The sequence below is a fragment of the Malania oleifera genome, chromosome 7 (genome assembly GCF_029873635.1).
Source record: "Malania oleifera isolate guangnan ecotype guangnan chromosome 7, ASM2987363v1, whole genome shotgun sequence".
Taxonomy (NCBI): Eukaryota; Viridiplantae; Streptophyta; class Magnoliopsida; order Santalales; family Ximeniaceae; genus Malania; species Malania oleifera.
The window spans coordinates 60,133,290-60,204,906 of record NC_080423.1 but is presented as its reverse complement, the minus strand read 5'-3'; the positions used below and the strand labels follow the sequence as shown (position 1 = coordinate 60,204,906).

At 37.8% G+C, this 71,617-nt stretch overlaps 1 protein-coding gene across 6 annotated transcripts; it reads right to left on the bottom strand.

The window, feature by feature from the left end:
- Nucleotides 1-14,226: 14,226 nt before the first annotated feature.
- Nucleotides 14,227-41,089, bottom strand: LOC131160487 (superoxide dismutase [Fe] 3, chloroplastic). 6 transcript variants are annotated; one of them, XM_058116231.1, is made up of 9 exons: nucleotides 40,992-41,089; nucleotides 40,713-40,854; nucleotides 27,558-27,647; nucleotides 25,652-25,843; nucleotides 15,985-16,156; nucleotides 14,949-15,022; nucleotides 14,827-14,853; nucleotides 14,687-14,710; nucleotides 14,392-14,611 (listed from the first exon to the last, which is right to left on the bottom strand). In XM_058116231.1, exons 2-9 carry the CDS (start codon nucleotides 40,812-40,814, stop codon nucleotides 14,486-14,488), a joined length of 807 nt encoding a protein of 268 aa, XP_057972214.1. In that variant the 5' UTR covers nucleotides 40,815-40,854; nucleotides 40,992-41,089; the 3' UTR covers nucleotides 14,392-14,485. The 6 variants fall into 6 exon arrangements, with proteins under 6 accessions (XP_057972211.1, XP_057972210.1, XP_057972215.1 ...); XM_058116229.1 differs by having other exon boundaries at nucleotides 40,956-41,050; XM_058116228.1 differs by lacking the exon at nucleotides 14,949-15,022 and having other exon boundaries at nucleotides 14,227-14,611.
- Nucleotides 41,090-71,617: the final 30,528 nt, after the last annotated feature.

Sequence of the window (71,617 nt, the reverse complement as noted above, 5' to 3'; positions counted from 1 at the left end):
TATATGTGTGGTATCAGAGAGATGTATGTTATGTATGTTTATTAGTACTCTGGGCCCACCTAGAGGGTTAGGGCGCTATAGGTGGTATCAGAGCCTAGGTTACTAGGTTATGTAGATTAAGTCAGATGGTCTTACCAAAGTATAGGTGTCAGAGTAGGACAAGGATAGGAATGAGTATGATAGGACTTTCAAGTTTTTCTTCGTAAGCTTGGAGGCAAAAATCCATTGGCGGACTTCTATGTTTTTTTGGATCAATCGACGGGTTTAGAAAATCACGGCAATGCATTGATGGTTTTGTTTCCAAGTGAAGGGGCGAAACTTGAGTTAGAATGAGGGTATTAGGTTGTCAGAGTACATTTAGGGATGTTGGTTTATTAAGATGAGTCTTATAGTATTGTAGTTATAGCAGATATGTAAGGTACCAAGATTCTAAATAATTTTCTCAATTGTCTCTTCAGGATGGAGTCCAGGGATAATACTACTAACGCTTGAGGCAGTAGCAGTGAAGGGGCTGGCCATGAGGTTGGTTGTGACTCCACAGTGGTATTGCGAGACTTCGCTCAGCAGCTTATGGTTGAATTTGTGCGAACTTCTAAGGGGTAAGACCGTCCCACGACTGAGTTGGGAGGTTCTATCGATCAGTTTACCCATCTGAAACCCCCTACCTTCACAGGGAGTACAAACCCGATCCAAGATCCAAGCAAAGAATTGGATTCGGGAGATAGAGAAGATCTTGGTTGTTCTGCATTGCACGGATGAACAGAAGATGCTCTACGCGACTTTTAAGTTGACAAGCAAGGACGAAAGATGGTGGGAATTAGTAAGGATGTTGGAGGAGTAGAGGCCAGCACAGGTGGTAATGAAATGGGGCCATTTCAAAGAGGTGTTCTTTGAGCAGTACTTTCCAGCCTCTATCAGGAATGTGAAGATGGAGGAATTCATGAACCTGACTCAGGGTCAGCTGACGGTTCAGCAATACGTCGCCAGATTCATGGAGTTATCGCGTTTTTCTTCTTTTATGGTACCGAACAAGGCCATGAAGGCTTGGAAGTTTGAGAGGGGTCTGAAGAAGAAGATCCTGATGCAAGTAGCGATACTGCAGATTCAGAATTTTGCTGCGCTGGTGGATAAAATCACCATGGCAAAGGAGAGCCTGCAAGGAGATTCAAAGGTTCAAATTCTGAAGAAGAGGCCAGCACCTTCCAGTTCTTATTCAAGTGTGAGGCAAGGCACTTGGAAGAAATATGGTGGTGGCGGAGGCCAGCGGTGAGAGACTGGTGGTGGTACATCTCAGGGAACCTCATCTTCCTCTGCATGTCCTATTTGTGGTAAGCAGCATTTAGGGAAGTGTATGTGGGGATCATGTGTTTGCTACCAGTGTAGTAGACCAGGGCATATGGCACGTGATTACGGCATGGAGGGGAGCAATGCACCCCCACATCAGCCATATCGGGGAGGTGCTCAGGCACCACGTGGAGGATATCAGAGGGGTATGACCCAGGCAAGGGTGTATTCCCTAACTCCTAGCGATGTAGAGAAGGCAGGAGATGTGGTGACAGGTAATATTTATATGCTTTCAAATAAAGATGTGACATAATTTGATTTAGGAGCTATGCATTCCTTCATTTCCCAAGGATTCGTTAAATTATGTGGGTTAGAGGCACAACTATTAGACGCTGAATTAGCAGTGGCTCCACCATCAGCATCAATAGTTTTATGTAGTAGGATGATTCGGGATTTCCCAGTAGAGATTTAGATGAGAGTATTACCAGTCAGTTTAATTGTGTTTCATATGTACGACTTCGATATCATTGTGGGGATTAACTGGCTAGTAGCCAATTATGCCAGCATTGATTGCCACATGAGAGATATAGTATCCGGGCCTACCGGGGAGCAGGAATTCAAGTTGGTAGGGTTGTGTGTGTGTTCTGCACCACGTATCCTTTCAGCTATTCAGGTTAGGAGGTTACTTCTGGAGGGATGCCAGGGTACCTGGCGTTTGTGAAAGAAACGCTGAGAGAAGAACTTAAGAGGAGATTCTCGTAGTAAGTGAGTTCCTAGATGTGTTTCCAGAGGACTTGCCGAGATTACCCCCTGATCATGAGGTGGAGTTCGCTACAGAGTTGACTCTAGGCATGGTACTGATTTTGAAATCTCCATATCGCATGGCTCCAGCAAAACTGGGGGAATTGAAGGAGCAGCTACAGGAGCTACTAGATAAGGATTACATCCAACCGAGTGTTTCACCATAGGGAGCACCGGTACTATTTATGAAGAAGAAGGATGGGTCGATGAGGATGTGCATCGACTACATAGAGATTAACAAGGTGACAGTAAAGAATAAATACTCGTTACCCGGAATTGATGATCTGTTTGACCAGCTACAAGGCACACAGGTCTTCTCTAAAGTCGATCTGTGATCCGGGTATCGTCAGCTAAAGGTGAAATCGGAGGACATATTGAAGACTGCATTTCGGACTAGGTACGGCCACTATGAATTCCTAGTTATGCCTTTCAGATTGATCAATGCTGCTACAGCATTTATGTACTTAATGAATAGGGTATTCCATGAGTATCTAAATCAATTCATGGTCGTTTTCATTGACGACATCCTGGTTTATTTGAGGAGTGCTAAGGATCATGCAGTTCATTTGAGGCTTCAAATGCTCAAGGAGAAGAAGTTTTTTGCGAAATTTAATAAATGTGAGTTCTAGTTAGATCAAGTGGCATTCCTAGGGCATGTAGTGCCTAGGGAAGGGGTATCGTGGACCCGAGTAAGATAGAAGCGGTAGTGGACCGGACGTGACTAAAGAATGTTCAGGAGGTCAGGAGTTTTCTAAGTCTTGTAGGATACTACTAACGGTTCGTAGTAGGGTTCTCCAAATTATCAGGTCTATTGACGCGACTCGTGAGGATGAATGTAAAGTTTGAATGGACTGATGAGTGCAAGTAGAGTTTTCAGAACTGAAGCAATGACTGATTACTACTCCAGTTCTAACCATTCCTTCAAGGGATGGTGGATTTGTTATCTACAGTGACGCCTCTAAGAAGGGTCTCGAGCGTGTTCTAATGCAACAGGGAAAGGTAATTGTCTATGCTTCTCATCAACTCAAGGAGTACGAGAAGAAATATTCGACACACGATATGGAATTAGCAGCGGTAGTGTATGCATTGAAGATCTAGAGGCACTACCTATACGGTGAAAGGTGCGAGATTTTTACCAATCATAAAAGTCTTAAGTACTTTTTCACCCAGAAGGGGCTGAACATGAGGCATAGAAGATGGTTGGAGTTGATAAAGAACTACGACTGTATCATTAGTTACCACCCAAGAAAAGCTAATGTGGTAGCTGATGCTCTGAGTCGAAAGTCAGTTATGTGTCAGTTTCAGCAATGGAAGTTCAATATCAAATTAGTATGGACCTGGAAAAGTTAGGCATGAAGTTAGTGGAAGGAAATCACCAAGCCTTCATTGCTAGCTTGGTTGTGCAACCAACCTTATGGGAGAGAATCAGGATAGCTCAAACGAAAGATACAAAGCTGATAAAGGTTGTAGAGGGAGTGTAGAATGGGTTGAAACCGGATTTCAACATCTTAGATGATGGGGTGTTGAGTTTCCATACTAGGATTTGCATACCGAATGATGCCGATATTAAGCGAGTCATTCTAGAGAAGGCATATCGTTCGCTCTACATAGTACATCTAGGGAGTACGAAGATGTACAGGGATCTGCGGGAATCTTTCTAGTGGTCTAGTATGAAAAGAGAGATCGCCCATTTCGTAGAGCAATGCCTGACATGCTAGTAGGTGAAGCTCGAGCACTAGAGACCGGCAGGAGTATTGCAACCACTTCTTATTCCTAAATGGAAGTGGGAGCACATTACCATGGATTTTGTCACAGGATTGCCATCAGCACTTCATAGACAAAATGCGATTTGGGTAGTGATTGACTAATTAACAAAGACTTCCCATTTCATCCCGGTTAAAGTCAACTATTCCATGGATAAGATGGCAGAGCTTTATGTTCAGGAGATAGTTGTAACAACCCGAAGAATAATGGTATTTGAATAATAAAAGAAAGGGAAATGGAAATCGGAAACAGAAGGAGGTAGTCGACTTCGTCAACGACATTGTATTTTGGAAAGGATAAATCCCGAGGAATTTTTTAGCTCCTCGTCGACGAATACAGGGGACTCGTCGACAAGGGTATAACAGGAGCTCGTCGACGAGGATGGGATTCGTCGACGAAAATATAATTGGGCTCGTTGACGAGGTGACGTGGCTCATTGACGAGGAAATACCGAGTGGAAGATTTTGGGATTTCTGAATTTCGTTGATGAAGGGAAGAGTTCGTCGATGAATTTTGTATTGACCTCGTCGACGAGGTGACGTGGCTCGTCGACGAAGGCCACAATTTAAATAGGCCTAAAGTACATTTTCAGTTGAAATTTTCTGCGCAGATCTTCTCTCTCTCCTACCCTTCGGTCCCTCCTCCTTCTCTCTTTGATTTCAGGCCAGATTTCCACCTGATCCGACGATCTAAAGCCACCACGACGCTTCTAGAAAAGTTCTCTACAAGTCTGCTGGAGCGGATCGTTGGTGGGGCTGAGTTGGAAACCATCCCAAATCTAAGGTAAGGCTTTCTATTCAGTATTTGGTTATTTGGCAGTTATAGAAAGTGATATACGCATAGAAATACTAAAATTTAGTTATAGAGAATGTTGTTTCCAGGGTGTTGAGTTGGGAACCCTGCGGGTGCGGGATAAATTTTCTTAGGGGCTTTTAAGGAATCAGGTAAGGGGATAAACTAAACTAGTTTTTTTTAAGAAAATGTATGTATATATAGCATTTGATTTCAGGAAAAGTAAATATGTTCATATATATGATTATATTTGAGAAAACATTGTTGAAAATTATGGTATGTTGAATATATGAAAAAACTTGTTCAGTGTGGCATGAGTATAAATTGTTATGAAATACTGTTTTTTGGAAATGTGATTATTATACGGATTTTTATAATGAAAAACTGGCATATGGGCCGAGATTTTTATATATGATTTGTCAGCGTATGGGCTGTGTTATGTGTATGATTTGCCAGCGTACGGGCTGTGCCATGGATATGATTTGCTAGCATACGGGCTGTGCTATGTGCATGATTTTTCGGCGTACGAGCCAAGCTATGGAAATGATTTTCCAGCGTACGGTCTGTGCTATGATATGATTTGCCGGCGTATGGACTGATCTATGATAAAATATGTAATACCAGCGTATGGGCCGATGATTTTCATGATACACGTATATATGCAAAATGATATGATTAATTTGATAATTAACGATATGAAATATCCATGTATCACAGTTTTAGTATATGTTATATGATATCAAAACTTGATTGACTTGGTCTAGGCTAGCACTTGCACGGTACCGTTGCTATGTGTCCATGCTCTTCGTGATCATGATATCTGTGTTAACGCCGCTGTATGGAGTGGTGTGAGATTGGATGATCGATGTGGTTTTTAAGAAGTGTGTGAGTGCCCTTGGTGTACGGACCAGGTCAGGCAGACCCATCAAACTTACAGACTGTACTTTTGACTTCGCAGTGGTCAGCCAACCATTGTCAGGTCCCGCCTTCAGGCCACACAACCTAGTCATATGGGGGTAATACATGACAACAGCCAGTTAACCTATCAGGAGTGTTTTTGTATTATATTATATGAGATGAAATATGTTTATGAAAATGTAGTATGTTCTGCCATGTTTTGATGATATATATGTTTTTCCAGATTTGACAAAACAGTTACTGAATATGTTCTGTATGGTATATGTATAACATGGAATACTCATGTTGCCACACACTAATATTAGTTTATTTCCCTTACTGAGAGGTGTCTCATCCTGAAATTTTATAAATATTTCAGGAGCCCCTGATAGGAGAGCGGGTAAAGCACCACTGATCTAGTACGGTAGTTCTGCCCTTCTAGAAGGGTAAGCATTTTCGGTTGTATTTTGTGGAAATGGCCCTAAGACATCTTTTTGGGTTGAGTGTTGTGTTATATATATAGTGATTGTAGTAACTCTGGTATTGTGATGTATGGTATAATGAGATGTATATGATTGTATGTTTCCTGCTGTTTAGGCTTCCGTTATGTGTTTCGATGTATCCCTAGTGCCCATGGGTCCAGGTGGATTATGATCTACTGAGATTTATGATATTGATTTTATTATGTAAAAAAAAAAATTGTGGAAATTAAGCAGGTCGCCACAATAGTCATATTTCCTAGGGTGCCAATGTCGATTGTCTCAGATAGAGATCCACGATTTACTTCCCGATTTTGGAAGAGTCTTTAGGAAGCGTTGGGATCTCAACTTACGTTCAGTACTGCATTTCACCCATAGACCGATGGTCTGTCAGAGAGGACCATCCAAATTATAGAGGATATGCTGCGGGCATATGTGTTAGATTTCGGAGGCAGTTGGATTAGATATTTGCTGTTGTTTGAGTTCGCTTACAATAATAGTTACCAGACCAGTATCGGGATAGCACCGTATGAGGCATTGTATGGTCGGAGGTGTCGATCTCCGTTGTATTGGGACAAGGTTGGTGAATGATAGATTTTGGGGCCAGAGCTGGTCCAGCAGACCTCAGAAAAGGTCAAACTCATTAGGGAACGGATTAAAGCAGCTCAGAGTCAGCAGAAAAGTTACACAGATACACACCGACGGGAGCTAGAGTTCAAGGTAGGTTATGCTATATTTTTTAGGATTGCTCTGATGAAAGGAGTGATGAGGTTTGGTAGGAAGGGCAAGCTGAGTCCTAAGTACGTCGTACCATTTAAAATTCTGGAGAGAGTCGATTCAGTGGTGTACAGGGTAGCATTACCTCCCGCATTGTCTAGGATTCACGACATGTTCCACGTGTCCATGCTTAGGAGGTATGTTCCAGATCCTTCGCATGTGATTAGTTATGAGTCATTGGGACTCGGGGACACATTAACATATGAGGAGATACCAGTTCAGATCCTAGATCATAAAGAGCAGGAGTTACATACGAAGAGGATTCCATTAGTGAAGGTACTGTGGCGTAATCACGCAGTAGAGGAAGCTTCATGGGAATTGGAGTCAGAGATATGTCAGAAGTACCCACAGTTATTCAGAGATGCTCAGAGCTAGATAGGTAATCAGAAAGGTAAGTAAGTGGTGTGTAAGTATCATAATTAGAATAAATTTGTTTACGGGTTAGAGTACGTTTGGTGTATGTTTGGTCTTCGGGAGAGTTTTTTTTAGATATTGTAACCTCCCAAGACATTATGTGTATCCACGGTATTCCTCCGCCATAAGTGATGGTAGGTAATAAATTTGGGATGAGGCTGCTATGTGGGTCGCCGCCAGCTCTTCCTAGAGTCAGAGCAATGATAGTTCAGATGATGTGAAAGAAAACAGTTAGAAAATTTCGAGGACGAAATTTTTATAAGGAGGGGAGATTGTAGTAACCCAAACTAGGAGATAAAGGAATAAATTAATAAAGGGAGGGATGGAAAATTTAGGAAAAAGGGGTAGCATAGCCTCGTCGACGAATCCCAGTTTTTGTTGACAAGCGCCCTTCTAGGGATCGTTGACGAAGTTCAAGTCCTCGTCAATGAAGAGATCCTGAGAGTTTGGAATAAATTCAAGCTTCAGGTTCGTCGACAAAGCCAGGTGGTCGTCGACGAATGCCCTTTTGCGGTTCGTCTACGAAGATTCCATTCCTTCGACGAATGTGGTTGGGTCAACGACTTAAATGTGAAGCAAGGTTTGATATTTTAAAAAAATAAATATCTCTCTCTCTCTCTCTCTCTCTCTCTCTCTCTCTCTCTCTCTCTCTCTCTCTCTCTCTCTCTCTCTAGAACCACGAACCGGACTCTCTCCTCAATTTTCTCGCCAATCATCGCCAGACTCAACGATCAGAAGTTACCACTAAGGTCTAGGAGCAGTTCTCTACATATCTAGCGGAGTGGATTATTGATCCAGGCATTTTGGGCCCCACTCCAAAAAGCTAGGGTTTCGGCCTTTTGGGGCATTTTTTAGGAAAACAAGTAAGGGGATTATATTATGTCAGCTATGTTTATGAGTTCTAACTAAATGGAATGTTATAATGGTTTTTATATATATAGTTACAGCTTTTCTAGGGAACCCGAGGCTAGGGTTCGGTTAACTGACTTTATTTCCGAAACCAACCGTGCAAATTTAAATATGATATTTTTAAAGTATAGTATTAACTTTATGAATGTTTTCACCGGTTAGGAAATTGTTATTTTAAACCATAGGCTTGTTTTTAAACCAACCAAAGACGGTAGAGTTGATTATCTCCATTTTTTTCGTATTTAACTATATATCTATAATTAGTAAAATAACAACTTGGAGATATTCATACCCCAGTCTTAGCAGCAGTATTTACTTTCTCAAGCAGATGATTTATTTATGAGTTACCAGATGAAAAATTGTGTGGCATGAGTATAGCTTTTAATTGGCATTAAATGAGCAGGTTTTGTGTAATACTGAAATGTAACGGTTATATGTCGAGATATGAGATATGGCTAAATGCCAAATTTATGAAATGTCAGTTTTTACCAAGCCAGTTTATGACAGATATGATACGCCGGTTTTTATCGAGTCAATATCTAGAAGATATTTGCACAGAATTAGGTATAGCTTATATCCTATACAATTTGATGAAATGAATCATGATTACATTTTATACGATGTAAATTGTCATATATGATAATAGAACCCTATTGTTATAATCTCATGGTAAGAGGACGGTACCGTAGCTATATGTATGTAGGGGTGCAACCACAAGTCTCAGATAGAGTGTGGATATGGGAAAGGCGATTGGTGGCCTAGGTAAAGTAATTCTCAATGCAGAAATTATGGGGCTCCATCCGAAGCAGTAATTCCGGATGACTCTACCTTCGAGAACAGGGTATGCACCAACATTCTACTATTATGTTTGACTTAGCTATAGTCGGTCGGGTATATACTAGGTCCAGCCTCAGGGCCGCACAATCAGTCATGGGGGGAAACATGTTGCACGTGTATGTGATGGCATAATGACGCTAGTCCTATAGACCAGGTTGTATCTTCTAGGCATATATGGGCATATTTACTATAGAAAGGGCTATATTAAGCCAGCAGTATGTATTTTCAAATTTACAGGGCAATATAGATTTTAAAATGCCAATTAAATGTATTTATGTTAGCAGCATATGTGCACGCGAAATCTCATGCTAGCCACACACTGATGATAATATAATTTGTCTTACTGAGAGGTGTCTCATCCTAGCATACAAATGTTGTTTTAGGTCCTTCGAGGGATCAAGCCTAGCATTCTGCCGAGCTGAGTTTAGACAGTAAACAGTCCTTGCCAAAGCTGGTGAGATGTTAGACAGTGTTTGTCTCTTTTGGGAATTGTGATAGCAGATTATGTTTTTAGTTATGTATGGATGTATATCGAAAACAGTTAGAAACTCTGGTAAGTCTTAGATGACGTATGTATTTTCGCTGTGTATGTTTATACAGATCAGTATGGAACACCCATTTTTCCCTTGTTTGGGCGGGTTGTATATGTATGGTATTAGAGAGATGTATGTTATGTATGTTTAATAACACTCCGAGCCCACCTAGAGGGTTGGGGCGCTACATAAATAATCATATGAAAAATATCAAGTTGAGCAATAGGTGCAAAAACCTCAAAATAATCAATACATGGTTTCTACTTATATCCCTTCACTACTAATCTCACCTTGTAGCTATCCTCCTCACCATTCAACTTGTACTTCATCTAAGAAACCCACTTGACTCCAATGGGTTTTACTCCTATGGAAAGTGTGGTAAGTTCCCAAACCTGATTTTTATCAATAGCATGAATTTCTTCATCCATTTTTCGAATGTGATCCTCTTAGGATGCCTCACCATGTGAAAAGGGTCACAATCTACAAATAAGGCAAAATTAACAATATTTTATCTGATAAATTAATATCACCATTAACAACATAATTTTGCAAGTGCGTTGGTAGAACATACTGTCTTTGAGGTTGATGAGATGATTCTACATGTATAGGAGGCCTAACTGATGAAGATGAATCAATAAGAGGCTACTTAGACTGATTTGTATGTTCCTTAGGAAGAGTAACTGGTGGTTTCGCCTTCTTCCAAGACCAATCCTATGTAGCCTGCTCATCAAAATTGACATTCCGATTCACAACTGTCTTCCCCGTCTTAGGATTGTACAATTTGTAACCTTTCATTGTTGTACTATAGCCGAAAAAATAACATTTTTCACCTCTATCATCTAGTTTCTTCTGAATAGCATCTAGAACATGTGCACAGGCTGCACAACCAAATACTCGTAAATGATGAATATTTGGTTTGTATCCCCTTTAGGCTTCTTGTGGAGTCTTTCCATTAACACTTCTTGTTGCACTCTTGTTCAAAATATAAACAACACAAGAAACGACTTCTGCCCAAAAAACTTTAATCAAATATTTAGATCTCAACATGCATCAAACCATATCCATAATAGTCCTATTTTTCCTTTCCTCCACACCATTCTACTGGGGAGTGTTTCCATCAGTTAACTAATGCTTGATTCCATGATTTTTCAAAAAATCATCACAAACTATATATTCTTAACCTCTATCAGTTCTCAAAATTTTTATTTTATTTTCTTTCTTCTCAACATAAGTCTTAAAAAACTTAAAAATATCACATGCTTCAAGTTTTTTTTCTTTTAAAAATAAACCCAGGTTTTCCAACTAAAATCATCAATGAAAGTAATAAAATACCTTATGCTTCTTCAATTGGACCACATAAATTTGAATGAATCAACTCCAACGGTCGCCCCTCCTTCCATGATTTTCCTTTAAGAAAAGGTTCTCTAAATTTCTTCCTAGTAACAAGAGTCTCGCATACCCTCTTAGAAAAATCAATCTGTGGGAACCTAGAAACCATATTCTTGCGCACAAGAAATCCTAGGCTTCCAAAATTCACATTCCTAAAACGCATGTGCCATAACTAGTCATCCTTAATAGTCACATAACCATAGTAGGGAGCACATCCGTAATAATATTTAAAAGAAATAGGCGGTTGGGAGCCATATTTACCTTTGCAATCACAACTTCTTTCCGGTCATCATTAATAGTGCAAACTCTATTATGGATTTGCATGTCATATCCTTTTCCTGACAATTGTCCCACACTCAATAAATTTTTACACAGGCTCATGACATAAAATACATCATAAATAAAATTGCGTGATCCATCTTTCAAAAGAATAGAAAATTTTCCTTTACCAATAACTGGTACTATGGAGTCGTTGAATTTCACCTCAGAATTAAACGACTCATCCAAGTCTAAAAATTTTTTCCTTCTCACTGGACTTGTGATTACTGCAACCTATATCAAGATACCAATGATCAATGTGATCACACTTAGTCCCCAAACATGCCACTAAAGTAGTGTATGATTTTTCTTCATAATTTTCAGCAATTTTGGTTCGATAATCCGTTTTATTATTCTATCACAAGAACCGACACTCACTTCTATACTGCTCGAATTTTTGACAATTGAAACACTAGACCTTAAATTTATCCCAATTCCATTGTCCTCCTCTGGAACTTGATTTGAAATTTTTCTTACCCTTATAGCATGAATTTTGACTTCCCTAATTTGATATGACTTGCTTTCGAGGTTCATCCCTTTTATTGTTAATATTCAACTAACTCTACAAGGCTTCTCCAACACCAATCTGTGATTTCTCATTTAATTGTTGTTCATGTGCTTGTAAGGACGCCAACAATTCTTTTAACATCATCACGGTCAAATCCTTGGACCCTTCAATTGAGGTAACTGTGTACTCGTACATAATCATTAGGGTTCGAAGAATTTTCTCCATAATCTACACATCCTTCATCTCTTCACCATTAGCTTTCCTCTGATTTACGATAGTTAATGTCCACGAAAAATAATCAAAAATTGTTTCCGATTTATCCATCTAAAGAAGCTTGAACCGTCTCCGCAAGGTTTGCAGTCACACCTTCTTTGTTCTTTCAGCACCCTGATATGATCTCAGCAAAGCATCCCATGCCTGCTTTGTTGTTTTGGTGTGCGCAACCTTCTCAAAAAATGTCGAATCGATGACTTGAAAAATATAGTATTAGGCCTTGACGTTCTTCTATCTAGAAGTAACTAACTTCGTTTTCTCTGCAGCCAGTAAAGCTGCTTCATCTTCTAGTTCTTTGTACCCTTGAGTCATAATGTCTTAGATATTTTGCAACTCAAAGAACGCTTGCATCTAAATTCGCCAATATTCAAAATTTGATTTACCATCGAGCCTTCTCGGATAGTAGGCTCTGATACCAATTGTAGAAAAACAAAACTCAATAAACTATTATTTAATCATGATCAAAGAAAGAAAAATAAAGAATAAGAAGTCCAAAGAGAAGACACAAATTTGCGGTGGTAATATATCAACATATATACCTAAGTTTTAACGTAGGATAGTTATCTAGTGTGGGCAGTCTCATATTACCCAATTACAATTATCCAATAAGAAATTAAGCTAACAAATAAAATCAATTCTAGGCTTGGTTTACTGCTAATAAATTAAGTAGAAATGTATTAAGGGGAAAACGTACATGAAAGAAAAGAATAGTTTATTTTAATTAGTACCATATGTTATAGAGATTATTTTATTGATGAAAAGATGATATTTAATTCGTAAAAAATACCAAACCACTTCAAGAAAACAAAACCAGTTGCCGAGAGCAATTTATTGAGCATAATTTGTAATATAATATTCATTGAAGAAATTTTTTAAGGAAAATTAAATTGTTACCCACTTGATCCAGCACATTATAAATACGGACACGCCCACGCACACGCACACTATTCAGAGTAAGCAAGCAACTAGATAATTAATTTTGGCAGATCAAGAGAGATGGATTTGATAAAGAAAGAAGGTTTGCTTGGCAGTGATGGCAGCCATGGTGGTGGTGGCGGTGGCCACTTTCGATCCATCGGCCACCCTGGCTGCGTGCACCATCGCTGCCAATGAGCTGGAGAATGGGCTTCTTCCATCTCCATTTTCTGCTAAAAGCTTGAAGGCTTCCCTGGAAACTGTAATGCTGTATCGTGCAAGGGCAGCGAGGCATACCTCCGGCGACGTCGGCTGTGGAAACAGCGGCGATTCTTGCGTACCGATGAGCAGCACTTGTTGTGCGGGTTGCATTTGTGTTCCCATTGTGTTGGAGTTTTATGGGAGCTGCTATTGTCCCTAATTATTAAGTGGCAGTATAAAATGTAAACGCACCAACTCCGTTGGCGCAATAGGATCGACTTAGTGCTCTATATGTAAAATAACGTCCATCATGCATGCATGGCTTTATATATGCACGTATCTATCACTTTCTAATTAATTTCATGCATATTTTTCTATTTTCATCTTCTTTTTTCAATTTGTTTTTTTCTACGTAGCTATAGTCACTGGGCTGTGCCCATGCTATCCATCAATTCATGCGGCAGCACAGAGAGGAGAGGAGGGGGGAGCATTGGTCCATGATCCCGTCTTCTTTTCTCTTGTGCTGTCACATGGACTTGACATTTTTCCTTTTTCCATTCCATAACCTCCCTAGATCTCAATTGCAAATTAAGGTTTGAACTCTTTAAGACTTACAGTGATAGAATTAATTATAAGCTCTAAGCATTATCAAGGTGGCTCAGGTGATATATAGAATTTATGAAATATCCTTTTTTATTTGTGCATGTCATGTCGCCCTTGGGGCTAGAACATATGAGTTCCACATAAAAGGCAAACCGGAATATTTGGTGCACTCAAAAAATGAAATTACATGTTGATGTTGTTGCACGCAAGTAATTTTTCTCGATCTAGTGTTTGACGAGTGTCGTAACAAACATGTTTATAAACTGATTAGATTTTAAACCAAACTCTCCTTTGGCTGACCAGTTTATGGTAGTGTCTAACCAACATCATGAATTGGGAAGGATGCTCTGCTTTTATAACAATAAAATCATAAGATGGTTTTCTTTTTTTCTGCAATTACTAATTGAAATTTAGAGAGAAAAAAAAAATCTCTACTTTATGAAAGCAACAACTCTACCAGGGAGAATTCACATTCAAACCTTACCAATCAAATACAAATAAAAATCAAATGATTTGAACCAAAAGGACAAACTGTGGTGCTTCCAGGTAAAACTGCTTGATAGCCTTAAACCAGAAGGGTCCAAACTCCAAAGGAGTAACTCTAGCCCGTCGTTTTACATTTTTGAGCCTGGGAATTAATTGTGCGTGTGTGTGCGCGCGCGCGAGAGCGAGAGAGAGAGAGAGAGAGAGAGAGAGATTTTAAGTAAGGAAAAATTAGAATAGAAAAAAACTGTATATACTTTCCCCCGTTGCTACCGCAGGAAAAATATTCATGTTATTTGAGAAGAATTTCAAGCAACAGGAATTTTTGGCTCCCCTAAATTTACAAAAGCTTGGGCACGGCCCATGCGACCTGTTGCTGCATGCCAAGACACAAGGTGATTTATGAACACTTTTGCATACTTCTCCTTGTCGTTCTGTACAAGATTGAAGCATCAATCAAATAATGTTAAGAGGAAGAAAAAAGAAAACGGTAAGAATGATAGATTTACCCTGTAATCCAAATAATAAGCATGCTGCAACACAAGATGGATAATTATCAGCACACTTTAGAGTTAAAATCATATTTAGGGTAGAGAGAGAGAGAGAGAGAGAGAGAGAGAGAGAGAGAGAGAGAGAGAGAGGATCTTACCTCCCACAAATCCAAACCGATGATAGGCTGCACATAGAAAGATTACCAATAATTAACAATGTTGACAGAAGAAAAAATTATCAGGGAAACAACTAATATAGAAACACTAAAGCTTTACATACAATGTCATCCCACACAAGGGGGTTAATAGCATTTGATGTTTTAACCACTGCAAGACATTTCTCTGTCCTCTTCACTGCAACACAGGGCGCAATGAAATATACAACTAAATAACAAAGTTGATCAAAGCAGTGCATACAAGTCATGAAATAAGTCTTTTTTATCAGCACAGTATAATCATTGAGCAACATGAGAAAACTTTCTTCTCCATGTGCAATTCCAAATTAATACTAGGCTGTCTTCACAGAGTTATTAAATCCTTCTTCACTACCTCATTCCTAGTTATTTTAGGTACACCCCTTCCTTTTCTAGCACCATTTACAATGACTAGCTCGCTTTTCCTCATGGTGCACTACTTGGCCTAACTTCAAATGCCCACACCATCTAAGCCGCCCCTTATATTAGATTCTATCAATGTTAAGCCTAAATTATTGTAAACATGTTCATTTCTTAATTTATCCTTTAATGTGTGAATCAAACCTTAAATCTGAATCAAATATTATAAATGGAATAGAAATAATAAAAACAATTAAAAATCAAATATCCTTGCAACAGGATGCTGCTTAAAACAATTCTTATGGCCATACAAGATATAAAACAATTGCCAAAAAAGTAAAATGAGCTCAATTACTTGGTTGCTATGTTCAAATTGATAATTTGAAAATGCAAACTCCCATAAAATTGAACACCAACTTAGACAAAGGGACAAGTGGACCAGCATGTGTGTGTGTGTGTGTGACTGCAATATAGCACAGATACAAATATAAATATAAATTGGCTATTTGACTGCAAATAAACAGAGAAGGTACAAGTGTCTCAGGAATCAAATGTCAAGGAAGTCCAAGGGATTTTAAAAAACTCAACAAAGGTCCTTTTTGTAAAAATCTCAGAAGAGGCCAGTGTTTTTTACCCTCTTTATTTTCTTATTTCTGAAGTTAGCTTTTTAATACCCGCATTATGTAACTATTTAAAGGAATTCTGATGATCAAGATCGTTCTTGCCAAATAATAAATCAAATTTACTCAAGAAAGGTCTTACAAACAAGCCAAACCCAGCCCGAGCCAAATAGTGTGAGGGCTTCTTCTACGAACTTCTCTTTCAAATTGGTGAAGGAACCAAAATCCTTTTCAATCTGCTCAAGAAATCCCAATCTGGGCATTTTTTCACCTCCTGGTTGCATGGATTCCCAAAAGAATTCATGATTCCAAACCTGTAAAATTTGGTCCATTAATCAACTTGTAGCTTATAATTTTGAACTTTGGCAATACAAGCATTTAGATTAACTGCTTGACATAGAAGACATGTCTTGACATAAGACGTGTAAATTTCTGCACCAACTCCAAACAAGGATAAGGGGAAGAGGAAGATTTGTTTTTTCATAGAAAATTAGGACTAAAACAAAACAGAAACCATGGGAGAAAGCAAAAATACAACATGATAACAGAACAAAAGGAAAGAACAATAAAAACCAAAAGGATCCAACTGAGATACCCAAGAATTGAAGGATTTTTCCAGAGGCTCCGGTCACCCTGATTCCCTTTTGACAAAAGTGTGTACCCTAGCACTTCACCACCCCAGAGTACGCAACCAAGTGCGAAGGAGACATTTTTTGCCTCAACCATTTGGTGCTGTATGTGAGAACAACGCATGGAAAGCCATGCAGTGCTCCCATATTCATCAAGGAAGAAAGAATAAGGCTGGGCTAGAAAATGGTTAAGAATGCACCTCTTATTCTGTTGTATTTGTGTGTGGCTCTTATACTTGGTGGAAGTTCATAAACAAAGGAAGAAAACCATATAGGTGCTCTGCAGCAAGGACTCGTCGACGAGGAGATACCGAGAGCCAGAATATCTCAGACATCGTCGACGAGTGGACATACTAGTCAATGAGTGGCCTTCTCTGTCTCGTCGATGAGTGTTCTATTCTCGTCGACGAGTGCTTCTGGGCTGCAAGGAAAATTTAAAATTTTGAATGTGAACGTTGTGACAGTTGGGGATTCGGAGGGAAGCCTCCGAGGGGTTGTTATATATGTTCTTCTGGGCATATTTTGACATGTAAGAGAAAGTGAGAGGGTGAGAGAAAGAGAGAAGATCATTGTATACCATTGTAGTGTGTATCTTTGATTTTCATAGTGAAACTCTTACCGATTGCTCCCATAGATGTAGGCTTTGCCTAACCACGTAACTCCTGGTGTCGTTGCTTTTATTATTGTTTTTCTTTATGTTGCTATGGTTGTGGAAGTATTCTGTATTCACCATTTAGATTGTTGCAAGTGTATGTTTGATTCTTTACAACAATATTGTTATTTTGCTGTGCATTGTTTGAAGAGGCGTTATTTCTCAACAATTTGTATGGCCTCTGAAGTGCAGCAAGACATGGTGAAAGGTTTATACAGAATTCCACTAGATAGTATGGATGAAGCGACTTAGAATGAATTGGGAGCAATCATTCGTCTTTGTTTGGTTGAGGACGTGTTGTATCACGTCATGAATGAGAATTCTCCGGCATTAGTTTGGCGATAATGGGAATGCCAATATATGTCTAAGGGTTCGTCAAAATCTGCAAATGTAGTGGAGGAAGATTCCAAATGTAGTGATGGAGATATACTATGTGTTTCATCGGGTTCAGAGTGCTTCACGGGTAATTCTTGGATCTTAGACAGAGGATGCTTTTATCCTAGAAAATGGTTTGACACCTATAGGTCAATTTATGCTGGTTGTATTTTGATGGAAAATGATATTTCATGCAAAATATTTATTATTGGAAATGTCAAAAATCAGAATCTATGATGGTGTTGTAAGAACCATATGTGATGTAAAGCATGAACCGGGTCTAAGGAAGAATGTTATTTCATTGGCTACTTTAGACTGTAATTGATATTGTTATAAGTCTGAAAGTTGAGAAATGAAAGTGTGTGAAGGCGACTCTATAGTGATGAAAGGAGAAAAAGTAGCGGGAAATATTTATGCACTGCAGAATGTTACTGTTGTGAGTGGAGTTACAACTGTTGAATCTGAGTCAGATATCTTGTGGCATATGCAGTTAAAGCATATGGGTGACTACCTGTATTCAGATGTTTGGGAACCAATGATGATAGCATCAGGGGATAGACATGTATTTCGTGGATTTATCACGAAGGGTCTTGGCATGGTTCGAAATCGCAGTCATGGGTAATGGTAGCAGGTATCGCAGGACGCAAGAGACGCAGGTGTTACGTAATGGGAAGCAGGCATAACGATCGTGAATTTCTTTCACACATGCACAACCATGCCAAAATCGAAAAATAAGCATAAAATTCATTAATACATGATTTTTAATGAATCTTAAAGGTCTTCATTCAACCTACAAATGTTTTTTAACATGCATTATGATTTTTATATTAATTTTAGTGCGCTGTTTACAAAGAAAACATATTTTTTAATATTTTACATTACTTTAATGAGTAAAAAGATGTAGAAATGTAATTAAAATGAAAAATCAATTAATTAAAGACATAAAGTTACTAAAAATGAGTCATTAGACTCTTTTAAGAGTCTAAGTAACTCTATAAATTTTATATTTTAAAAAATTTATACTAATTTTTTTATTTTAATTAATAAATTCTACTTATACAATCATTACTAATTTACAATTGTTAATTTGTATTCTAATTAAATAATACATAAACTAAATTTATATGCTAATTATATTTATAAACTGAAATTATAAAACAAAATTTACAATTTACATACTAATTAGTAATTAAATAAACTAAAATTCATAATTTATATAAACTATAAATTAAAATTATAAAACAAACTAAATTTAAAAATTAAAACTAAAATTTACAATTTATATACTAATTAAATGAACTGAAATTAACAATTTATATACTAATTAAATAAACTGAAATTTAAAACAAACTAAAATTTACAATTTATATAAAGCAATAAAGCATAAATTGAAATAATAAAACAAAATAAATTATTAAGCAATAAAGCATAAACTGCAATAATAAAACAACATACATATTACATACCCACTGGCCACCACCCACTACCCAGTTACCACTTGCCCAAATCCAATACCCACTCCCACAGAAGCTGCGAGCCTGCAACTGCAAGAGAGCAGCTGGCCTGCTGCAGCTGCAACCTGCAACCCTCCAAATTTTGGAGGAATCGAAGGCTTCGAATGGAGGAATCGAAGGCTTGCTGATTTTTGGGTTCTTGGACGAAGGAGACGAATGACAGACTGAGGGAGACGAAGCTGTACGAAGCTGATTTTGGGGGTTTTAGGGATTTCGAAGCTTCAGATCAGCAAATCGAAGCTGTATGTACGAAGGAGACGAAGAATCGAAGAGTGATTCAAGTGAAGAGGGAACTGAACTTAGCTTGCGGACGACAGATCTAAGGGTTTGAAGGCCAGAAGTTGCTTTTCGATTTTTCGGACTTTGGAGGATTCAAATGACGATATCAGACGAAGGAGAGACGCACAAAGTGGAGCAGATTTGAGGAGATAAGGTACGCTGTAAGGGGCTGTCGGCCATAACGTGCCGTAACGGATGTTATGTTCCATAACGTTAGTGTAACAGTCGCTACGGGCCGTTACATTTCCGTAACGTCCGTTACCCATGTGAATTTTCGGCTCACCACTAATACGGCCTGTAATGGTATCGGCAACCTGTTTTTTTGTTACGTAACAGCCGTTACACTACATAACGGCCGTTATTTAATACCATGGGTCTTGGTGTACTTCATGCGGTGGTTGAGGTGGAGAACCAAACCGGTAGAGAGATTTTCAAGTCAAACATTGGGATTGAGTACGCTGGTTTTGTTCAAGAAATTTTGTGAGCAAGGCAAATCATATGCAAGACTTGCAAGGTACTTCTTGGTGAAGTCAGTGAGTATGGCGCGTTTCTCGTGTGACTGCCAAAGTTATCGCTAGATGGGAAAGTTATAGGTAAATTGTGGGTAGGTTTTGCAGTAGACTAGTCGGTTGTCAGTGGATGTCCACTGGTGCACTATTCTAGTGATGGAGGATCTAGGCTTGGTGTGATGTTCGAACAATACACTTTTCTGAGTATAAGAAAGGTGGGTGCAAGTTAGGTGATCCTGTGGCAAACAAAGAGTGACGAGGACATGGTTTTTGGTAATAAAGCCATGGGGCACCATACTCAGGTAAAGGAAGAGGAACAAATGCTAGAAAACTGCAATAGCAATAATCAAGTTATTCAGGTGGAGTTAGGGACTCAGGGCAGAAATGCGGGGAGTTTTATCTCGGGTCAATAGTATCACGGTATGAATGGGCATGTGATACAGGTGGAACAATAAACTCTGGGCAGTGATGACATAGTTCATATTGCAAGGAATTTCAGCTCGGGAGACCAGCAGAGTCACGGTGAGCCCATGTGCACTATTAGACCACCACTCAGGTATAAATTTGGCATTCTGGTGTTTCATGTATTCATTACTACCAGCAACAAGGTTTCCACTATTTTTCAAGTTGCAATGCATGGCAAAAGGAAAAATAGGTGGATAAGTGCTATGGTGGAGAAAATGGAGGTATTGCATATGTACCAGGTGTGTGAATTGGTGAGGCTTCCAGTATGGAAGAGGGTGATAGGAAGCTGTGGAGTGATGCATCTGTTTTGTGTGAATGACATGTTTTTGGCTGGGAAGGCTTTAACTGAGGCTGATCAGTTGAAAACTCTGTTCAAAATTTTTGACATGAATGTGTTGGGTACGGCCAAGATGAGTCTTGGTTTGCTGATTCGCATGGACAAAACTGCATGGAGATTAGTGTTATCTCATGGTAGTTTTTGTGGACAAGGCTACAGGGAGATTGGTGTTATCTCAGGATGGCTTTATGGATGGAACCGCAGGGAGACTTTGTTTGTTGTCTCAAGGGGGTTCTATGGAGAATCAATATGGAATGTCTACCGTACGGTACCCAAGGACAGGCTGTGATATCCGGGATATGTCAAAGGTTCCTCATGATTGTACAATGGGGTGTTTCAGCAGGCAACAGAGTAATCCGTTAGTTGTTAGTTTTGTTGAAGACTATGCAGGGGGTTTTGGAAATATAAGGCTTGCGGCAATGTTTGTGTTTATTGTTGCGGGAAGGTCTTGTTGGAAGCCTAGGGTGATGTCTTCAGGTGTTACGTCTACAACTATATCGGGGTTGACAGTAGAAGTTGAAACTGCATTGGCAAGTTCAAGCGCCGTTGCTTGGATTTGGTGCATGTCTCCAAGTGCTAGAAAGGAGACGGTCCTAACCAAACATTCTAAGGTTAAGATGGAACAATCAGATATGTTTTTCAGGTTCTCCTAAGGGGCATATAATCTCCAAGGTGGAGATTGTTGTATTTTTGTGTGGCTCTTATACTTGGTAGAGTTCATAAACAAAGGAAGAAAAGCACATAGGTGCTCTACAGTAGGGACTCGTCAACGAGTGTGCCTCACTCGTCGACGAGGAGATACTGAGAGCCGGACATCGTCGACGAGTGGCCTTCTCTGTCTCGTCGACGAGTACTTCTGGGCTGTGAGGAAAATTTTAAATTTCGAATGTGAACATTGTGACGGTTGGGGATTTGGAGGGAAGCCTCCGAGGGGTTGTTATATATGTTCTTCTGGGCATATTTTGACATGTAAGAGAAAGTGAGAGGGTGAGAGAAGGAGAGAATATCATGTATACCATTGTAGTGTGTATCTTTGATTTTCATAGTGAAACTCTTGCTGATTGCTCCCGTGGATGTAGGCTTTTCCGAACCACGTAATTCCTAGTATCGTTGCCTTTATTATTGTTTTTCTTTATGTTGCTATGGTTGTGGAAGTATTCTGTATTCACCATTTAGATTGTTGCAAGTGTATATTTGATTCTTTACAACAATATTGTTATTCCGCTATGCATTGTTTGAAGAGGCGTTATTTCTCAACATATTCTCCCATCTCGACAGCAATTCCCCAAACTAAGAACCAGCACCGCCAGATCCATCTGAGAATGTTGTCCTTATCCAGCAGCAGTTTTGGGCAATGCAAGATCAGACGAAGACCTTAGCATCCAAGTAGAGGAGTAAAAAATTACCGAAAAAATCAAAAATTGGACCGAAACCAAACCGTGTTACATTTTGGTTCAGTTTTTTTGGTTTAAATTTTTGGTTTTGGTTTTACAACAAAACCAGACCGAAAAACCAAAGTAATATACACATTTGTTTTATAAATATTATGCTAATATACTAATATATTTTCAATAGATTATTATCTTTATTTTTTCTATCATGATGAATTTTGGCTACTTTTTTAAACTAATTTTATTTACTTTTATGTGTTAAAGGAATGAGATAAGAGAAGAGAACAAACGGAGTATTTAAGGAGAAAAGGAGACTCCCACATGCATCATCTTGTCAATGTGGGTAACCAAACCAAGTGACTACTGCTGGTTGGAGTTTGAAAAAATATTTGTCCCACATTAACTAAGTGAGGAAGGAAGAACCTTCCTCACTCTAATGAAATTGCATTCACCCGTATTCGTTGGTATCTCTATGGGCTTCTGACCATTTCTGCAGCTCCATGTGGGCCGCTCTCAATACATGGGTTATACGCACAGCCCAACTGAAATTAATTTCCCCACCTGAAGGCAAGAGTTTATATTGACCAAGAATCCAAAAAAAAAAAGAGTACAAACCGAATCAAGAAAACAAACTGTTTTATTTTTTGTGAACCAATGGTCTCAGATTTGTTTGTGTACAAGAACTTGAAAACCAATAATATACATTTGGTTTCAATTTTGTGCAAAACTAAACTGAATCAAACCGATTATACCCCCACTTCCAGGCCCTACTAAAGCATGAACCTGCGATGGGGAAAGCAGCTTGTGACCCTTGGAGACTCCACCAAGGAGGAAGAGAAAGGCCCCAGACACACAAGGCAGATCAGCAGTGCTCACTGATGCCAACAAAAAACCTGCTGAACCACTTGTCCGGCCCTTCCGGAAGATGGAGTGCAGCCGATAGCCCCTGAGAGGGGCCCACCAAATCCCTGAGGAGCTGAAGAGGATAGATGAGACCTTGTTCACAGGGAAATCATTGAGAAGGCCCTACCAAGGGATCTCGAACAATGGCAATGGAGCCCTATGACAGCACTACTGACCTCATTGACCACCTTGAGACTTTCAAGGCCATTATGGTCTTGCACAAGGACTCTGAAGCCATCACCGAGGCACTGATAACCACCCTGAAGAAGCGCAAACATGGTATTCTGGGCTCCAGCCTAAGCCTATCGAAACAGTTTAAGAAGTTTCATATTTTTGGAGCACTTTCTGAGTAGGCATATGAAGAAAATGTCCCTTACCCTCGAGGAGATTCAAAAGAAACCTGGCAAGTCCAGACTATTTTAAGCAGTCCACAAATAAGCCCTGGAAAAACCTAGAAAACACACTACACATTTGGAGTATGGATTTCAAGCCTTGAATTTGGATTTGGGTAGATTTGGACAAAACTTAATACAATTTTGAATTACATTTTATGCAAATCCACACAAATCCAAATCCAAAGCCTCTCCCAAACATAAAAACAGGGTTTTTGCAAAGCCAAGCACAGTGAATACCAAAACCCAAAAAATAAAAATAAAAATAATAAGCCAGCAGCTAGGAAGCAAACCAGAGCCAGAACCTGCCACCAGAAGCAAGAAACTACATCAACCTTGATTAGATTCAAGACATCCCTGCAGTCTCTCAAGAAACAAATGAACTTACTAAAAATGAGAATCAAACCTTCAAAATCTCCAGCAGACTCCGGGCTAAACCTGCAAAAGACCAGCCCATGGCTACAAAATTACTCGTTAAGATACCATGTTAGACACGCACCAGGAAAAGGCCAACCAACCGGCAATGCATCCCTTTAGGAACTCATCAACTGCTCAGAAATGAATCCTTTTGTTTTTTATGCTTCCTGTTCATTCAATACCTCGTTGACAACGATCTCTGCTATCCCACTCCTACCCATGATACTTCTTCTAGCAATCAAAGTCGCTCCAAGACTTCAACACCATTGTCTTGAGCCTCCATCAATTGAAATCTTCCTATCTTTCTGATTTGCCTTGTTTGGTGAATTATTATTTCTAGATTCACTCTTTCCCCTCTTAAGAACAAACACCTCTACCACCAGTTTATTCTTTTCATTTGTTTGTTTTTTTTTTTTTTTTTTCATATTTATGAGAACTAGAAACATCAACAATATTTTCTCCCTCTATTAGCACCCTTGTGAGAGCAATATGGACTGTGCAGAATGGTAGAAGAGGATTTGTGTAGCCGACCCACCTAATGGGACTCCAGGCTGCTTTGTTGTTGTTGTAGTTGTATCATCAGCACCCTCATGATCATCATCAACCATACTAATGTTAGGGTGCAGCCAACCAATATTCATACTATTAAGATTTAAACCCCTATAATCAGTTCCAATATTTCCTTAATCCTTTCCTCTACCACCTACTCCATCCACATAATTCTCGTACTCATCACACTCTTGAAAACTAGCCTATTTTGCTTTGTCTCCCCTCCATTTTACCTTGCCTAATCTCTAACAACAACTTCCCCTTCCTTCCTTATTTCCTTTGCCAAACAAGACCCAACTTCCCTATCAATCTAGTTGCTGGACAACTATATGTAGTTCAAGTAGGATTAGAAAATATGGGATTTTGTCATAAAACTTTACTTAGATACCATTGAATAGTAATAGTACAAATTATCCATTGTAGAAAAAGATTGGCATCATATGGGCTTTACCATTCTAGTAGTATACCCTACCACATTTTTTTGCATGCTTCATTAATGCAAGGAAGACCTTAAAAATTCCAGTGATGGCTCACTACGGAGATATTTTGTTTTGGTCCCATGGATGTTGTTTTTATTAGGTAGGAAAATTTTAAGAAGTTCGATTTTGTTGGAATAAAAGGGATAAAATTCTGAAAGGGGAGTCTTAGCTAGGGCTCTTGGCTAATATGATTTTGAGAACCATCATCCTTTCCAACCTATTGTGCAATTAGATTCATGTTCCTTGAATTCCAATTTCATAAAAATTTATATTGTCTCTCTTTCTACTGTTTTTCTGCATCTTGCATCCTGGCTGCACCAACTGGACCTTAAAAACTGATAATCTTGCTACTCCTAATCCAAAGATAACAAAAAAATAGCCAACTAAATATATGCTTTCCTTTTCAATGAGTTCTTAAACTTGCCAGAGAGCTCTTAATGTAATCCTTAGTATTGTAACAACTTTAAAAAATCATATATTAAATTTTAACCATTTTTCCTATATAAACCAAGGCTACCAAGAGAACTCTCTAAGTAATCCTTGTTATTGTAAGAAGCACTACAACTATGTATTGAATTTAACCAAGGTAATGCAAATTTTCCATACAAACCAATCTAATATACATTATACACTAATATATTTTATAACTCAATATAGAATCAAGATTCATATCCACAGTTGAAGTCAAGTAGCAGAATCAAGATTCATTTCAACTGTTCAAGTCAACTAAGTTATATGGCTCTATATAGTAAAACTAATCTAGCACATGCAATCCAAAGTTGTACAAACAAATCCCATACATTATAAGCTAAAAATGACCTAAAAAAGTTAGCCATTCAAAGCACCTCAACTAATACAACTTAACACCTCCTTAAGATTTTTGTAACAATGAATCTCCAGTGTTGGACATACACATACCTCAGCAGCATTGTTGAATTCAGGCAAGGGGTTCCCATTGTTATATGTTACTTTAATAAGTTCAGTGATTGTGTGGCCGTACAATATGTCATTCTTCTCAAGCTGCTTGTTTAGACCTTCCACATAACCACGATGATGCTCCCCCCAGTGCATCTCAAGTGTCCTCCGACTCATATACGGCTCTAAAGAGTCCTACAGTAAAAAAAATAAATCAGGAGAACTGAAGTGCAAAACTGACAGAAAATAAAAGGTCTGTTTGTATTATACCAATATGAGTTGTCCATCAATCAAATCCAAATAGTCAATTTTTTTATCAAATGTACGCCACAACGGCATTAATGTGATAAAGAATAAATAGACCACATTCGTTATATTTCATCCATCCATTTCTCTTTCATTTTTCGTTATTTTTCTATATTTTTCAAAATTGAAGCAAAAAAGAAATGATTAATTTAAGGATCTACAGATTGAAAGTATTTATATTTGTTCTAATCAACATATGGAGTAACATCTCTATCATACAGGGTCAATCTGGTTCATTGAACATCAAGGTTGCCCTGCATTTACACAACAATAAATATCCTAATTCATGTATTTTTTTTATCCCCATCTTTGTTTCTTTTCCCATTAGAGGATTAAATTATGTTTATACAATTCAAAGCTACAATCATCTAAGCAGGTCAATTTTGACATAGAAGTTCACTAGGTAAAAAATGTGAGTATTGAGAAGTACTAAGAAGATCCACTGGGTGAAACTGCAAAACCACTAGTTTTCAAACCTTTTTCACATTAAGTTTCATACATGGTCATAAATTTCCACAAAATTGTTGAAATTTCCACTTTCCACGACCCTCAAAATGGAAATGGTAGTCAATTTCTGTTTTACACAATTTCTGTTGAAATTTTAGTGAAATTTGTTGAAATTTTTAAATAATAGAATGAAATTTCCATGAAATTCAAATTTGATATTCAAAACCCAAATTGAATTTTTTGTCTTAAATTAGATTCTTTTTCTCATTGAAACTAAGATTATTACAAGAAGGATATGAATAGCTTTCAGACTTTTGGAATTATATGAAAAATTGAACACAAATATTAGCCACAACATTTTACTTGTCCACTTATGTACGTGTGTATAATAGATAATATTGAACTGATTTATGAATTTCATTTATAACAATTGAATGTGTAATATCATTATTATATTTATTGCAGTTTATACACCACATACCTGTCCTTGATGTATTTTATCTATAATATTTTAGTTCAAAATCTTGCATTATTATGTCTTCTAATGGTTTCTAGAGTTTCATAAAAAAATTCCATGCTTTACTGCATATTTCCATCATTTTTTAAAACCAAAATCGAAATTGACATTGACATAGAAATTTGTGTAGCCTCAAAATTTCAGTTGAAATCGAAATTTAAGACCTTCGTTTCAAGAAGCTACATTTTTTGGTCATATTTGAACTTGTAAAAATTGGTTCCTTTCAACAAAAATGATCTTCAAATAATAATAATAATAATAACTATCCATCATGCTCACATGGGAGAATATAAAAGGTAAATCTAAAATCAATCGTTCTTCAAAAGAATGCAATCCTTGACTAGAAGAATGTCTGTAGACAGTTAAGAGGACTCTTCAACTAGAAGAATGTCGAAAGGATCAGGTTGCAAAAGACCACCAAGGGCATGAAAAAAGTTTTTTAAAATATCAATATGCTTGTTTTTGCTACATGCAAATTCAGCTACAATGTATGCTTCTGAATCATGAAAAACAGAAGGTTCTCTTATAATGGCGAACAACCCAGTTAGACATGCCAGGCTCATTTTTCCCTTTTCTAGTTTTTTTTCCTTTAAGGAAACTGATGATAGTAAAAGTTAGGATATATAAGAATTCACTCACAAGTTTATAAAGGGGGTTCTTCAGGCCATAGTAAGCAAGAACTTTTGCTGCTCTTTGGAGCCCATGAAACCGTCCTTTTTGCTGCTGGTGCTGAATAGAAAAAGAATTGCCTTATTATATAATTTAATTATAGTTGCAAATATGTAACTCAAAAAAAAATCTTATTTGAACTATTCTGACTATGCTTTTATTTGATAAGTAAGCAAGTGTTTAATCAAAACAAGCACCACGGGGTGCCAGCCCATGCACGTTGAATCATTTTAGCATAGGAAGACAACAAAAACAGTAAAGCTTTCTACAAACTCATGTCTGTTATCCCTGTAGCAACTGTATAAACAACATCCCAACTATGTATATGATCCTGACAACTCTGTATCCTCAAAAACTTTCTTGTTCCTTTCCTTCCAAACATTTAAAAAAATGGAGAGAGGAATCAGATGGATAGAATTTTACCTCCCCTTGCTAGCTTTAAGGCCTCACCAGATCCAGAGTTCCTGATGAACAAACCCAGGTGAAAGCCATTTTGGCCCCACCATGCTCAAAGCCACTTTGCTTGAGCTGATAGTTTTCCAAATTATCATCCAAGGGAGCAGCTGTCTACCCTCTCTCTCTGCCCAGCAAATATTCTTTTAGTAAGATTTAAGAATAAACCTGCCTCCACTGTTCAGCATCCATTTATAAAAGTCATCCAGGAACTTCACAATAAAAATGAATAAATAAAAGAGAGAAAAAAATCTGTTTCTGGTCCTGCACCATTCTTTCAAATCTGAAGCTTCTTCAGAAGATGATAAAGCTTCTTCATCCAAAGCCACTGAAAACATGTCTGGGAAAATAGAACTTCAAGATTGACTCCCTACACTACGTATCGGTCTAGCATTAATATTTTCCTCATTTCCTACAACAAATTCTGTTTGAAGGAATACCTCTTCCCATCCCCATCTTATCCACTTCCATACACCACAGATCAAGCAACAAGCAACTCTTTTTTGATAAAAGAAGACAATTTTACTAAATCCAAGAAAAAGAGTACATGATAGAGGACCTCCCCAGATAACAAATGATATGGAAAATCTACAATACACCAAATGAGCAGAAAAAACAGTATGAATAACGATTGCAATAGCACTGCCCTCCAATCTCTCATGAGGTCAAAGTCGGAGTGTCAGACGGCGGTAATCCCCGAAAAAATCAAGACAGTGCACCCAAAAGGAAGCAAGGAACGTTGCCCTATCCCGTCATAATTGTGAACAGGTTGAGCAACTTTGAAAAATCCTAGCATCCCTCTCAATCCAAACAGTCCAAAGGATGGCAAAGGGAGCCGCAAACCAAAGAGATGGTCCATTTCTATTCTTTCCAAAACCCATCAAGTTAACCAATAACAAGTCTCCCACCTTTCTCAAATGCACCCACCCTGAAGCAATTCATGCATGTTATTCCTTTCCAAGATCACAATACAAAAAAAAAAAGTCCGAATCTTCTAAGCACCTTAGTCCTCCAAAGAACGTGGTTCCAAGGAAAAAGGCAAGGGGATGGAGGTTTTAAAAGGTTAAAGAGAAAGGATTTAGAAGTGAATATACCCAAAGAATCACCCTCCCGTCCTCACAAATGGAAGGAATAAGATGGTCCAATAAAGAAATAAAAATAAAAAATAAAAGCTCTTCAAACCCTCTTTCATAGAGATTCCTAAAGAAATGGCAATCTCATGAAGAAAAAACCCCCTCAAAAGAAGTCAAGGAACTGATGGGAGTGTTATGGAGCAACAAAAGCTTAAATAAATGAAGAACTTTCAACTCCAAGGAAGACTCCCCCGTCTCAAGAATGAATTTTTTTGGGTCCCTTTTGACAAAACTCTAGGCAAATAGCAACCCATAACACTTTGCAATGGCATCTTCAAGAAACCTCACCATAGTGGTTGCATGCTCATTAGAATCTAAACCAAATTGACATTGAAAAACTCATCAATAACTAACCCTCAACCATACCTCTCCCCCTCAAATGACCTTATTTTGTATTGTAACCCCTCCAATCACTACAACTCGCAGCTATTGTTTTATCATCTTTATAAATGATGTATGAATTATAATGGTAACAATGATTGCAAAAGTTCTCTTGATTGTGAAGAGTGGCATATAAGGTGATAGCAAAAGTAGAAGGGAGTGAGAGATAGCGATAAACAGAATCTTTCAATGGGTTATCAAATGGAAAACTAAGAAGAAGAGGGCAAAGAAAAAGAAAGAAAGAAGAAAAAGCAATGGAGAAGAAAATTTAACACAGAAACCTATACATACAACCTAAAACAATCTAAACTCTTACTTGCAAGGAAAAAATAAAATCATCTAGATTCTTAGCCTTAGAAGCTCCTTTGAACTTCCCAAACAGTAGCAGAGGCTCTCATGATTTCAGGGTAAGTGCTACGCTCAGGTTTGGAGAGGATGCAAAGGTTAATTTTTGAGGTTGAGCTGATATGCAGCAGGACAAGAAGAAAGTGGGTTCATCCTCATGCTCCACGTGCAGTTGAAATGACATTCTAGTGGGTTGCCAAAGGGTGAACTGTCTTATGTTACAACCTGGGGATTTGATGTGGACCCTTAAGTTGTTAATTCATCTCAAAGAGATCATGCACATTGCACATTGCACATTACATTCACCAGTCAAGTATAAATCACTAACGAATGTTACAAGCATCAAAGATTTTCTTCAAATTGAAAATTTTAAATTTGACAGTTGTCATTAAATCTCAAGATAGGTGGCAGCAAAGTTAAAAACGCTAGCTAAGCTTTAACAACCATTAAAGCATTCCTAGTAATCCTCTAAGGAGAGTAAATTAAAGGTGAGCAATTTTGTTAATGACACATGTTAATGTATATAACACTTGTACCACATCGATTTGATAAACAAATCTTTCACTTAGACTAGACTATAAATAGGATACTGTTAAAATACCAATCCCGAATATATTTGTAAATAAAATACAAATTAGGAAAGTGGGTAATTATGGGGGATTTGATATTATTCAGCAGGAAATTGTTTCCTGGTTTAGAATAGGTAATCGTATTATATATTGGTTTGTACATAAGAACAAATCAATGAAGAAAATATTTTTTCAATCATTTCTTCTTTCATGGTATCAGAGCTTGGGTTTCTTAAACCCAGCTAAACGATGGCTAACAGCAGAGGCTCTACCTCCTCTGCAAACATCACCGGTGACTCAGAGGTTACGTCCGGTGGGGGTACGAATGGACTGGATAGCACAGTCTTCCCACTCTCATTGGAAAAACTAAACGGAAAAAATTTTCATGAATGGGCTCAATCCATGAAACTGGTGATTGAGGGAAAAGGGAAGCTTGGTTATCTTACCGGTGAGCAGAGGAAATCAGACCCTTCCGACGCTGTAGCCTTGCAAAGATGGAGGTCCGAAAACTCCATGGTCACGGCTTGGCTCGTCAACTCAATGCAACCATCAATCGGAAAAATTTACTTGTTCTTGCCGACAGCGAAGGAAGTCTGGAAAGCCGTACGTGAGACGTACTCCGATGTCGAAAGCTACTCACAAATCTTTGACATCAAGACCCGATTGTGGCAGATGAGGTAAGGTGAGAGAGGTGTTACCGAGTATTTCATAGAGATGACTCATCTCTAGCAGGAGCTCGATCTGAGCATCGACGAGGAGTGGGAGTGCTCTGGCAACAGCACGCGATACTGAAGGAGGCTCGAAAACGAGAGGGTCTTTATGTTTCTTGCCGGCCTGAATCGAGAGCTCGACGACGTGAGGGGACGGATCCTTGGCCGACGACCTCTCCCTTCAACCCGAGAAGTCTTCACAGAGGTCAGGAGGGAAGAGAATAGGAGGCGGGTGATGCTGCGGCCTCAAAATGAATCCACTGGGCTAGACCCTCCTGTACCTGTATCCACCCAAAAATTAGATGGGCTACATGCTAGGCCGGATGCCTCAGCTCTTGTATTAAACGGCCCAAGGGCCCTAGTCAACGACCGCAAAGAGGAAAAATATGGTGCGAACATTGCCGAAAAACAGGTCATTCAAAAAATACCTGCTGGGAGATTCATGGAAAACCGACAGATTGGAAACCGAGACAATACCAAAAAAATCGTGGGTACCAAGCCAGCACTGACGGATCAACTGAAAGATCACAAGGAGAGAACAACAATACCCCGTCCAGCAGTACATTCAGTCCTGAACAGTTGGATAAGTTATATAAGATGATTTCATCAATGCAAACATCAGGTCAGTCTTCCTCTAGTCCCCTAGCTCACTGAGGTAATCATCTGTCAGCTTTAAGAACCACATCTTGTTACAAATGTCCTTGGATAATTGATTCGGGTGCATCCGATCATATGACTGGGTCTTATCAATATTTTTCATCCTACTCACCATATGCTAGGAATTTGAGGATAAAAATTGCAGATGGCTCTCTCTCACCAGTTGCTGGAAAAGGAAGTATTCGCATATATGATTCCTTAACTTTGCAATTGGTCTTACATGTCCCCAAGTTATCGTGCAATTTGTTATCTATCAGTCAGTTAACAAAAGACTCGAATTGTTCTGCTAAATTTGTTTCCTCTCATTGTGTTTTTCAGGACCTATCATCAGGGAAGACGATTGGCACTGCTAAAGCGTATGAGGGACTCTACTACTTTGAGGAGGCAAGTTTGAGTGAACTATGTAATACTGCAATTTGTGATTCTGCATCTACTTCTAGAAATAGTGAACTTTTGTTATGGCATTCACGGATGGGTCATCCCAAATTTCAATATTTAAAACATTTGTTTCCTTCTCTTTGTTCAAATAAAATGGCTTCTGAGTTCCAATGTGAAGTATGTGAGCTTGCTAAACATCGTCGTACTTCTTTTCCATCATCCATATACAAACCATCTCGCCCATTTGCTATGTTTCACAGTGATGTATGGGGTCCCTCAGGTTCCCTAAATCGCACCAATACAAAATGGTTTGTGACCTTTATCGATGACCATACTCGTCTTTGTTAGGTCTACTTACTGAAAGAAAAAACTGAAGTCCGCTCCATTTTCATCAATTTTCATACCATGATTCATACATAGTTTCAGACTCATATTCAGATCCTACGTACTGATAACGGTACGGAATATTTTAATACCATCCTGGGAACTTATCTTCAAGATAATGGGATTGTTCATCAAAGTTCTTGTATGGATACCCCTCAACAAAATGGGGTTGCTGAACGAAAAAATAGACATATACTTGAAGTAGCCTGGGCATTAATGTTTACTACCCACATGAAACATTATTTTTTGGGCGATGCCATCTTAACAGCCACACATCTCATTAATCGATTTCCAAGTCGAGCACTCTCATTTGTCACCCTTCTTCAGAAATTTCAGGAACACTATCCTGCCTCTCGACTCCCTTCCAGTCTCCCACTGAAAATTTTTGGTTGTACTGCTTTTGTTCATGTCCATGCACATCATCACAATAAATTGGATCCTCGTGCCATTAAATGTGTCTTCCTTGGTTATTCACCAACCCAAAAAGGCTACAAATGCTATGATCCGGTCTCAAAACAACTGTTCGTTAGTCTTGATGTCACTTTCTTTGAAACCACTCCTTATTTCCCAAAGCCCTCTCTTCAGGGGGAGAAATGGAGTGAAGATCGGTTCTTTGATCATTTTGCTACTAAATCTGCAGTTACTCCAGTTACTCCATTCCCTAACCCATCTATTGAGTCTTCCATTGCATTACTTCCCGACTTGCCAAACACAACTGAACACTTACCCTCAGGGGGAGATGCAGGAGAGCAAAACAACGCAAACATACTGGTTTACTCAAGAAAGCCGAAAACAAAGGAAAGGGAGAATCTCATACCTGAGGCACCAAGAGCGTTGGAACCGGTGATGGCTCTGAATAATCATGAGCCCTTGCCTTATCCTGATCCGGTAATTGAGTCTTCCTCTGATAATTCTGCACCTGATGATATCAATTTACCTATTGCAATCAAAAAACAAATCAGGTCATGTACTCAATACCCTTGGTCAAAATACATGTCTTATAAAAGCTTGTCTACAGGATATCGTGCATTTGTCTCTAATCTTCCGTTTGTCTCTAATCTTGACAAGATGAAAGTGCCAAAAAACATTCAGGAAGCTCTAGAAGTATCATAATAGAGAGAGGCAGTCATGGAAGAAATGCGAGCCCTAGAAAAAAATGGAACTTGGAAGTTGACAAATCTACCGAAAGGGAAGAAGCCAGTGGGTTGCAAATGGGTCTTCACAGTGAAATGTAAATCTGATGGAACAGTTGAAAGATATAAAGCCAGACTTGTTGCAAAAGGCTTTACATAGACCTACGGCATTGACTATACTGAGACATTTGCACCAGTGGCAAACTTAAATACAGTTCAGGTTCTCGTCCCTGGCAGCCAATTTAGATTGGCCACTACAACAACTTGATATTAAAAATGCTTTCTTAAATGGAGAATTAGAAGAGGAAGTTTACATGACTATACCACCAGGATTCAGTAGAACAAGTGAAGAAAACAATGTGTGTAAACTAAAGAAATCGTTATATGACCTCAAACAATCTCCTAGAGCGTGGTTCAATAGATTCGCAAAGGTACTAAAGAATCAAGGGTATCGACAAGGGCAATCAGACCATACACTATTCTTCCAACAGTCTGAAGGAGGTAAGAGAACAATTCTAATAGTGTATGTTGATGATATAATCCTTACTGGTGATGATACTGTAGAAATGGAGAGATTGAAGAAGGTTCTGGCTACTGAATTTGAAGTTAAAGACCTGGGACAGATGCGGTATTTTTTGAGCATGGAAGTGGCAAGAACGAAAAAGGGAATTAGTGTTTTTCAACGAAAGTATGTTACCGACCTCCTAGTTGAAACTGGCATGCTAAGATGCAAACCCAGCGAAACCCCGATAGAAACAGTAAAGAGGGTTGAAGATTGTGGAAAACCAGTAGAAAAAGAGAGGTATCAGAAATTGGTTGGCAAGCTGATCTACCTATCACATACTAGACCAGATATTACATTTGCAGTCAGTGTAGTAAGTCAACACATGCATTCACCAAAGGAAGTTCACTTAGATGCTGTATACAAGATCCTTAGATATCTCAAGGGATCCCCGGGAAGAGGACTCTTCTTTAAGAAATGTGAAAGCAAGGAAGTGGAGATCTTTACAGATGCAGATTGGGCAGGATCAGTGGAAGATAGAAGGTCCACCACAAGATATTGTACATTCGTCTGGGGAAATCTCGTAACTTGGAGAAGTAAGAAACAGAATGTGGTGGCTCATAGTAGTGCTAAAGCTGAATTCAGGGTAGTCGCTCAAGGGATTTGTGAAGGATTGTGGTTACGAAAACTATTGGAGGAATTACGGGTGCCGGTGAACCTTCCTATCAAACTCTACAGTGACAATAAGGCAGCTATTAGCATCTCTCTTAATCCAGTTCAACATGACAGGACTAAACATGTGGAGGTAGACAAGCACTTCATCAAAGAAAAAATTGAAGAAGGAATTATATGTATGACTTATGTACCAACCAAGGAACAAACTGCAGATATCCTCACTAAAGGGTTGGGACGACAGAGCTTTGATGATCTTATTAGCAAGTTGGAGATGATTAATATTTATAATCCAACTTGAGGGGGAGTGTTAAAATACCAATCCCGAATATTTTTGTAAATAAAATACAAATTAGGAAAGTGGGTAATTATGGGGGATTTGATATTATTCAGTAGGAAATTGTTTCCTTGTTTAGAATAGGTAATCGTATTATATATTGGATTGTACATAAGAACAAATCAATGAAGAAAATATTTTTTCAATTGTTTCTTCTTTCAGATACCCCTTTTGACAACAAACTACACCATTCAATACAATTCTCTTCTCTTGTATTGTCTCACTCTCTCTCTCTCAATATGGTATCAGAGCCACTATTTCCTTTTAGTTGTCCTTGGCCTATGAAGAGTTGAGTATGCTCTATGATTGCCACTATAAGCGGATCTTTGACATCAGAAATACTTCTTGTACAGCCTTGGTATATCAAGAGTTAAGTATGCTCTGTGATTGCAATTATTATTAGTTGACCCTTCACATCAGAAGGACTTCTTGTATATCCTCTCCATACTTGTCCGGCTGCCTCTAGCCGCTGCCCGCCTTCGGGCGCCACCACTGCTCATCTCCGGTCACCGCCTCCGACTGCCCGCCAGCCTCCGACCGCAACCACCCGTCTCCGATCGCCGCCTCCGATCAAAGTCGCCCGTTTCCGGCCTCCACCGCCCTCCGCTGGCCACTGTCATCGCCTCCGCACACTATGGAGCATCTTGAGGCTTCAAAACCCATTGCCATCATTATGGAAGGCCCCAACTAAACTGTATGGGCTCAGGCTATGTCGAGCTTTCTTGAGGGTAGAAAGCTTTGGCGATATCACCGAACCAGAGAAAATTGACGGTGAAGCCAACATCAAATACATAGATTGTCTTGAGAAGTGGGATAGCAAAAACCACCAGATCATCACTCGAATTCGCAACACGTTCATACACTCCATTAGTCTCTAGTTTGGGAGATTCAAAACTGCCAAATCACTTTGGGACTTTCTAGAGAAACGTTACACCACCGCGGATTTGTCTCATCAATATCAACTTCTGGGCACCCTACACAACATGCAACAACAAGCTGGGCAATCCATCAATAATTTCCTATCTGAGATGCACTATGTTTGGGATCAACTTGCTTCCTCAGAACCAGAATTTACAGATGCTACTAATGCTGACAAATTTTCCAACTATTGGGATCGTCAACACTTGGTTTTTTTCTAATGGCCCTCACTAATGACTTCGAGCATGTCCGTGCATCTCTCCTTCATCGCAGTCCCTTACCTACTTTGGATCAAGCTATCACTGAACTTCTCTCGGAGGAAACTCGCATTGCCCCTCGCAAGATGACTCCTACAAATGTTGTCTTCGCCACTCCCAGGGGACCTCACCCCAACAACAAAGGGCCTCCATCTGGATCTTCCAAGAAATTCTGCTGCAATTACTAAAAGAAACCGGGACACATTCTCTTGGAATGCCCGGTTTGAATTTGTCATTTTTGTCAGAAACAAGCCCCTAGTCATCTTCAATGTGATTGTTTCCAAAACCCCAACAAGCATTCCTAGCAATACTCGTCTCGCAGTACTCCTCCTAGATCCACCGCCACTACTGTTGAATGTTCATCATCTTCTACTTCAATTGAAACACTTTCTACTTCTGACATGAAGCAAATAGTCCAACAAGTCCTTGCTCATTCAGGTATTCCATCCTCAAATGCTATATCAGTCATCTCAGGTAATTCATCTTGGTTCTTTGACTCTGCATGTTGTAATCACATGACACCTAATTTCACCCTATTTTCCACCAAACGTCTTGCTAGCCATACTTCATCCATTCAAACTGCCGATGGTTCTCCCATGAACGTAAGCCATATCGGAATATTTTCAACATTAAACACTTCTCTTCCTTATACTTATTGTATTCCTCAACTCACTCTCAATCTTATATCTGTTAGTCAATTATGTGACTTCAATCTAACTGTCATTTTTCTCGCTTTTGGTTGTTGTGTGTAGGATCCACAGAAGGGAAAAACTCTTGGGATAGGCCATAAGGTTGGATGACTCTTTGAGCTCATTAATCTTCACATTCCATCTTGTTTCTCCTCATCAGTTTAGACAGCCGCTCCAGTATCATCCACACCATCCATTAGTCTTTGGCATTCTCGTCTTGGTCATACTTCTGTTGGTCGCCTCCAAACCTTAGTGTCTAGTGGTAATTTAAGGCTTGTTAATAAAGAACAATTTGATTGTCTTTCTTGTCAACTTGCAAAACAATTGACGTTGCAATTTCGCAAAAGTGACTCTTCTTCTTCTGCACCATTTGAATTAATTCACTCTGATGTTTGGGGCCCATCTCCGACTGCTACCATGGGAGGCTCTCAATATTTTGTCATTTTTATTGATGATTACTCCCGTTACACCTAGATATTTCTTATGCGTAACCAATCTGAATTACCCTAGTTGTACTTTGATTTTGCTACCATGGTCAAAACTCAATTTTCTTGCAATATCAAAGTATTTCATGCAGACAATGCGGCTGAATACACAGACTCTCGAGTTCTTAACTTTCTTCGCCAACATGGCTCTCTTTCTCATCGTTCATGTCCCGGCACCTCTCAACAAAATGGGCGTGCTGAGCGCAAACACCGAGACATTCTCAATACCGTTCGTGCTCTTCTCATATTTGGTTTGTGTCCTGAACGTTTTTGGGGTGAAGCTGCTCTTACAACTGTTTACACCAAGAATCGTGTGCCTTCTCCCATCATTGGGAATCAATCACCCTTTGAGCGTCTCTATGGTCGCCCTCCCGACTATAACACTCTTAAAGTATTTGGTTGTGCATGTTTTGTTCTCCTTCAGCCTCATGAGCGTACCAAATTGGAACCTAGATCCCGTTTATGTTGTTTCTTGGGATACGGTGTCAAACACAAAGGCTATAGATGTTGGGATCCTCACTCCAAACGTCTCAGAGTGTCACGTCATGTTGTTTTCTAGGAACACAAGATGTTTGCCTCCATATCCAAGTTTCAACTGTCGCACAACAACAGGTCTCTACTCTTCACTGATCTCTCCGCAAATCTTTTTCCTGATACTCCTGAGACAAGCTCTTCTTCTGAGTCAACTTCCCCAGCAACACATCCTATCTCATTATCAAATAAGTCATTACCACCTAACATGTCTCCAGATACTCCACCTGAGTCATCCACCTTGCCAACTTCTGAGCAACTTGTCTCTTCTGATGGATCCGCTCCAATAGCTCCCAATCTCCCTCCTCAACGAAGTGACTGGGCAAAAACTCCTTTTGTTAATCTTCGTGACTTTGTTTTGTCCACTACTTTTACTCAACATGAACCTCAATCTTATCATGAAGCTGGTTCTAACCCTCTTTGGCAAAAAGCAATGGATGAGGAACTACAGGCACTCGAAAACACTCACACTTGGGATCTCATGGACTTGCCAACTAGAAAACAAGCTTTGGGATGCAAGTGGGTTTACAAAATCAAAACTCACTCTGATGGGTCCATTGAGCGGTACAAAGCTCGTTTGGTAGCAAAAGGGTTTACCTAGGAGTATGGGATCAACTATGAGGAGAACTTTGCCCCGGTTGCCCATCTCACTTCAGTCCGCGGCTTAATTGCAGTTGCCGCCAGTCGTCGTTGGGATCTATTTCATATGGATGTAAAGAATGCCTTTCTTCATGGTGAACTCACTGAAGAAGTTTATATGTGTCCTCCTCCTGGTTCTCATCATCTTTCGCATCAAGTCTGCAAACTTCGTCAAGCTCTGTATGGTCTCAAGCAAGCTCCTCGGGCTTGGTTTGCCAAGTTTAGTTCCATTGTTGGAGATTTTGGATTCACTTACAGCCCGCATGATTCCACCCTTTTCATCTGCAAATCAGACCAGGGGACCATACTTCTTCTCCTCTATGTTGATGATATAATCATCACCGATGATGACGCATTCGGAATTTCGGCTCTCAAGACCCATCTTAACCAACATGTCAAGAAGAAAGACCTTGGGAAGCTCAGTTACTTTATGGGACTTGAGATCACTTCTAACTTAGAAGGATATTATCTTTCTCAAGCCAAGTATGCTTCAGATCTTCTTACTTGAGCAGGACTCACAGATAGTAAGACATGCACCACTCCTCTCGAGCTCAACTCAAAACTCACTCCTATTGATGGTACACCTTTAGATGACCCCACCCCATTTCGCCAGTTGGTTGGGAGTCTTGTTTATCTTACAATTACTCACTCGAACATCTCTTATATCGTCCATATTGTCAGTCAATTTCTCTCTGCTCCTCATACACCCCATTATGCCGCAGTACTTCACATTCTCAAGTATATCAAGGGGACCCTATTTCATGGTCTCCATTTCTCTACCCACTCTTCACTTGAACTTCATGCCTACTCAGATGCAGATTGGGCAGGTGACCCCACTGATCATAGATCCACCACTAGCTATTGCTTCTTCATTGGTGACTCTTATTTCTTGGCGCAGCAAGAAGCAAACAGTCGTTGCTTGTTCAAGCACAGAAACTGAGTATCGTGCTCTTACTGATACAACTCAAGAACTTCTTTGGCTTTGTTGGTTACTTGAAGACATGGGCATCACTCATTCTACTACTATTATCATCAGCTACGATAATCAAAGTGCTATCCAAATTGCTCACAATGATGTACTCCATGAACGCACAAAACACATTGAGATTAATTGTCCCTTTGTGCGTCATCATCTCACCTGTGGCACCATTGGACTATTATCAGTTTCTTCTACCGATCAAACTGCAGATTTCTTCACTAAGAAGCATCCTCCTGGACGCCTTCATAATTTAGTTTTCAAACTCAAATTGGTCTCCATTTTGCCACCTTGAGTTTGAGGGGGGCTGCTAATGTATATAACACTAGTTCCACATCGATTTGATAAACAAATCTTTCCCTTAGACTAGACTATAAACAAGATATCCCTTTTGTATACAAATTACACCATTCAACACAATTCTTCTCTTGTATTGTCTCACTCTCACTCTCTCAATAACACATATTCTATCTAATCCATTTCTCATGCAACAACTCTCAACTCCTCCATTGGAACCCTGCCATACCTTGAAGGAACCCAAATCCACAACACCTTACTTCCAAGAGGGTAGTGTGCATCAATGTGTATTAGTGATGGTCTAGGCTAAAAATAAGAAAGCCCAGTTGTTCTTTATTGTCTTCCATTACCTCACTATAGGTTTGGTACATATGAATAGAATAAAATTGAATTTATCACTCAATTTCTTTATGCTTTATGTTCAAATTTTCATGCCATTTCATTCTGCAAAAAAAATGAGACATTATCGTCACCTTTAGATTCCTAGATTTAATATTTGTTGTTTCTTGTTCTTCTGCGCAGAAAGTTTTATTCATATTATTTTGAAAGGTCCCGGCCTGTGTGTTATAGAAGACCAATATGAACAATGCATGCTTCTATTTTACAGGGAAAAGAAGAAAAGAAAAAAAGAACAGAAAAACTAGAGCAAAATCACAAACAAATTAATGGAAGGGCATACCAGGTAAGGAAAAGGAAGAGTCGGGCTCCTCAGCCGCCGAGAAAAACCAGTGGCACGAAGATCAGTGGTTGAAAGCAAAGTTCTATCACAGCAGAAACCCATTAAAGCTAGCTTTGTCTCTTCTGCGGCTAAATTAGCATCTCTGCGGAACCATAGTAGAGAAATTGAGTCTGCAGTAATAAACCCCCCACAACACAACACAACACAGCTTCAGAGGAAAAAGATGCGAGAGTCAAGCAGTACCCATTGTTGAATCTGCTTTGCCTAGTAGTCCAGTACCTTGGGGTTGTGTAGTTCGGCTGTATCTGTATTTCTGTATGCTGCTTCTATCGTTTTCTGTACGTTTCTCTTATCCATAAGCTGGTTCTGGTTAGGGGAGGGACCGGTAGGAAGGATTTAAAAATAAAATAAATTTAGAACTAAAAAACATGAAATATAAAATAATAATAAAGAAAAAAAAAAACACATAATACCCATTAGTCATCCATCACAAATGTCTTCTTGAATTTTTAAACATTATATTTACATATAACATATGAATGGTTGATAATTTTTAAAAATATTATTTTAAAAATTTATTCTAGCGTAACAAAAATGATAAAGGAAAACAAAAAGAGAAAAGACAATAAATTGTTTTTGGGAAGCATTTAATGTTTTTTATCTGTAGCAACGGTATTAAATATTAATTTTATAAAAATAAAAATAAACTATATTCCCATTACATGAGTAGTATAATATATATGAATAAAAATAGCGTACTATATATTACAACTTTTATCCAAACACATGACATATATCTCATGAAATTACATTGTACTATCCAAAGTACTATATGTAATTTGAATGATGTAATTACATAATCTTGTTGTTAAATAGTATTATAATGACTTTAGTCAATAATATGTTTTTAGCTCAATAAAATTTAATTTTTTGTTTAATTCTAATTTTGTAGTATATTGCAATTCTACTTCTCGTGTGCAAGCGATTGACATGAAAGGCATAATATATATACACACAGACACATATTTATAGGCTTAACCCACTGGTGCTTTTATATATCAGCGGATAAATACTTCTTTACCATTGGTTTTTTTTTTTTTTTTTTTTTTTTGCCACTAAAGGCTGGGTACATCATCGTCTTTACCAGTGGTTTACCCACTTTTTGCAGTATTCTTATTTTTTTGCTGCTAAGGTTGGGCACATTATACTCTTTACCAACAGTTTACCTACTTTTAGCAGCGGTTTTCATAATCGCTGCTATAAATGAACTACTACAACGATTGTATGAAACACCACTAGAGGGAAATATTAGCAAACCGATGACAGTGATTCCAGGACCTTTTGTAGCGATTTTGAAAATCGCTGCTAAAGGCTATTCCAACGGTTTTTGCATTTTTTAACAGTTGTTATTACCACTGCTAAAACCTCCATTTTTTTTGTAGTGCAATCACTCCCAACTAGTCATACATGCAGTGCACACATGCTAATGCACATGTTACATTAAGTCCCAATCTTGCATACATATAAACAACATTCATTTATAAATACATTGGCACTTTCTCCATTTTCACCTTATACTTTATATACCGTTCATATAATATTTGAATTGAATTGATATAAACTATTCACTCCATCTCTTAGTCGACATGGAAAGAAAAGTAGATTGTTGGGACAATTTTGGGTTTTATCTTGTAGATGGGGTACTGTTTGCCCATGTCACTTGTAAGTGGGGAGCAAATACCATCTCTAAGACAATATATATCTCGTAAATCACAGGCCAATCGCACTAATTTAATTTACCTTTCTCTTATTTAGATATGCTATTTTATTGATTTCATTGTATATTGGATGAACAAATTAATCCTCATATGATTTTTTTAAACAACTAATACAACAATATGTATCTCACCCCAATTCTTTTAACCCTTAGCCATCTCTCCCTTTTTAAATTTGTGAAACTAAGGTTAGATTAGACCTGAAAAAATGGATAAAAATCTATTAATCCGAACTAAATCTAACCCTCCTGATAAATGAATTGAATATGACTTGCAATTTTACCATCTTATTCGTCTAATCTACTATGAATTATCTAATTCAATTCGTTTTGATAGATTTATGGTGGACACTATGACTTGACAAATCAAAATTCTAGAATTGGTTATATAGAGACTTTCAAGGTTTAAAGTTATTAAAGAACATCTATTAGTTAATTTGTTTAAGAAATAGTTTTAAAATAATTGTGCTTTTTTATTTAAAATTATATAAAAAATTATTTTTAGAAGTATGATTTTTGTCAATTTTTAAGAATTATATTTTAAAATAATTATATTTTATATTTAAATTTAGACTAATTTCAAATTTATGATTGTAGTTTAAAAAATAGTTAGGTTTTATATTTAGCAAATGATTTAAAATTTGTCAAATTATAAATTCAAACACAGTTTCATTTATTACATTATAAAATGAGTTATCGACCAAATTAAAAAATATTATTTGGAATAAAAGATTATCCACTAATTGTCACTAATTATCCCATCCAAACCATTACTTAGTTGAGTTAGACAAGAATTGTATTTGCTCACCCAACAATTCATTCAATGTATCGCGAATAATCCTATGCAATCCACTTTATCAAGTATAAGGCAAATAAGCCTAGTGTCACGGACCGCCATTTTAAACTCGATTAACGGGCCACACGGCACTCGTCGAGGCTCTCCCTTGACGAGTCAGCCAACAACTACACATTCAATTCGGTTATCATGAACACTCGTGAGGTTTTTGAGAATCATCATAGGCATGAAATATCAGTTCCAACAATAATGAATTCATGAAGACAAGCGACTTTCATACTTAATGACATGTGGAACTAGTTGTTATATTCAATCAACAAGACAAACACACAAGTCATCATCTGAATAATTCAACATCCACTATAAAAATCTCTGGCGATGGCAAGTGAAGACATCTCTTCTCCCCATTTAACCAAGGTCACACTGTCAACCCCTAACACCTAACAAAATGAATAAAAATTTGTTAATCTAAATCGAATCCAACCTGCTTAAAATGACTAATAATTGATTTGCACGTTAAATGAGTCGATTTTTATCCGCTCCCTAAACATGTTGGTGGATATCAGGTTTAATCCGACAAATATTTGCCAACCTATTAACAACTAATTTCTAAACTTATAGATGATTCCACATTCCCTTGCTTCTTAGTCATCAGCCAAAGTGGCATAAATCTTATTAACTTGGTCTTTATGTTTAACTCTCGCAGTACTGTCTACACCTCTAGTTTTGCCCCACGCCTCCACTTAAACTCAAGCCTAAATGCACAATTCTCATGATCAAAATAAAAGTCCTAAATATATTATCTGAATAGTAAAATTTATAATTTTATGATTGGTTATTAAGAGTCTATTTGGTACCATTATTGTTTTTTACTTTCTATTTTTGTTTTTGCACAATGAAAAAATAGATTAAAAAATGTATTTTTTATATTGCCAATTTTTTTGTTTCTACTGTTAGTTTTTAGTTATTTGAAAAAAAAAAATTATAAATCAAAATTTATAATTTTTAGTTCTTTTGGCAACTTCTTGTAAAAAAATTCTATATCCAAAAATAGTTTTTTTAGATTAAATAATCCATTTTATATTAAAACTAAAATAAAATGATCATATGAAATTAAATATAATTAAAATAAAAAAGATACATAAATTTTAAAAAATAAAAATAAAAAAATTCAATTAAAAAGTTGTAAATAAAATATGAAAATATAAAAATTAAGTAAAATAATTATAATAATTTTTATTATAATGTTTTTTAATTTGATTATTTGATTATTTTAATTATATTATTATAATATTATTTGATTTAAAGACGAAAAATGAGTATTCTTTTACTTATGTTTTTAATTTGTTTTAATTTTACAAATATTAATCAAACATTTTGTTAGTTTTTGGTTTTTACTTTCTCTTTGTGGTTTTTAGTTTTCATTTCTTAATTTTTTGTAGTGATACCAAACAATTCCTAAATATTTAACAATTTACCATAATTACTAGCTAATACAAGTTTCACTCAAAGTTTCTACTTTTTGAGTGATTATTATATTAGGAAATAAATTTTAATTATTATATTAGGAAATAAAATGTTCATCAAATGATAAAAAAATTTGGTATCACTATCAAAAGTTAGAGAAACAAAAACAAAAAATCAAAAACAGTAACTAAAAATTAGAAATCAACAACCTATTTGGTTAACATTTATAAAACTAGTATAAATTAAAAACTTAATTAAAAAATGCTCATTTTCATCTTTAAAACAAAATATTATAAAAATATGATTTAAATAATAAAGTTTCAAATAAAACACATTAAAAAATTACTATAGTAAAAATAAAATTTATTATAATTGTTCTACTTAATTGTTCTACTTTTAAATTTTACTTTACAATAAAAAATTTATTGTACATGACAATTGAAAAATAATAAAAATATTTTGTAATTGGCTTTATTATTTTTTAAAATTTATGTATATTTTTATTTTAATTATATTTGAATTCATGTGATAATTTAATTTTGATTTTAATTTAAAAGTGTATAAAATGAATAATTTAATTCAAAAAACTATTTGTGCATATTAAAATTTCTGGTAATAGGTTGTGAAAACAATTGAAAATCATAAAATCTTATTTTCAATTTTTTGGCAAACAACTGAAAAATCGATAACATAAACAGAAAACTGATAATAAAAACAAACACATTTTTATAGTATACTTTTTCACTATAGAGAACACAAAAATAGAAAACAAAAAAGACTAACAATACCAAAAAGCCCTACATTAATTAGTGGCATCAAAATATGCTTGTCATGTTTAATTTACTAAATGAATAGGTCGAAGATAAAATAGTTATTTTTATGAATGGATGAGAGTGACTGTCATTCATACATATTTTGTCCACATCTTCATGTCCACATGAACTTGCCCATATGTCTGCACTAATTCATGTCCCTATGAACTTGCCCCATATGTCTACACTAATTCATGTCCCTATGAACCTACTCTATATGTCTGCTTTAATTATGTCCCCATGTGAACTTGCCCAATATGTTTGCACTAATAAAGTTAGCATTAGTTAGCTTGTGAAGACTATAAATACCTCCTCCCACATAGCTAGTGGAGTAGAGAAAAAAGGAGAGAAAAAGGGGGGAAAAAAAAAGTAGAAAAAGAAGAAGAGAGAAAGAAAGAAATAGAAAGAAAGATGAAAGATATAAAAGAAAGTGGGAGAGATATTTTGTACAAGGCAGTTCCACATTACTTTGCAATGCTTCCTCAAAATAGTGAAGTTCTGATCTCATCCACCCACGGAGTAGGCATATTCAAACCACGTAAAATTTTTTTCTCTTCTTATTTAATTTTCTATTTATTTTCCTACATCTTTTATAACACGTTATCAGCACGAGACTCTAACAAATTGAGTTATTTCTTTAATTTTTATTTAATTTATTTATTTCTTGTAAGTTTTACTCCACAAGAATATAATATTTTGGCTATATATATTTAAATCTTTTGAAGAGACATACCTCCTGAAGAGGAAATATATTTAATCTCTCTAGTCTACATATTTATTCTCCCGAAGAGATAGACCTCCTAAAGAAGTTGTATACCTAATTTTCAAAAGAGATGATAAATATTTACCTCCTAAAGAGAGTATATTTTTAACATCTAAAAGAGATGTTCAAATCAATCTCCTAAAAAGGTAAAACATTTATCCTCTAGATGAGGTAGTATATTTAACCTCCGGAAGATGTGGTAATTTGTTACCAAATTTAATATTGTAACTTAAAATCATACTCCTAAAGATTATAAATTGAGAAAAATAAAATAATGTTCCTGAAGAAACATATTTAAGTACCCTAGAATGGTGAAAATAATATTATATTATTATCTCAGTTTTATTTCAGTTTGAACATTTTATTTTCTAAATTGCCTTATTATTGTTAATTTATTTATATGTCGAATCTAAGTAAAGTTAAAATTGTTCCATTTGATATCAAAGACCACAATTATTTATCATGAAATCTTGATGTTGATATCCATCTAAATGCAATAAACTTGGAAAACACTATTTTAGATGGAAATACCGCATCCCTACAAGATCGGGCAAAAGTTATGATCTTCCTTCGTCATCATTTAGATGAAAAATTAAAAATTGAATACCTCATTGTTAAAGACCTATATATCCTATGAAAAATTTTTAAGGATAGATTTGACCACAAAAAAAATTATGATTTTACCAAAAGTTCGATATGAATGGTTGTACTTGAGGTTGTAAGACTTTAAAATAGTTGGTGAATATAACTCAGGTCTACATAAAATTAGCTCGAAACTAAAATTATATGGTGAAAATATTACTGATGAAGACATGCTTGAAAAAAAACAAACTTATTTTGAACTTGTATCTTGTCTTCTTGTTGTTGAGCAAATAACAAGCTTCTGATAAAATATTACCAAACTCATTCAACTAGTTCGACCCCATTTCCTAAAGTGAACATGAACATATTTCGTGGTCGAGAATGAGGCTGCAATTATGGTCGTGAGCATGGTTGACTCATTCAAAAAATGAGCAGCTCGGAAGTTATCCCAAGTATAGGAGTTCAGTCGTGTAATAATTAGCTCAAGAACCAGATCGTCTCCTCAAGGAATGCAGTCTAACTCCAAATTTTGCGTAATTCCAAAAGAAATTAAAAAAAAAAAAAAGTTACTGAACACATTTCAGATTCGAATTCCTAGGATTTTTGACATTTTGCAATGAAATTTAAACCCTAATTAAAAATTAAATACGCATGGAATAACTAAATAAAAGTCGGACGCAATACCAGAATAATGAGGTAATTAAACACTGCAATCATCCAAAATAAAAACAAACTAAACTCGTTAATAATTAAAACTCAACCAGATAAAAGTACCGAATTTAATAACAAGCCCAACTAGATTAAACAAAATTAAAAAAAAACCGACTTTAAAAATAATAATGGCCAACGAAATTATTTAAATCCCCACAAAGGCTCGTAAATAAGTAAACGACAATTAAATTGAATAAACCCAACACCATTGTTAGTTCAACAATTGATTTTAAAGCAAGAAAGAAAACTACTTGAAATTAATAATATTTTCAGCAAAAAAATAAAATTTAACACAGTATAAAAGAACAATGAGAGAGACAGAGACAGAGACAGAGAAAAGATGTAGCAGCTGGCCATATGGGTTAAGGAGAGTCTACACACAGCAGTAGCATTGGATTGCAACAGCTTGAAGCAGAGCCTCGGATTCTTCCTTTCAGCACACAGTAGTCTCTCGGTTTCGTGGGTTATTCAACACCACAAACAGCAGCAAGAGGAGACTGAGTCGAGAGGGAGCAGTAGTAGGGGCAATAGACAGCAGCAGATCGGGTAGCACAAGAGAGAAAGATGACAAGAGAAAAGAAAGAGAGAGAAGAAAAGAGAAGATGAAAGGAGAGGAGAGGAGAGAAAAGAAAAAAGCTGAGAGATTGAGGGAGACCGAGACTGAGGCAAAGGCTAGAAGAGAGGAAAGAATTGAGGTGTTGAAAAATAAATAAAAGAGAAGAGAGGGAGAGATAGAGAGGAAAAACGAAACAGAGGGAGAGGGGAGGCTGATAGAGAGAGGCAGAGAGGGGGCTGAGATAGAGAAAGGAAAGGAGGTGAGGGAGACAAGAGGGAGAGAATGAGGGACAGAGAGGAGAGAGGAGGGGGGGAGACAGAGAGGGGCAGCGAGGAGAACTGAGAGAGAAGGGAAGGAGAACTAAGAGAGAAGGGAAGGGGAACTGAGGCGCTGGTAAAAAAAGAAAAGCAAGACCCCTTTTGAAGCCCTAATCCACGCAGTCACATCCTATACATGCAGCCCATTTGTTTATTTTTAATTGCTCCAAGGTCGGCCCCTTCTTGGATTTGCATGCAACCCACTTATGTTAAGCCCACGCAAGCACACAAATTGAAGACCTAGCGCATGCCTTTGCATGGCCGTCACATCAGGCCCAAAGGCTTCTCTTCTTTTTTTTTTTCTTTCATTTTCTTGTTTCTTCTTGTTGTTTCCCAACCCAGCCTGTTGCTTTGTTTTATTTAATCTCCCCCGCTTCCTTTTATTTCAAGCCCACATGAATTTGCATGTTGCATGGCCCATTAAATGCACGTTTCTTCATGTGCATGTGGCGTCTCCTTGTCACGTGCATGGCTCTCCAAATTTTTGGACGTGGCTCAGTTTTCCAAAATTATCCTTTAAATGTCCAGGAAAACCCCGAATGCTCATGGTCTTGATTTGGACTCCGGCTCACATACACGACTCTCCTTCATGCTCACAACCCGCGTACATTCTAATCTCATATTTAATTTCCAAAATTTTTCCTTCAATAATAAAATACAAAAATCCATAAATTATTTGAAATAAGATTAAATATTACAAATTGGGCACAATGTTAAAATATTGAACATACTTAGACATTTTATTAAAAACATAATCTCGAATGTACAATTTTAAATGTCTAATTACGCAACTTTGACGCGTAATCGCACCCCCTAACTAACGTTTTGCTAGTTTTTAGCAAATAAAGTGAATGCAATTTAGGGCAATGCCCACAGATACCAATTTCAAGGAATACACATACAACACATTCGTGCCATTTCACATACAGAAATATAACCAGATTACACACCAGCTCATTTATACATAATTCACACAACTCTGAAGCAAGTCACTCATGCAAGTTTCATCATTATATAACCATTAAGAATAGTATATTCACATAACGTTAACCAGCAATACAATTCAGAGTTAATATAGTCATATAAATTTGAATATAAACAGGCAAAATCCCGAGGTATGCGTAATGTGTATGACTCGTTATGTGTAATGTTTATGACTTGTTACACCCAGGATACCAATGAACATCTATAGAACGGTTGTTTTGACTTGACCTAATTGGTATACCCTAAAAAACACTCAAAAAGGATAGCTTCACTCGTCATATGTGAGGAGGAGTGTCGCGATCAAACATCCCACATATTACAAGGAACAAACACTAAATGTATGGACTAGACTAGTCTGAAAAGGAAGCCTATTAGTGAGATGTCGGGTCCTTCACCCTATCATCTTCTCACCTACTCGCCAAATCCAACCAAGACCACCCTATATCAACTTATTCATAAACCAGTCGTGAATATTTCTGAGACATTAGAAAATTGAAGAGTCTTCATATTTGCTAACTACATCTAATCAGATCCACTCTCCTGCAATACTGGTAGAAGCGGACAATCCTTCACCAATTTCACAGCTTTCACTTTCTCTAACTCCATATCCTTTATTTTTTTAGACAAAGTAGCAACAAGAGCCCGTAAATTAGTCTCCTCTTTGACCTCGTATTTACCTTCACCACTGATTGCTCTGAGAGGTTGTGCTGCCATTGGTGCCCAATCATATCGTGTGTTCCATTGTTGGGCACTTTCAGCTAAGTAATCAAAGAATGATAGAGCCTCATATGGTTCCTTGTTGAAGAACTCCTCGTTGCACATAGTCTGGACAAATTGTTTACATTCAGGGGTAAGAGCAGTATAGAAATAATTTACTAACCTCCAAGAATTGAATCTGTGATGTGGGCATATATTCATTAGGTCCTTGAACCTCTCCCAATAAGCCTGGAAGGTCTTGTCACCTTTCTACATGAACTAACCGATCTGCTCCTATAAGTACTAGGTTCTTTGAAAAGGAAAGAATTTGTGTAAGAACTCACGCTGCATTTCATCCCAACTAGTAATAGAGTTAGGTCTCTGAGAGTTAAACCAGATTTTTGCCTTATCTTTCAAAGAAAAAGGAAATAAGCGAAGTTTGACATACTCATCAGTTCTAGCCCTATTAATGAAAGTGGTACAGACCAACTTAAAATTTGTCAAATGTTGATATGGACTCTCAGAATCCATCTTGTGAAACTAGGGTATCACAGATAACATACCATGCTTAATTGTGAAGTTCGATGCATCTTGTGGTAAAACAATATAAGAAACTGTAGAAGTGTGTGTAGGTTGCAAAAAATCCTAAAGTGTACGTGGTGCAGTTGCAGCCATAACTCCCTAAAAAATTTCTTCAAAAAGATCACTCAAATCAATTTCAAAATCACTCGTAAAAGTAACAGCAGAACAATCAGATTTTGTGCTCTGTGTGTCACTACCGGTGCTAAGTGAAATTTTAGATAGTCTATTCAAAAGATCTCGGACCCAAGGCATCAAACATCAATGCAAACAGTAGAAATTTACCAACATAACAGCAAATGAGCATGATTAAATTTTTCAAAATTTTCAATTTTTAGTTTTCAATTTTTTAGTTTTTATTTTTTTATTTTCTCTTTTTTGGTTTTATTATTGTTTTTAATTTTTAATTTAATTGGAAAAACACAAATTTTAAAATTAAATCTAGCACTCCTCGGCAATGGTGCCAAAAACTTGATTCATTCAAAAAATGAGCAGCTCGGAAGCTATCTCAAGTATAAGAGTCCAGTCATGTAATAATTAGCCCAATGACTAGATCAACTCCTCAGGGAATGTAGTCTAACTCCAAATTTTGCGTAATTCTAAATAGAAATTAAAAAAAAAAAAAAAACACACAAGTTACTGAACACAGTTCAGATTTGGATTCCTAGGATTTTTGACATTTTGCAATGAAATTTAAACCCTAATTAAAAATTAAATATGCATGGAATAACTAAATAAAATTTGAACGCAATACTATAATAACGAGGTAATTAAACATTGCAATCATCCAAAATAAAAAAAAACTAAACTTGTTAATAATTAAAGCTTAATCAGATAAAAGTACTGAATTTAATAACAAGCCCAACTAGATTAAAAAAAATAAAAAAAATGACTTTAAAAATAAGAATGGCCAAAGAAATTATTTAAATCCCCACAAAGGTTTGCAAATAACTAAACGACAACTAAATTGAATAACCCAACACCATTGTAAGTTCAACAATTGATTTTAAAGCAAAAAAGAAAAATACTTGAAATTAATAATATTCTTAGTAGAAAAATAAAATTGAACACAATATAAAAAAAAACAATGAGAGAGAGAGAAGATGCAGCAGCTAGTTGTATGGGTTAAGGAGAGTCTATACACAACAGTAGCACTCAGATTGTAGTAGCTTGAAGCAGAGCCTTGGGTTCTGCCTTTCAGCACATAGAAACCTCTCGATTTTGTGGGTTATTCAACACCGCAAGCAATAATAAAAGGAGACTGAGCCGAGAGGGAGCAGCAGCAGAGGCAATAAACAATATCAGATCGGGTAGCACCGGAGGGAAAGATGATAAGAGAAAAGAAAGAGAGAGAAGAAAAGAGAAGATGAGAGGAGAGGAGAGGAGAGAAGAGGACAAAAAAGAAAAAGTTGAGAGATTGAGGGAGACCGAGACTGAGGAAGAGACTAGAAGAGAGGAAAGAATGGAGGTGCTGGAAAAAAAAAATAAAAAAGAAGAGAGGGAGAGATAGAGAGGAAAAACGAAATAGAGGGAGAGAGGAGGCTGATATAGAGAGGCAGAGAGGGGCTGAGATAGAGAAGGGAAAGGAGGTGCGGGAGACGAGAGGGAGAGAATGAGGGACAGAGAGGAGAGAGGAGGGGGCGAGACAGAGAGGGGCAGCGAGGAGAACTAAGATAAAATAGAAGGAGAATTGAGGGAGAAGGGAAGGGGAACTGAGGCGCTAGTAAAAAAAGAAAAGTAAGACCCCTTTTGAAGCCCTAATCCACACAATCACATCCCATACATGCAGCCCATTTGTTTTCTTATTTTTTTAATTGCGCCAAGGCCAGCCCTCTAGTGACCCTAAAAAAATTAATTAATTAAATAATAATCATCAATTAAATTAATTAAATAATAATCATTAATTAAATAATATAATATATTATAATATATATATATATATATATATAAAATACATAAGTAACCTTTCTTAAAGGAAGCTTCAGGAAAGGATTTCAATTGAAATCCATAGAGGTCGCCCCCCCCCCCGAACACCTCCTCCGTCCTCCTCCCTCACCTCATTTTCTCGATAAATATTCAGTCGATTGAAAAACGGAAGATACCGTTGGGTTCCTATCTTCGCCACCGACATTTCTACCAAAGTGGATTTGTCGTAGTAGGAGCATAGGCACCACTCATGGGGAAATGTATACTCTTTTTTTTTCCTTAATTTTTCCTTAAATCTTCAACTAAATTGACGATCGGGCACCACCACGGGGTCCTAGTCTTGATCGTCGTCATTTTAGGCGAAGCAAATTTTCAATTTGGGGGTCCTAGGCACCACTCCAAAGTGAGGGTGAGATTTAGGGAATTAAGAAAAATTGGTTATTTTCGGGAGTTTGATTGTTATTTGAAATTTACAAGTCAAGGAAATTTTAAAATAGTATTTTATTTAGGGTTGATTTGATTAAATTAGGGTTATTGAATCAGGGTTCAAGTGAGCGTCGCAGGCATCGTTTTGGGGTCCCTATTGGCATAGTTCAGGAAATCAGGTAAGGGGAATATATTAAACCAGTATTTTTGAGGAAATAACCGATGAATAATAGAAATTTTATGTGTATATGTATATGATTTTCACTTGAGTTCTGAAAAGCCGACCGTTTGAATTGTAGATTTCTGAGCCTAGGGTTGTGCTATTAGATATTATTTGCGAAAATGGAAAGTTAAAACGACAGATTTTCTAGATAATTGTGTAAGAAATTAAATGTATATTTTAGTATATTAATGATGAATGTGGGTTGGCTTATTTTACAGTAAACGTATGAAATATGTTATTAAATTTCGTGGCATGAGTAAAATGAAGTTTTTGTGTTGAACTATGATATATGTATGAGATGCACGAAATACTGGAAATGCATTGAGAATTAAAATGTGATATAATTTATTCTGCATGTGTTTGAGAATGTAAATTACAATGTATGGCTTGAGAACTCTGGTGGACCAGAATAGGCACAGTACTGTTGCAGGTATTTTTGATAGCGCTAGTGCACTCACACGTCTTAGAGAAAGTGTGGAGACGGGATGGTTGATTATGCTAGGAAGGGTAGGGTCCCCCTGAAGTCTAGACCAGTATGGGAACAGCCAATCAGATCTACAGACTGCAGAATGTGGTTGATTTAACTCTAGAGGGCCGATCAGGGTTAAGTCCAGCCTATAGGCTGCACAACCCGTCATGGGGCGAAAGCATGACAGTGATTTCTCCATTGGTATAGAGAGTTCTAATGCATAATTGTTAATTTAACCAGTGATAATATAAGAATAGCAAATATGAGAACAACAGATATATGAACAGTAGACGAGAATGATATAAAAATAGAATATGTGAAAATAGACATGAATACAAAAATGAGAAATGTAGAATATGAATGTGAATGTGATGAATAATACAGAGATAACAGCATACAGAGTATTGTAGTAAAGTATTATCAGTATTAAATATAGTAATATTATAAGTATTTGAGGCAAGGTATACTCTCCGCCCGAGGGCTTGCTAAGAAAGGCGAGTGCCCTCCTATGATGATTAGGTGGATCATGGAATGTATTTCAACTACTGCCTTCTCTGTTAGCCTTAATGGTCGTCTCTTTGGATTCTTTCCTAGAAATCAAGGCTTGAGACAGGGGGATCCTCTTTCCCCTATACTTTTTGTCTTATGTATAGACTATCTATCAAGACTCCTGAAATCTCTCTCTGGCAATTTCAGGTTTAAATTCCATCTGAAATGTGGAGATTTGAGATTAACCCACTTAATATTTGCAGATGATCTAATGCTTTTCTCGAGGGGTGATGCTGTCTCTGTAAGAAGCCTAATGGAATGTCTTGATAATTTTTCCAAATGCTCAGGCCTTGCTGTAAACTACCAGAAGTCTAATTTGTTCTATGCAGGAATCAAAGATCAGGAACTAGAGCAGATTCTGAATATTACTGGTATGAGGATAGGGGACTATCCATTTCGTTATTTGAGGGTTCCATTGTTGGCTTCAAGATTAACTTCGGCTCACTATAGTCCCTTAATTAATCGAATCTCAGACCAGCTAAAAGTATGGCCAGGTAACACATTATCATATGCAGGGAAATTGGAAATTCTGAATTCTATCATTCAAGGGGTGGAATGTTTTTGGCTTGCCATTTTTTCTATCCCCTTAAATGTGCTTAGACAGATTATTAAGGTGTGTAGGGTCTTCTTATGGGGTGGCAAGAAGAAACCCCTGGTGGCTTGGCACGACATCTGCCTTCCAAAAGATGAGGGAGGGCTCGACATTTTTGATCCGGGCTCTTGGAACAAAGCTTTACTGTCTAGAACTCTTTGGAATATACATTCCAAGAAGGACTCCCTATGGACTAAATGGATCCACAATAATTACTTAAAAAACAAAAATATTTGGGGGATTACAGCAAGGAAGGAGGATTCCCAGCTCTTCAAGAAAATTCTAGAGATTAAAGATCAGCTTCTCGTCAAATCTGGGAGTGTTGGATGTGCCATTGAGCTGATGGAAGGGTGGGATCTATGCTCACACAGATGCTACGAATTCTGGACAGAAAAAATGCCTAGAGTTCCATGGAGAAAGGAAGTTTGGTTCAACGGATCCCAACCTAAACATGCTTTTTGTTTATGGTTGACTTTGAAAGGAAAACTGCGTACTTGTGATAAGCTGTTAGGAGTGGAGACAGACCAGAGATGCACCTACTGCAATACAGAAACAGAATCCATTGACCACCTCTTCTTTAAATGCAAATTTACAGGTGAGGTTTGGAGGATCATTAGGGAATGGTTAGGCTTAAAAAGGAGTATGACCACCATCAAGGCTGCAGTCAAATGGATGCACAAGGAGGCAAAGGGCAGAAACATTCAAGCTGCTAGACGGAAAATTGCCTTGGCTGCAACAATTTATTATATTTTGAACTTTAGGAACAAATTCAGATTTGAGGGACATTCAATCTCTCTTTTGGAGCTAGTCAAAGTAATTCAAAGACACACCTTCACGGCAGTTTTTAACAAATATGATATGTTTCTAGTCAATATGTAATTCAATTGTTAAAAGTTGTCTTGTTTCGGTTATGTAAGGAAGAAATAGTATGATTTCTTCTAGGGATGCCTAGACTTGAATGTATTGAGATTGGCTAATTCTCTTTGGTTCTTGGGTATGCTCGGGTTTTTGGATGTATTTTTAATTTGGTGTAATACCTTGTTTGATTGGCCTGGGTATGCCCAGAGTTTTTGTACATACGTACTTTGATCAATATGCACTTTTACCATTTGATAAAAAAAAGAAAGAAAGGCGAGTGCCCTGATAGGTATCAAATGTAACTGTGGGCTACATAACGTATTACGACAGAGGGAAGCTACTTGTATGAGTGGGTAAACTTCCTATACAGTTTTATATACAGAGCTACGATTATATAGAATTATACAGAAATATAGTTTATATGATATACAATATTTTACAGAATCATGCATATACAGTATTTTATAGAATTTTGATTACGTAGTATATTTCAGAACAAGATTGTACAATGTTTTACAGAGTTAATTATATAGTGCTTTTATTACCATGATTATACAGAATTTTATAGAACCATGATGTAACGTCCCTCAATTTCTTAACATAAAATATCACATACTAAATAAAATGGTTAACCCGAACCCGTGGGTAGCGGGGACACCTATCATACACAGCGGAAAACCTAGCAGCAGTACACATAAAATCTCAAACATCCCGTCATAAAATATAATACCAGAGCATTCTATACATCCTCACATACATCAAAATATCTCTAGGGTCAAACACAAAATAATTCTAACCCTAGTACAAAATCTTACCCCCCTCACGGGGTAATCTCACTAATCTCAACGGCGGCCTTGACCCGCCGGTCTCTCAGGGACTCCTGAAAAATGTAATAATATTGGGGGTGAAACACTTCTCAGTAAGGGAAAATAAAATAAATACAGCTGTGTGGCAACATGAATATTTAATGCATTTATACGTATATAGTACATTTCATAACTCCATAAACATCATCATATCGTACTGGGTAAACATATATTTTCACATATGTTAATAATTCATATCATACATAAAATCATTTGTTATAACTGTAGTACTGAAAATAAACACAGGATGACTAGCTAGCTGGTGTCATGTATTACCCCCCATGACGGGTTGTGCAGCCCGAAGGCGGGACCCGACAATGGCTGGCCGACCACTGCCGAATCAAATATGTCTGTAAGTACGATGAGCCCGCCACACCCTGGTCCGGACTGCCAGGTGGACGTCCACACTCTACTCAAAGCCACATCGACTATCCATCTCCCATCCCCTCGTGGGACGGTAGCACTAATAAGGCCTCGTGCCAAAATGAACCCATAGCTACGGTACCGAGCTCCTGGTCTGAACTAAACTAACATCCTGGTTGTGAAAACATATAATACATGATCATACGTAACATCATTACGGCCTCGTGCCGAAAACATAGATACGGCCTCGTGCCGAAAATATAAATACGTGGCCTCGCGCCAATAACATAAATACGGCCTTGTGCCGATAACATAAATACGGCCTCGTGCCGATAACATAAATATATGGCCTCGCACCAAAATTGTTTCAGGTATATATATACTTAAAATATCTCATTTATCACACAATCGTCAAAACCATCACAACATAACTCATATTTTCATAAATGCCTGAAATCATGCTTGGTTCGTAAAATCTTTCACATCATAATACATTTCACATAAAATAATATTCATGCCACACATATGCTGTTAAAAGTCATACTTCATATTCTAAAAACGTGAATTATTTACATCTCATACATACATATACATTTTAATCATCATAGCAGTATTTTCCCAATCGTACATTTCATGCTTAATACACAATATAACATATGCTTTTCTGAAAATAAATTTACTCATAATCAATAATAATTTGTATGAAAAATTACTGCTTTAGTTTATTCCCTTACCTGACTATTGAGAAATTCCTTAGGACCCAAAATTTCACGCCCTTAGCACCCGAAATTTAATTCCTGCAATTTACATTTTTCCCCAGATTAATTAATCTATTTCTCCGAAATAATACTCATCTAGCCTTCCTTAGGCTCCATATACCTCAAATTAATATTTAAACTATTATTTAATATCCCTACTTAATTTTTCCAAATTTTGCCTGTGGGTCCCAAAATTACACCCGCGGCGCTCACCCGAGCCCTAAATTTCAGAAATCCTATTTCAGTCGCAGATGCTTAATATTTTAGTATTTCTAAATTAATGCTAATTAATTAAAAATAAGCCCCTTAATAATCGCCGCACCCCAAATTTGGAGTTTTGGCCCGACACTCCCACGAGAATTCCGTCCCACTAGACTTGTAGAGAATCATCCCTAGATTCTCGTGGTGGTGTCCGTTCGTCAATTGGGCTTATATTTTGCAAGAAATTAAAGAAAAAGGGGGAAATGGCTTACCCCAAGGAATACGGTTACGCCGCTCCTACCATCGATCCGCTCCAGTAGAAATGACGGCAGCAGCGAATGGAGTCCAGTGGTATCTTCGGATTTTCGATCGGGCGAAAATCCGTCGCGAAATCGAGGAGAGAGGGAGAGAGAACGTGAGGAGAGAGAGAGAGCTCAGAGAGTTACAGAGAAAGAAAAGAAAAGAAAAGAATGGAGAAGAAGAAAGGTGGGGGGCGTGAATCAAATTGAGAAGTCACCTGAAGCTTCTTTGAAGCTTCAGGTGATTATATATATATATAATAATAATAATAATAATAATATATTTAATTAATATTAATAATAATATATTTTATTAATAAAATAAAAATAAATTTTAATTAATTATTTTTTTTCTCTTTCTTTTAAAATCTGATTAATTAATTAATTAATTAATAATATATTTTTTTTATTTTTATTTTTATTTTTATTTTTATTTTTGGAAATCAATCCGCTAATCTTTTATATATCTTTTTGGGATTTTTACACATGATATACAAAATTTTATAGAACCATGATATACAGAATATAAAACATAAAGAAATACAAATTATATAGATATAGAGCCATGACATACAAAATATAGAATTATAGTTACAGAGTATACAGATATAAAGTTTTTATAGCGTCATGGCTATACAGTTGATACAGAATCATGGTTATACGGAAGTATAGAATCATGGTAAAATAGTTAGATTTATATAGAAATATGATTATACATTATCAGACCCGATGGAACACAACAGTTTATAGAGCATGGTACCGTTGCATTACAGTATAGACAGTGCAACCATACATCTCAAATAGAGTATGGTACAGCTGATTGTGCCCTCGAGTAGATTTGTTAGCTCCCTGGCGTTTGGAACAAGTGGAGCGGGCCTTTCATGCTATAGGCATCTTGATATGCATACAGTTAGGCTAGCACTGGAGGGCCAACCAGTGTTTAGCCCCGCCTATGGGCCCTATAACCCAGTCATGAGGGGGTAAGTCATGACATATAGTCATCCAGGGGGAAATTTACATATTTATATTTATATATAGTACACATGGAAAGAAAATATTACTTATTATAGATAAAAGAACTTTTGAATAGATAACTCAGAAATTTTCATATTCTAAATGACATAAGCCTGTGCTATTATACATATGTTTTCCTTGATGTATATCGTATACAGTATTAAGTAAATGATATGTTGCAAATTAACTCATATTCCACACACCGGTAATAACATGTTTCTCTTTCTTAAGAGGTGTCTCACCCCCAAAATTATTAAACATTTCAGGTAATCCAGAGAGGCGAGCAGGGCCGACTTAGAGGTAGAGTTGGTGTAGAGTTGGCGTAGTTTTTGGGGTGAGTTTTGGGTTGGTTTGTGGAGCCCATAGTATTTTGGGATTTTTGGAAAATGTTATGTATATGTGTGTATGTGTACAACTAGGTTTATGGTACTCTGGTATTGTATTTTGGAATATGTTGGATATGTATGTATTTCTACTACTTAGGTGTTATATGAAGTGCACAAGATACCACAGTCCCACTTTGGGTCATGATGATGTCAGTTATGCTCATGTAAGGTATCAAAAATCATATATTAATATAGAAAAGAAAAAAAATGGATGGAAATTTCAGGTTGTTACAATTTGGTATCAAAGCCTAGGTTGCTAGGTTTTGTAGACTATAGAGTGCAGCGGAAACAATACCAGAGTATAGGAATAGATTAGGAAGTTAGTGAATCAATGTTAGGGAATGAAGATAAATGTTTAGGGTTTTGTTTAGTAATCGGGAAGCAGAATTACCATTGTGGTTTCTATGTCTTTCTTTGGGTGACGATTTCAGGAAAGTCATAGTAAACTATGGTCGGGTTGTGTTTCTAAATTACTGTACTAAATCTTAAATTGAGGGTAAGGATGATAGATTAATTGATGTTATGGCATTTCAAAATTTGATGAATATGCTGGTTATGTTATACAAACAAGGTCCTCAGACTATGTTTATCTTATTGTAGGATGGACCCTGGGGTAGTTATGCTCGCGTCAATGGAGATGATGGTACAAGCCCCTCTGGGGCGGGTGGTGGTGATTTAGATGCAATACTGCATAGCGTGGCTCAGTAGGTTATGACTGAGATTGCATGTAACTCCAGAGAGTAGGGAGGACCATCGACAGATCGAGGCTGTACTATTGAAAAGTTCACAAAGGTGAATCCTATGGCATTTTCAGGGGGAGTCGATCCTGCAATGGCTAAGAATTGGATGCAGATTGAGAAAATACTAACAATCCTCCATTGCACCGATGAGTAGAGGGTTCTTTATGCTGCCTATAAACTAATAGGTGAGGCCGAGAGTTGGTGGGCGGTTATGAGATTACTGAAGGAACAGAGACAAGTACTGGTAGCTATGACCTGGTGCCGATTGAAAGAAATCTTCTTTGATCGCTATTTTCCTGCCACTGTCAGGGAAGCGAAGGTAGCAGAATTTCTGGGATTGACTTAGGGAAATCTTACAATCCAGTAGTACGTAGCGAAGTTTATTGAGCTGTCACACTTCACCCCTTATATTGTTCCAAATGAGTTGAAAAAGGCTAGGATGTTTGAGAGGGGTTTGAGACGGGATATTTATAAATAAGTGGTGGTTTTAAAGCTGTAGGACTTCTTTGAGCTGGTTGACAGGGCCACTATGGCAGAGGAGAGCAAGCAGAAAGGTGCAAGAGCACCGAGCCAGAGGGATGTGGGGACCTCAAGTTAGAGAAAGAAGCCTGCATCTTTGGGATTTCAGACGAGTTCTATACGAGGCTATTGGAGGGGAGATAGATCTAGCAGAGTTCAAAGACAGGAGGGAAGAGATCATGGGTATCGGGGTAAGCAGGCATACCCTATTTGCCTTACTTGTGGTAGGAGACATATAGGAGTATGTCGGTTGGGGAGTAATGTTTGCTACAGTTTTGGAAGACCTTGACACATAGCACGGGAGTGTCAGTGGTCACTGAACAGAGCACCAGCCCCTAGACAGATCTAGAGACATAATTAGGCACCCAGGGGTGGCGGCCAGTAGAGGAATGTAGCGGTTTATGTGTTGACGCCGAGAGACGTAGAGACCGCCGCAGACATCATGACAAGTACTTTTATCGCTTTATTATATAAAATTGTTGTTTTTTTTTACACAAAAGCCATTCATTCATTTGTATCATTGGGTTATGCTCAATTATCTAGGATTGAGGCACAACTATTAGATGTAGAGTTGTTTGTTGTCACGCCAATTGGATCTGCAGTAAGGTGTAGAAAGGTATTTAGGAAATTTTCAGTGGCCATTTAGGGGAAAGTACTACCTGTTGATCTCGTGGTACTAAACCTATGGGGTTTGACGTGATATTGGGTATGGAATGGTTTGCAGTTAATCATACCAGCATTGACTGTCACCAGAAAGAAGTGATCTTCAGACCACCGAGTGAGCAGGAATTCAGATTTGTGGGATCATGTGTGCGCGCCCCACTGTAGTTAGTGTCGGCTTTACAGGTGAGGAGGCTGCTTCAGGACGGTTGTTAGGGATTCGTAGATTATGTAAAGGAGAGGCTAAAGGGAGAATTAAAGCTTACTGATATTTCAGTGGTTAGATAATTTCCAAATATTTTTCTGAACGAGTTACCTGGCTTAGCACCTAATTGAGAGATAGAATTTGCAATTGATTTGCTTCCAGGGATGACATCAATATCTAAAGCGCCTTATAGAATGGTTCCAGCATAATTAAAAGAGTTAAAAGATCAGTTGCAGGAGCTGTTATAAAAAAGGTTTTATCAGGCCTAGCGTGTCGCCTTGGGGAGCATCGGTTTTATTTATGAAAAAGAAAGATGGGACCATAAGGATGTACATTGATTATAGAGAAATAAACAAAGTGACAATAAAGAATAAATATCCTCTTCCCAGAATTTATGATCTATTTGATCAGCTCCAGGGGACTCTAGTTTACTCCAAGATTGATCTCCGGTTAAAATATCACCAGGTGAGAGTTAAAGCGGAGGACATTCCAAAGACAGTTTTTAGGACCGTTATGGGCATAACGAGTTTCTCGTTATGCCGTTTGGTCTAACGAATGCACCAGTAGCGTTTATAGACCTAATGAATCGAGTGTTCCATTAGTATCTGGTCCAATTCGTTGTGATTTTTATAGATGATATACTAGTCTATTCAAAGAGTTTTTAGAAGCATGAACATCATCTGAGGCTGGTGTTACAGATACTGAGGGAAAGAAAGTTGTACACAAAATTCAAGAAATGTGAATTCTAGCTAAGGCAGGTCATTTTTCTAGGGTATGTGATATATGGGAATGGTATAGTCGTTGACCTAGGCAAAATAGAGGCCAATAGATTGGGTGAGGCAGAGAAATGTTCAAGAAATCAGGAGTTTCCTTAAACTGGCAGGGTATTATCGGCGCTTTGTAGATGGGTTTTTTGAGACTGTCAGGTCCCTTGACTCAACTCATGAGGAATAATGTGAGGTTTGAATGGTATAATGAATGTGAGCAGAGCTTTCAGGAGTTGAAACAGTGACTGGTTACTGCCCCGGTGATGGCTATTCCATCAAGAGAGAATGAATTTGTCATTTATAGTGATGCGTCTCATTGGGGGCTTGGGTGCGTGTTGATGCAGCATGGGAGAGATATTGCTTATGCATCCAGGCAACTTAAAGAATACAAGAAGAACTATTCTGTGTATGATTTAGAGTTAGCTACAGTGGTATATGCCCTCAAGATTTGGAAACACTATCTTTATGCAGGAAAATGTGAAATTTTCACGGACTACAAAAATTTGAAATATTTCTTCACTCAGAAAGAACTGAATATAAGGCAAAGAAGATGGTTGGAACTCATTAAAGACCATGACTGTACTATTAGTTATCACCTAGGGAAAGCAAATGTGGTAGTTGATGCATTGAGCCAAAAGTCAGTGGGAGCAGTATTGTCAGTAGTGGAGATTTAGCACTCTATCCAGATGGATTTAGAGAGGTTAGGTGTGGAACTAATAAAGGGTGATCACCAGGCATTCATTGTCGACCTAGTGGTACAACCTACTTTGCAAGAAAGAATTAAAGCCGCCTAGAGGAGTGATCCAGAATTAGCAGAACTGATAGATAAAGTACAAGATGGACAGGAGGATGAGTTCAGTATTTCAGATGACGGAACTTTGAGGTTCCATGCCAGACTATGCATTCAGGCAGACGCCGAGATTAGGAGGATGATCTTAGAGGAGACACATAGATCCCTTTACACTGTGCATTCGAGTAGCACAAAAATGTATCGAGATCTATGGGAATCCTTCTGGTAGAGCGGCATGAAGAGGGAAATTACTGAATTCATAAAATAGTGCTTGATGTGCCAGCAGATAAAGGCTGAGCACCAAAGACCGGTAGGGCAGATGCAGCCACTCTACATTCCTGAGTGCAAATGAGATCATGTTTCCATAGACTTCGTGATAGGGCTATCACCAGCATGGTAGGGACAAAATGCTATATAAGTTGTCATAGATCGGCTGACAAAAATCGCTTCCTTTATCCCTATCAAAGTCAACTATTCTATGGACAGACTGACATAGTTATACATTTAGGAGATAGTGCGCTCTCATGGTGTGCTAGTATCTATAGTCTCAGACCGAGACCCCCGATTTACTTCATGGTTTTGGATGAGCTTTTAGGAGTCTATGGGGTCACAGTTAGCATTCAACACCACTTTTCATCCTCAGACAGATGGGCAGATAGAGAGGATGATCCAAATACTTGAGGATATGCTGCGAGTGTGCGTGCTAGATTTCGGGGGTAGTTGGACCCAGTATTTGTCGCTAGTCGAGTTTGCGTACAATAATAGTTATTAGGCCAACATTGGGATGACACCATACGAGGCATTATATGGTAGGAGGTGCTGTTCTCCATTATACTGGGACGAAGTGGGAGAATGGTGAGTATTGGGACCAGAGTTGGTGCAGCAGATGTACGATAAAGTCTAGCTTATTAAAGACAGATCAGTGCATCTCAGAGGTGGTAGAAAAATTAAGTAAATACTCGCCGCCGGGTATTAGAGTTTGACGTGGGAGATCAGGTATTTTTTAAGGTGGCTTCACTAAGAGGAGTTATGAGATTTGGTAAGAAGGGTAAGATGAGCCCTAGGTACATTGACCCATTTGAGTTATTTGAGAGAGTGAGGTCAGTTGCCTACAAGCTAGCTATACCACCAGTTCTATATAGAATTCACAACATATTTCATGTTTCCATGTTGAGGAAATACATTCCAGACCCTTCCCGCTAGCTATACCACCAGTTCTATATTTCATGTTTCCATGTGATAAGTTATGTAGAGATAGAGCTTAGAGATTCACTGTCATATGAGGAAGCACCAATACAGATCCTAGACATGAAGGAACAAAAATTGTGTACCAAGAAAATTCAGTTAGTAAAAGTCCTGTGGGGGAATCATGCCATAGAGGAAGCTTTGTGGGTGCTTGAGGAGGAAATTGGAAATGCCCACACCTATTTAGTGGGATACAGTAATAGTCAGTATTGTTCAGATAATGACAGTTTTATTTTTATCAGTACAGAATGATGAATGTATAGTTGTATGTTAGATTATAGGGTAGGTAGTGTTTTGGTTTTGGGGGAAATTTTTATTTTATGGGTATAACTATAATCTCCCAAAATTGCTTATGTAACCACGGTATTCCTCCTCCATAAGTGAGGGTAATTAATAAAATAAGTAGCTCGTTTTCCTCAATGGATGGTGTTCAATACAAATAGCAAAATTTGAGGACAAAATTTCATAACGAGGGGAGAATGTAGAGACCCGAAGAATTATAGTAATAAAATAATAAAAGAGAGAAAAAGGAAATTTTCAAAAGGGAATCACAGGGTCTCGTCGACGAACGTAGGGCGCTCATCGATGAGCATCTTTCTTGGGCTCATCGACGTGGGCACGTGTCTCGTCAATGAGAACTTACCAAGAGGGATGATTTCAGAGCCTGAAACTCGTCGACGAGGGTTAGGTGTTCGTTGACGAACCCCCTTCTTGTACTTGTCGACGAGATGACGTGGCTCATCGACGAGGCCACGTGGACAAGCATTTTATATAAGGCTAAAAATCACATTTCTGTGAGGATTGCATGTAGCTCCCTCTCTCTCTCTCTCTAGAATTCGTTCCCCTCTCATTCTCTCTACGATTCCGGCTTCGTTCTTCACCAGTTCGATGATCAAAAGCTGCCACGCTACTCTTGGGAAGATTCTCTTCAAATCTGTTGGAGTAGATTGTTGGTTAGGTCAACTTGGGCACCATCCCAAAACCCGGGTAAGTTGATTATTTGGGTATTTTCAGTATTACCAGGCTTATCTGAGTTCAGATTCTGTGTTGTATAGGATTATACTAGCGTTTTGTTGAGTAAAACTAGGGTATTATGTTTTCAGGGTTAGGGTGTTTTGGGACCTTGCAGGCATGGGTTGAAGACCCCAGCGAATATTTTTTTTGGAGCTCAAGTAAAGTATAGTTTAGAAATTCTGTATAGGTGATTCGGGTAAAATATGAATGTGATAATTATTATGGTAAATTCAGTTGTTTGACTGCGAATTATACGTGTGTTATTTCAGGGTGTTGAAAATTATAAACGCCGCATGCATGAAATTATAAATAGTATTTAGAGCCCATATAGTTAGGTAAAGGGAATACATGTTATGTCAGCCTTATTAGACATATTGTCAGTATAATATAGTATGTGATCAAAGCATGAAAATTATACAATTTTGCATAACATATTTATAGAGTTCTATTGAATTGTGTGGCATGAGAACTACTGAAATATTATAGAATATGTTATACAGTTTTACAGAAGCATGATTATATAGCCTAGAGAGTTATGAAACATAACTTATAGCGTCATGGCTATACAGTTGATACAGAATCGTGGTTATACGAAAATACAGAATCGTGGTAAAAGAGTTAGATTTATATAGAAATGTTATTATACAATATCAGACCCCAATGGAACACAGTATTTTATAGAGCACAATACCATGTGTTACAATGTAGACAGTGCAACCAGACGTCTTAAATAGAGTATGGTACAACTGATTATGCCCTTAAGTAGATTTGTTAGCTCCTTGGCGTCTGGACTAGGTGGAGCGGGCCTTTCGTGCTATAGAAATCTTGATATGCATACAGTTAGGCAAGCACTAGAGGGCAAACTAGTGTTTATCCCCACCTACGGGCCGCACAACCCAGTCATGAGGGGTAAGTCATGACACATAGCCATCTAGGGGGAAATTTATAGATTTATGTTTATGTATAGTACCCACAGAAAGAAAAGATTACTTATTATAGATAGAATAACTTTTGAATAGATAAATCAGAAATTTTCATATTCAAAATGACATAAGCATGTGCTATTATACAGATGTTTTCCTTGATGTATATCGTATACAATATTAAATAAATGATATGTTGCAAATTAACTCATATGCCACACACTAGTAATAACATGTTTCTCCTTACTAAGAGGTGTCTCACATCCGAAATTATTAAACATTTCAGGTAATCCAGAGAGGCTAGTAGGGTCGGCTTAGAGGTAGAGTTGGTGTTGAGTCGGCGTAGTTTTTGGGGTGAGTTTTGGGCTTGTCTGTGGAGCCCACAGTATTTTGGAGTTTTTGGAAAATGTTAGGTATATGTGTGTATGTGTGTAGCTAGGTTTATAGTACTCTGGTATTGTATTTTGGAATATGTTGGATATGTATGTACTTCTGCTGCTTAGGTGTTATATGAAATGCACAGGATACCACGGTCCCACTTCGGGCCATGATGATGTTAGCTATGCTCATCTAAGGTATCAGAAATCATATATTAATATAGAAAAGAAAAAAATGGATGGAAATTTCAGGTTGTTACTTGGCGAGCCGTAAAGCTAGTCGAGGAATAGAGGCTAGGACTTGTAGCTCTGACCTGGGGTTGTTTTAAAAAAATCTTCTTCAACGGATACTTCTCCACTTCCACTAGGGATACAAACACGGAAGTGTAAGAACACGACCGAGATATGTAGATTGAATAAATGAGAAAGGGTAAATTAGTAGGCTTCGTCGATGAAGCCATTGTTCTCGTCAACAAAGGCCTTCTTTGTCGCTGAAATTCAGAGCCTCATTGACGAAGAGATACCGAATTAGTTGTAAAATATTGGAATAGCGTTTGTCACCGAAGGAACAGATTCGTCGATGAAATGTGTAGACGATTTGTCGATGAAGGCACCATTTCGTCTACGAGGTAGGCCGAGTCAAAGGGGCTATAAATATCCTCCTTCATTGCTTAGTTGCTAAGAAAGCTAAAAATCTCTCTCTCTCTCTCTCTAGAACCAGCGGAATCTCTCCTTCTCTCTTTGATTCTTCGCTGTTTGTTGCTTGATTCAATGATCCGACGTTACTGCGTAGATTAGGGGAGAAATCTCTACGTTTTTAGCAGATCGAAAATTCATTTCGAGGATTTCAAGTTCTGACCCAAAATCGAGGTAAGGGTCTGATTTCAGTTTCATTTCGGTATATATGTAGTAGTAAGAATTATAGTGAAGTATAGTTCTTGGATGTTTAGGTTTTGGGAACTCCGTTCGTAGTTTTGGAGCCGTAGAGTTCGTATTTTGGTATTTGGGAAAAAGTAAGGGGATTCTGTTTATATCAGTTATTTTTTAAATCGGGGTTGGTAAACATGTAGTTTACGATTGATTGTATGTTTTGATTACTTATTTGGGAAAATCTATTGGGTGAAAATGCGGGATTTTTGGGTTACAGTTTTGGGGAAAATTGGGGGTTTTGAGTATCATCTCTATTTCTGTTGGAAAATCATATGTTGTATAAAACTGTAGTAATGGGATGACCGTACCTGTATTTGTATTAAATTGTATTCTTGAATTGAAAACGATATGATTGTTGTATACTCAAATAAGTGTGAAATAAACTGTTGTATGTAAAATGTTCCAGGTTTTTTAAAATAGCTAGTGGCGGCTAATTATCGTATGTTAATGGGTATAGGAATATGAGTTCCAAAATTGTTCCAGGTTTTGTGAAATTTGCCACGTCTCGGCTAATTACCATGGGCAAACACCATGTCTCGGCTAAATACCATGGGGGAAAGTGTTCGACTCTATATCTGAGGGTGTGAAATATCGCCTATTTGTTCTAGCTTGTCACCGATGGGTGTGAGTGGAGACTGTATTAGCACGATATTGCTGTGAGGCTTTGGTTATTCCAGGATACCGGGTGCTTGAGTGTGACGACACTGACCGTATGTTAGGTATCGTATGTACTGGAACTAGATTGTGAAAATAATGGAACTGTATTGTGTTATGTTTTATGTCAAAATAACACTTGTATATCACACACTGATATAACATGCTTTCTTCCTTACCGAGAGGTGTCTCACCCCGAATATTCAAATGTTTTTTAGGTCCTTCGGGTAGTCGAAACTAGCATCCTAGCGTTAGGGAGTGTGGGTATCGGTTAGCTACGTAGAGTACTTATGTAAGTACAAATTTTGTAACCGGGTTGTCATTATTGGGTTTTGTAGACACCTGGGATATGTACTGTATTTTGGAGCATAGACTCTAGTCATGTATAGACTCTGGTATGGTATGTTATATGCATTAAAAAGAATATTTTCGCTGCGTATTTGATGTGTATGGATATGTATGTGATTGTGTATAGGGTTTATGTGTACCCCGTGGGGTCGGACCCTCACTCAGCATAGTATCATGTATGTTTTAATTGATATAGAGACATGTTAGGTTACTAAATTCACATGTGGGGCCCATCTGCGGGTTCGGGGCGTGACAACTTGGTATCAGAGCTAACTAGGTTGTTGGGTCTTGTAGACTTGGTTAGGTGTAGCTATGTGTACATACCAAAGTATAGGATGTAAGAAATGGGTAAAGTAGGTCGAGGGTTGTCTTATTGCTAGATGGGGACTCATTAGCGGTGTTCTGTGTTTTTACTGGAATGACGATTTCAGTAAAATCACAGCAAATCATTGATGGTTTTGTATCGGTGTGGTAGGACAAACTTGGACCCGTGAGAGTAGTAGTTGACATGATTAGCTTTCAATGATTGTGTTAACTGTGTATGATATAAGAATTCTAACAGATTCTAATCCTATTTTTAGAATGGAGCCCACAGATAACAACTTAGATAATGGTTTGAGGGGACTGCGAGTGATAAGTCTCCTTCTGTGCCTTGAGGTTTGACAAGGCAGGTTATACGGGAGATTGGGCAGAGTGTTAGGAGACATGCGCATTCTCCAACTGTTACAGGTTGTACTATAGAGAGGTTCACCCGCATGCACACTTTGAAGTTTACGGGAGGACTCGATCCGATAATAGTAGAGAATTGGGTGCAGAAGACCAAGAAGATATTGGAAGTTCTACACTGCACTAACCAGCAGAAGGTTCTTTGTTCTAGCAGAAAGATGGTGGACGGCTATGTGTTTACTTGAGAAGCAGAGAGCTGGTCCATTTGGTATGACTTGGAGCCACTTCAAGGAGGTATTTTTTGAGAGATACTTCCTGGCTTCCACTCATGATGCAAAGGCTGATGAGTTCTTGAGCCTAACTCAGGGATCCCTGATGATGCAGAGATATGCTTCCAAATATATTGAGCTATCTCGTTTCGCGCTGTACTTGATCTCGAACGAGTATGTGAAGAACGGAGGTTCGAGAAGGGTCTAAGGAAGGACATCCATAGGATTGTGAGTATGCTACAGATTTGAGAGTTTTCTATTTTGGTGGATAAAGCCACCATAGTCGAGGCTGACCTCCAGGGGGATGAGGTGGTACAATAACAGATGAAGAAGCCAGTATCTTCTGGTTCTCAGACTGGTCCTCGATAGGGACAATGGAAGAAGAAGAAGAACTATAGTTCGGGTTATCGCCAGAATACCAAATGGCAGGGTTTGTAGGGGGATCCGTCTTTTGCACCATGCACCAAGTGCCATAAATGGCACGTTGTGAATGCCAGCCGTTTTGGGGTAACTGCTACAACTATGGCAAACCGGGCCACTTATCTCGAAACTGTCAGGCACAGAGGAGTGATATGCTTGCACAGAGCCAGAACCGTGGAAGTAATCAAATGCCTCTAGGGAACTATCAAGCAAACACGGCTCCAGCGAGGGTGTACTCTCTTACTCCAACAGATGCGGAACATGCGCGAAACATGGTGATAGGTACCATATTATTGCTTTCAAATAGAGCTGTTGTCTTTTTTGATTCGAGAGCAACCCATTCTTTTATATCTGCAGGTTTTGTGAAACTGTGTTAGGTTGAAACCCAAGTTATGGATGAATGGTTGTCTATGGCTACACCGACCAGGAGTGTAACGATCTGTAGTAAAATGTTGGGAAACTGCCCAATGGTTATTCAGGGAAGACTACTACCGGGATAACCTAGTAGTGTATGACATGTGTGGATTTGACATCATACTGGGGATGGATTGACTATTCTCTGGATATGCAGTGATTGATTGTCGTAGGAAGGTAGTAGTGTTCAGACCTCTTAGGGAGCAGGAGTATAAGTTTGTAGGATCGTGTGTGCGTACGACGACATAGATTCTATCAGCTTTATAGGTGAGAAGGTTACTCTTGGAGGGTTGTCAGGGGTACTTAGCTTGCGTGAAGGAACCACATCAGGATGATTTGAAACTTGAAGATATCTGAGTGGTTAACAAATTTCTGGATGTATTCCCGAAAGACTTACTCGGTTTACCTTCTGATCGAGAGGTGGAGTTTGCTATTGATCTACTGCTAGGCAAGGCACCGATTTCTAAAGCTCCATACTGGATGGCTCTAGATAAACTTAGAGAGTTGAAGGAGTAGTTACAAGAACTACTGGATAAGGGCTTTATCCAACCTAGTGTTTCGCCCTAGGGAGCTCCAGTATTATTTGTGAAGAAGAAGAATGGATCGATGCGAATATGCATTGATTACCGTGAGATCAAGAAAGTAATGATGAAGAATTGATACTCGTTGCCTCGTATAGATGATATATTTGACCAACTGCAAGGAACACAGGTCTTTTCGAAGATCAATCTACAATCAGGGTATCATCAGGTAAAAGTTAAGACTGAGGATGTTGCGAAAACTGCTTTTCGAATCAGATATGATCACTACGAGTTTCTGGTCATGCCTTTCAGGTTGACTAACGCTCCAGTGGTATTTATAGACCTAATGAATAGGGTTTTCCACGAATATCTGGATCAGTTTGTAGTGGTATTCATCGCTGATATTCTGGTATACTCTAAGAGTTCGGAAGAGCACGAAAACCATCTGAGGTTGGTGCTTCAGGTTTTACGGGAGA

What these genes read in the sequence shown, in the direction of transcription:
- LOC131160487 (XM_058116228.1), bottom strand. Translation starts at nt 40,814, where the DNA reads ATGGGTTTCTGCTGTGATAGAACTTTGCTTTCAACCACTGATCTTCGT. An exon ending in CTCTTCCTTTTCCTTACCTG is followed by an intron (nt 27,648 to 40,712) that starts GTATGCCCTTCC and finishes TTTTCTATTCAG; the next exon opens with CACCAGCAGCAAAAAGGACG. An exon ending in CTTATTATTTGGATTACAGG is followed by an intron (nt 14,612 to 14,686) that starts GTAAATCTATCA and finishes AATCTTGTACAG; the next exon opens with AACGACAAGGAGAAGTATGC.